The sequence below is a fragment of the Zalophus californianus genome, chromosome 7, assembly GCF_009762305.2.
Source record: "Zalophus californianus isolate mZalCal1 chromosome 7, mZalCal1.pri.v2, whole genome shotgun sequence".
In the NCBI taxonomy this organism is placed as follows: domain Eukaryota; kingdom Metazoa; phylum Chordata; class Mammalia; order Carnivora; family Otariidae; genus Zalophus; species Zalophus californianus.
The window spans coordinates 93846438-93918526 of NC_045601.1; the positions used below are offsets into that span (position 1 = coordinate 93846438).

General features: G+C 36.7%; 1 long non-coding RNA gene across 1 annotated transcript; it reads right to left on the reverse strand.

Moving 5' to 3' along the window:
• Positions 1-39939: 39939 nt before the first annotated feature.
• LOC113926290 lies at positions 39940-56298 on the reverse strand. Its single transcript, XR_003521270.1, has 3 exons — positions 56135-56298; positions 42423-42599; positions 39940-40032 (listed from the first exon to the last, which is right to left on the reverse strand). It is a non-coding gene; the product is annotated as an uncharacterized LOC113926290 (long non-coding RNA).
• Between the last annotated feature and the right edge of the window lie 15791 nt (positions 56299-72089).

Genomic DNA, 72089 nt, shown 5'->3' on the forward strand with positions numbered 1-72089 from the left:
CATAAACAGGAGTTATATAACATGATGGTACATGCCAGTATCAAGGGATTAAATATTAGCCAGAAATACTTTTCCTCTATTTATTCATTCCTATTAACTAAAAGAAAATGAACCACTGTCTGAAATCACCTAAGGCGGGGGGGGGGGGGGGGGGGGGGGGGGGGGGGGGGGGGGGGGGGGGGGGGGGGGGGGGGGCAGGTATTGGCTATTTCAAAAGCATAGTCTAGAAGTGATGAGCTGACACATTTTAATAAACCTTTTTATTCTCTGAATTTGGAATTCACTGCCTGCTTGGTTAGTTGGTCTCATATAAATCCTCTTTTCTTTGGATTTACTTTCTGAGTAAATGCTTGCTACTTTGTGTGAGAATCCTAAAGCTTTTGGATGAGCTTTGGGGCTAAAATCCAAAAAATCATTATTTTCCTTAAGTCCTTTTTTAAAAGACCAAGGTAATTTGTTTAAACAGAAAGAAGTATTTTACTATGAGCAAATTATGAAATTATTAAGGTGAGTTGCACTGTAAACATGCATATATGCATGTATAAAACAACCAAACCAAAGCCTATAATATAAACTTCTCAAAAAATTTTGGTAGCTTTGTGTGTGTGTGTGTGTGTGTGTGTGTATGTGGGTATATAACACACTGAATAAAACCTCTTCTCACCTCTCTTATGTAGTATCATGTATTTATGTATATATTCAAACTCACCACGCATAAGGGAAGGTTTGCTTCAGTATGTCTTCTTCAACAGTAGAGTTTACATATAAATGCAAAATTAAAGACAGTAACTTTTTTTCTCATTTGGATTAATGGACTCAACTTTAATGAATTCAAAATACAACACTTCTCACTAACTGGGTCCATTCAAGTATCTAAATATGCATTTGCTACAAAAGTTTTAATATTCTATCCTCCAAATGAAAACAGTTGCAAAAGACAGTTATCTCAGAAAGTAGCTAAATATTTTTCTGGGAAAAAATAGAAAAGGTTATTTTAAACAAAAAAATCAGTAAGATTCAAGATATTCATAATATAACAAAACAGACTGTGGGCCTATTTTTTTAAGATGAGTTTCAAGGAACTGGAAAAAAATAATATGACTTGTAAAGTCCAAAATTCTAGAACCAAAAAAATGGAGCTTGTGGTCATGCTTCCATCAAAACTGACTAAAATGCTGTATCTAAAAATAAAATGACAGTATTTCAACAAACCACTTATTAGGGAATTTATTATAGAAGTAGAAGTCAATACAGTCTGAGGCATCAGAAGAAATACCAGATAAGATAACAAAGTCTATGGTGAAGAAAGTATTAAACATTAAAGAAATTTTAAATGTGATTTTAAACACACATTGCCCTAAAAATCCTAAACCAAAAAACAAAGAGAAATGTTTAGGGCAAGTAACAGAGATATTCCACCTGTCTTTTGGACAGGTGGAATAGAGTGATAATCCACTGCAGGGCTACGCCAAGGCAGAATTGAGAAATATGTATAGGCCCCACTATCGCCCATAACTTCTAGAAACGGCACAAATAATTATTCATATTCCACTTGGAAAAACTAATTAAGGTATGTCCAACAAACAAAAGTTAATTAAAAATATGCCAATCCCTATGCAGTCTCCTGAGAAAAGGCCAAAGGATAACAGTTTTTTTTCCTAATGAACAACAAGACATCTATATTAACCCTCTCACCATCACTGCCCCCATCCTTACTCTTCCAATGGACAGCCCTCACTTTGTGAAACTTTCCTTTTCCCACCCTAAGCTTCCATTCCTCCAACAGCCTCTCCCATTCATCCCCTCCATCTTTACACCATGCTACACCATCTCCTTCCCAGAACGACCACAGGGATTTCCATTGGAACCCAGTGAGTCGGAACTACCACGGAAAACTGGACATCTCTTTCCCTCCTCTTATCATCCTTTGCTGCATGTGGAAAGAATTACACAGAGAAGCCCAGGAGGGAAAGGTGTTCTTTAACTGCCTTCCTTGTGAGAAAGTCTCATGAAGAACACATGGCAGATTAAATTTGTGTACATTTCTCATCTCAGAATCAGACTTTTGTACTAAATTAAAAAGAAGTGCTCAAAAAGAAAGCACCAACATTTGGTTGCAAGGAACCCTTCTCTCCTCCATTTTCATATATGCTTGATGATTCTGAAATCAGGATGGGGAGGGGTCTTTCTTTTGATAATTAAAATTAACGCCTGTGCTTGGAAGTTGAGTCAAAGTTAGGTGGCAACTAGCATCTAGGACAGGTATCTTCTGTAAGTAGGGTGTGGAGGAAGGTATGACACAAGAAAGCCTAAAGGAAAAAGTCTCTACTAAAGTAGAAATGGATTCAGAAAATGGGCTACTAGAGAGCAGGAAAGAAACTACATGTTACCTGAGAAGTCCCTAGAGAAAAAGAGGCTGTGTCAAGATGAACTCTGAGAAATAAACTGAGGGTTCTAGAGGCAAAGGGGTAGTGGATGGGTTAGCCCGGTGATGGGTATTAAAGAGGCACGTACTGCATGGAGCACTTGGTGTTATACGCAAACAATGAATTATGGACACTACATCAAAAACTAATGATGTAATGTATGGTGATTACATAATAAAATAAAATTTAAAAAAAAGATGCTTCCTTTATATTCAGCTAGAGATGCATACAACTCCATCTGAATGATTTTTTGAAGATTTGTTTTTTACTAGTTTTAAGCACAGACTTTGCTATAAAAAGCCCCCTTTTAAAAAGAATTTGTGGAAATATCACCATATTTACAAACACATACACACAAACACATCTACACACTGTTTTAATCAAGTCTTAAACTCTATAAGCCTGAAACTCGGGGATGAGTGTAGAGATTATGTATAGAACCTGATGAAGGTAAAGTAACAAATTGGGAGTGAGAGACAAATTGTTGTCACATAACCCTTCCATATATTTTGTGGTAACTAAATGAACACAGATGCACCCATCTGAATTGTTCAGTGAGCAGATGATAGTCTTCAAAACTGTCAGTACACCTGCTTTTTTTTCCCTTGTATAAAAACATTTATTGGTCATGTAAAAAGCATAGTCCTTTATATGTAAAATATTCCAATAAAACCTAAATGATGCTTTACATATAGATTCTTTGTGACTTCACCTCCAGTGAAGTCCATGTAAACATTTCTTCTAGTACAATGGTTGTCAATATGGAGCAATTTTGCCCCACAAAGAATATTGACCCTGTCTGGGCATATTTTTATTAAACTTGGAGGATGCTACTAGCATGTAGAAGCCAGGGATGTTGCTAAACATACTGCAATGCGCAGGAAAGCCCCCTACAACAAATAATTATCTGGCCCAAAATGTCAATAGTATTGAGTTAAAGAAACCTTCTCTAATACAATGGAGAATGTATGCTAATTTGTGAATATTCTTTCCCTTTTACCTCCCCATTTCTCCATCTCCTACTCCAAATCCATTCAGAAGTCTTCATTCAGAATCTTACGGTCTACATCATCTACATCATTTAACATGGATGCTTTGTACTATTTAATGTTGCCTGGTCATTTCTGCGGTCCCATAATACCATACAAAGGAAGCATTGCTGGTTTTCATATTCCTGGTCACCTACTTCAGGCCAGATGAGTGTCAGGGTAAATCTATGCAAAAAGCATCTACAGAAACCATGAGGTGCCAAGAGGCCAGACACAACTTGCCAGGAAGTTCATACTCAAGAAATCATGAAGTTCTTTGTGGAACACTGAGTTGGAGTAGTCAACCAAAAGCAAAAGTCTTTATTAAGAATTTTGTAATGGACTTATTTTCATAGCAGTTTTAGGTTAACAAAAAAATTGAGAGGAAGCTACAGAGATTTCCCGTATGCCTTCTTCTGCCCTACGAATGAATAGCTTTTCCCATTATCAACATACCTCACCAGAGTGGTACATTTGTTACAAATGATGAATCTACAATGACACATGATTATCACCCAGAGTCCAAAGCTTATATTTGGATTCACTCTTAGTGCTGTACTTTCTATGGGTTTGAACAAAATTTTAATGACATATATCCACTTTATAGTATCATACAGAGTATTTTCACTGTCCTCAAAATGCTGAGCTCTGTGTATTTTGCCTTTTCCAGAAAGTCATATACTATGTAGCCTTTCAGATTGGCTTCTGTTAGTAATAAGCATTTAAGTTTCCACCTTGTCTTTTCATGGCTTGATAGCTCATTTCTTTTTAGTGCTAAATAATATTCAATTTTCTGGAGGTACCAAAGGGTATTTATCCATTCACATACTAAAGGACATCTTGGTCAGGTTGCTTCCAAGTTTTTACAATTACAAATATTGACATTTTAAAAAAAGATTTTATTTATTTATTTTACAGAGAGAGAAAGAGCACAAGTCGGGGGAGCAGGCGAGAAGTGGGAGAGGGAGAAGCAGCTCCCCGCTGAGCAGGGAGCCCAACATGGGGCTTGATCCCAGGACCCTGGGATCATGACCTGAGCCTAAGGCAGACACTTAAATGATTGAGCCACCCAGGTGCCCAAGTGACATTTGTTTTTTAAAAGCAATATTATTATAAAGTCTCTGAGGATGAACAGTCATTATATATAAGAAACATTCTTATTTGTTCTCCAAATAAGAATCTAATAGGTACTCAAATTTGGAAATCAATGATTTAAAATATTTTTTAAAAATCTCAAAACTGCCCCAAGCTAAATTACGTGAAATTCTGGCAAAATAACATTATCATATCAATTTGAATTTCACTTGTGCCATGTTCATGAATTATCACTTTTTGTGACAAGAAAAATAAATGTAATTTCTATGTAAGATTGAAAAAATAAAACTCAAATGTATGGTTTCCAGATACAATACAGGATACATGGCACATCCTTGTTTTCTGAAATTCAAATTTAACTGGGGGTCACGTAATTTTATTTGTTAACTCTGGCCACCCTGTGATGGATATCATGCCCACACTCGCCCTAACAGCACACAGAAAGTTCCTAATTAAAAATCTTAAAACTAATAAGAGAAAGGATAAGAACCATATATCATTTCAATAGATGCAGAAAAAGCATTTGACAAAGTACAACATCCATTCATGATAAAAACCCTCTACAAAGTAGGTTTAGAGGGAACATACCTCAACATAACATAAGGCCATTTATGAAAAACCCACAGCTAATATCATCCTCAATGGGGAAAAACCAAGAGCCTTTCCCCTAAGGTCAGGAATAACAGAAGGATGCTTTAATTCAACACAGTCCTAGAAGTCCTAGTCACAGCAATCAGGTAAGAAAAATAAATAAAAGCCATCCAAATTGGTAGCAAAGAAGTAAAACTTTCACTATTTGCAGATGATATGATACTGTATATAAAAAACCCAAAAGACTCCACCAATAATCTGTTAGAACTGATGAATAAATTCAGTAAAGACACAGGATACAAAATCAATGTTTAGAAATCTGTTGCATTTCTATACACCAATAATGAAGTAGCAGAAAGAGAAATTAAGAAAACAACCCCATTTACAATTGCACCAAAAATAATAAGATAATCTACCCAAAGAAGTGAAATACCTATATTCTGAAAACTATAAAACACTGATGTAAGAAATTGAAGACAACACAAAGAAATGGAAAAATATTTCATGCTCATAGATTGGAAGAACAAATAGTGTCAAAACATCTATACTAGGGACACCTGGGTGGCTCAGTAGGTTATGCATCTGCCTTCAGCTCAGGTCACGATCCTAGGGTCCTAGGATCGAGTCCCACATCAGGCTCCTTGCTCTCAGGGAGCCTACTTCTCCCTTCTGCCTGCCATTCCCCCTGCTTGTGCTCTCTCCCTCTCTCTCTCTCTCTGACAAATAAATAAACAAAATCTTTAAAAAGAATGTCTATACTACTCAAAGCAATCTACACATTTAATGCAATCCTTATCAAAATACCAATAACATTTTTCACAGAACTAGAACAAAGAATTCTAAAAATTTGTATGGAACCATAAAAGACCCTGAACAGCCAAAGCAATCTTGAAAAAGATGGGGAGTCTGCTTCTCCCTCTGACCCTCCCCCCTCATGTGCTCTCTCTCTCTCTCTCTCATTCTCACTCTCTCAAATAAATAAATAAAATCTTAAAAAAAAAAAAAGAAAAGCAAAGCTGGAGGCATCACAATTCCACACTTCAAGTTATATTACAAGGCTGTAATAATCAAAACAGTATGGTACTGGCACAAAAATAGATACATAGATCAAAAGAACAAAATAGAATATCCAGAAATAAACCCAAACTATATGGTTAATTAATCTCTGACAAAGCAGGAAAGAATATCCAATGGGAAAAAGTCTCTTCAACAAATGATGGGAAAACTGGACAGCTACATGCAAAAGAAAGAAATTGGACCACTTTCTTACACCCTATACAAAAATAAATGCAAAATGGTGTAAACCTAAAATGAGACCTGAAATCATAAAAAACCCTAGAAGAAAGCACAGGTAGTAATTTCTCTGACATTGGCTGTAGCAACTTTTTTTTAGATAGGTCCCCTGAGACAAGGGAAGCAAAAGCAAAAATAAACCATTGGGACTACATGAAAATAAAAAGCTTCTGTACAGTGAAGGAAACTACCAACAAAACTAAAAGGCAACCTATGGGATGGGAGAATATATCTGCAAATGACATATCTGATAATAATAATAAATAATAACAATAATAAAGGGTTAGTATCCAAAATACATAAATAACTTATCAAACTCAACACCCAAAAACCCAATTAATCCAATTAAAAAATGAGCTGGTGATATGAACAGACATTTCTCCAAATAAGACATACTTTTGGCCAACAGACACATGAAAAGATATTCATCATCACTTATCAGGAAAATGCAAATGAAAACTACAATGAGAAATCACCTCACACCTGTCAGAATGGCTAAAATCAACAACACAAGAAACACAAGCATTGGCAAGGATGTGGAGAAAAAGGAACCCTTGTGCACTGGTAGGAATGCACGCTGGTGCAGCCACTCTGGAAAACAGTATGGAGGTTCCTCAGAAAGGTAAAAATAGAACTACCCTATGATCCAGCAATCACACTACCTGGTATTTACCCAAAGAATACAAGAACACTAATTCAAAGGGATATATGCACCCTCTGTTTATAGCAGCATTATTTACAATAGCCAACATATGGAAGCAGCCCATGTCCATCAATTGATGAGTGGATACAGAACATGTATATGAACATGTATAACATGTATGAAATATTATTCAGCCACAAAAAAGAATGAAATCTTGCCATTTGCAAGGGCATGGATGGAGCTAGAGAGTATAAATGCTAAGCAAAATAAGTTAGTCAGAGAAAGACAAATATTGTATATTTCACTCACTCATATGGAATTTAAGAAACAAAACAAATGAGCAAAGGGGAAAAAGAGAGAGAGAGAGAAACCAAGAAACAGACTCTTAACTACAGAGAACAAACGGATGGTTACCAGAGGGAGGTTAGTGGGGGAAAGGGTGAAATAGGTGGTGGGGATTAAGGAGTGCACTTGTGATGAGCACCAGGTGATTAAAATAACTTTAAAAAAATTTTAAAACTACTCCCTCAATATTTTTATGTAGGGTAATTTTTTAAATGAGTCAAGGCAGATAGGAATCTTTAGCCTATAAGTGCACTAACTTTTTAGGAACTGTGATTTGCTGAAGACCCATTCTCCACAATTCAGCTGGCTTAACAATGCAGCTTCTTGATGTGCCTGCAGCCAGGTGTCTCTCTCAGCCATTGTTTGCGAGGCAAGTCTTTGCTGCCTGGGGTGCCTTGATTTGTAGAAGCCACTTACTCTCTTTTAAATGTGAGGAGCTCAGCAGGTTGAAATATAAACGTTTTTTTCAACCAAGTTCAAAGAACATGAACAATCTACAAAGGATATAATCAAATGTCATCGAAATTGCAAAGCCATAGGTTCCAGACCCCGCTAGATTTCAGTTTTGTGAATATTTCATCAACCATTTGAACAAGAGAGAGCAGCTGACCTACCTGGCTTAGTTATCAAAGGGATCTGCTGTTATCCTGTAATGACAAAAGTAGGTCTGCATGACAATTTAACAGCAAAAGCCATTTCTTTCAATTTTATCCTTTAAAAAACTGCCAGGTAATTAACTTCACAGCAGTTTTGTTGGCAAAGTAATACTACAGATAAAATGAAACTTTCATTAATAATCAACCATGAAAACTGTAGTTAAATGCTGTTGAGCTAATATAATCACTAACAGAAGTAGGTAGAGCAGAATGATTGTGAGAGGCTGGGGCAGAAGCAATCATAGGGGTGTGCCAGGACCAAAGGGCTAACAGATGAAAGAAAATGGGGGATCAAAAACAAGAGGCAAACCATTATTTACAATACCTGTATTTTCACATATTTATGGCCTAAACAATTGATTACGGTGTTCAAAGTCCAACTTGAATTCCCCTTTAAAAGACACTCAGAAGTCTTTCATTTGTGTGAAGACTCAAACAAGAGAACACATAATCATGATAAATAATCTACAGCCCATCACAGCACATGATGAAATACCCAGTTAAGCCACTGGTAACTATTCATCAAAGCAAGCACTTTATTTCCACTTTAAGGTCTATGTCTTGTCCATTTTACTGTCCTCTAACTAAAATGCTACTGACAATGACTACTTTTCCAGTTACGGTGTGACTTGTTTTTTTTTTCCCCCATACACAACCTTCTGAATAACTTCAGCAAAAAGTAGTTTGAGTTCAAAGGAATCCTTGGATAAATAAAACCTTTCATCTACAAAATATCTGCAACTCCTTTTATGCAGAAAACAAACAAAAGGCAAAGGAAATAATTTCCTTTTCCTCAAAGGGATGTATATCTCAGCTTCAGTATCTAGGTTACCCACGCAATTTGAGCAAAATCATGGAGAGTGGGGAGACTAACCTCACACTAAAGATAATTTCTTAGCTTTAATACTTGTATGCTATTAAAATGATGTGTTTATACTGCTTTGATCTGAAGATCACGGAATAGTATCAAGTCTTTTCTATTGATAATTAAGTATCTTCAAGGATAAATAATAATTAAACTTCTATTTTTTTTTTTTTGTAATGGGGAGACCCAGATATGAACTTGCTACTAAATTGCTATGGGCAAAGATCAGAAATAGAAAATAAAATGTTCCACTTTTTGTTAACCTGTTCTAAGCAACCTGTTCTAAGCACTTTTGTTAACCTGTTCTAAGCAACATTATATCCTAGAGAATTATTTTTAATAAAATTGTTAAAAAGGAAAAAAGCAATAATGTTGCAAAAAAGGGATACAGGGCACAGATATAGTCATAAACAAAAATCTCTATTAAAAAGGAGTTTTGTTGCACCAATGGTGACATTAGAACATCAACAATCTGTTTTGAACTGGTCCATAATTTTTGGTGCAATTCAGAAATAACTGCTAATGTGCTTCTTAACTTGCAATTTTCAGAGTCATAAACCTTAAAATTCACTCTGGAAATATTTGGGCTCTTTATTTTAAAATTTGAGAAAGGAAATGCCTGATATCTTTTCTGAATGTTCTTGTTTAGAGACCAACAACTCTCTGGATCTATAATAGGGAGGTATGATTTGGTCCATTACACAAAGAGCCAAAGGAGTGAAAAAAGTGGGGAAAAGTAAATACAGATGAGTACTTGGTTGCCACAAACTAATACACAAAAAACTATGCTTTTCTGATTCAAATATTTTCATCACTCTTGATTTTTAGATAACATGAACAATATATAATTAGCTTAAGTCACACATAGCCCAGTTATTTGGCCTTAAAATGAGAAAAATCATCTTATTATTTAAGCTAAAATACAATTTATTTATGAAGAAAGATTTCAAATGAATAACTTAATAACCAAATCCTGGAAAATATTTTATTATGGATCATTTGTGAGGTTTCTTTTAAAGAACTCTAACAAAATATATTACTGCACATTTTTTTCCCATTTTACAAACTTGAAGTCTTTTTTACAAATCTAAAGTGATTTTGGCTGTGATTATGCAGTTATATACAAAGCCTGGCAAAATCATACTAATTAAATTTAAAATAAATTTCTAAGATAAATACTGAAAGTAAAATATTTTGCAAATTCATTTCCAGTCTAATCAGTTGTCTTTCCCTCCAGTGGACTGAACAAGCACACTGTTAAATCATTGGCCTCAACCACAAATAGAAACCAGTTATCTCCCAGGGGATTCAAGGCTTCATCTACTCTGGGCTCCTTCTTGGCTGATGGCTCACAGTGCTGGAAAATGACATTCCCACTTCCCGTCTTCATGCTACGGCTACACATGGGACCAGAGGAAGCATCCATACAAGATACCTCATATTATAACAATCCTTAATCTGAGACATCTTCCTCCAAACACACGCACACACGCACACAAAGATCTATGTTGTTCTATCCCTGCAAATGGCTCAAGCACACTTCCTGCCTCTCCTGGTATAAGCTTTTCCTATTTGAATGAAGAGTTTTGGGTGTTATGACAAGATACCTTTTGTTAGATACAAGCCCCCAAAAGGCCAGGGTCTCCCTGATGAGTCCGGCCCTGCCTCACTATCCCTTATCAGCACAGATCTACCTCAAAATAGGCTCCCTGACAGGTTTTTGTCTAAACAGATATTTACACGTTGAAAGGTTCATAGACACACCTATTGTATTGTGAAGATTGGAGGACAAAGGTCTCTAGCTTTCATCATTTTTATAATATAAGAATCTTTCAAGTATTTACTTTAGCTTATAAACTATTCTCTTGAAAGGTATTTTATCCCTAAATATTGCTCTACTCTGGGTCATTTATCTACTTTGATTCACCAAGGCTGAATAATACCACTATTTAACAAGATTACCCATATTACTCTGTTCCTAAAATTATTTAATAAGGTCATAACTTCAATTGTTATTTTAGATTATGGGTGCATCCTTCTAAATTAATAATATGCCTAGGAAATCTGTTACACATAGTAATGATTCTAAAACTTAGTTTTTGCTATAAACATATACAATAAACTCAAATACTGTCTTTGAATCATTTTAGGTAACTGCAATTGAATTATAGGTTATGCATTGATTTATTTTTTTAGTTTATTTATTTATTTATTATGTTCAATCAGCCAGCATATAGTACATCATTAGTTTTTGATGTAGTGTTCAACAATTCATTAGTTCCGTATTAACACCCAGTGCTCATCACCACATGTGCCCTCCTTAATACCCATCACCCAGTTACTTCAGCCCCCCACCCCCTTCCCTTCTGTAACCCTCAGTTTGGTTCCTGGAGTCCAGAGTCTCTCATGGTTTGTCTCCCTCTCTGATTTCCCCCCCTTCAGTTTTCCCTCCCTTCCCCTGTGGTCCTCCCACGCTATTCCTTATGATCCACATATGAGTGAAATCGTATGATAATTGTCTTTGCACTGATTTCTTAAAAACTAGCTTACAAAGAGAATAAATTTCTTGAAAGTTTTCATGTGATTTAAAATTTATAAAAACAGATTTTCCATTCCATTGAATTAAAGTTTGGAATGTATTCTACATAAAATAATTGAAATAAATAAATTTTGAGCTTTTAGTGGATTCAAGTGGCCAAGTTCCTAAATTAGTGTATTTTCCCCCTATAATATGCTGTCCATTAGGCTACAAATGTTTTTTAAAGTTAGATATAATTATATGAAACAGAAAAAGGGTTAATGACTATTTTTAAGGCCTTGGGATATTTTGGCTAGCTTTTTTGTGTTCCAAAAAAAATTTTATTTACAAAATCAGGTGCAGAGCTGGATTTGGCCATGAACTGTAGTCTGCCCACCCATGCTATAGAAGATTGTTTTACCTGGAATATCTGGGACCTTATTCCCAATTAGGAACTGCAAATGCATACTTTAAAACAGTTGTTTACATGCCAAAGTGTATTACAACTAAGGATTTTCTCAACATGGAAAGATCATCAATGATCCTGCAGTCATGGCTGGAGATGATTGTTTAATAATTCTTTAACTCTTTTCTTTAAGTATAGTTGACACACAATGTTACATTAGTTTCAGGTGTAAAACATAGTGATTCCACAACTTTATACTATGATCACCACAAGTGTGGCTACCAACTGTCACCATACAATACTATTGCAATACCAAAGACTATATTCCCTATACTGTACCTTTTATTCCCGAGATTTATTCATTCCATAATTGAAAGTCTGTATTTATCACTCCCCTTCACCCATTTTGCCCATCCCCCCACCACCTCCCCTCTAGGAACCATCAGTTTGTTCTCTGTATTTATAGGTCTAATTCTTTTTGTTTATTCATTTTATTTTTTTAGGTTCCACGTAAAAGTGAAATCATATGGTATTTTGTCTTTCTCTTAGTTCACTTAGAAAAATACCCTCTAGGTCCATCCATGTTGTCACAAATGGCAAGATTTCATCTTTTTTATGGCTGCATAACATTCCATTGTGTGTGTGTGTATGTGTGTGTGTGTGTGTGTGTGTGTGTGTGTGTGTATCATATCTACTTTATCCATTCATCTACTGATGGACATGCAGGTTGCTTCCATAGCTTGGCTATTATAAATATTGCTGCAACATTAATGTAAAGGTGCATATATTTTTTTGAATTACTATTTTCACTGGGTAAATACCCAATAATGGAATTATTGGATCATACGGTAGTTCTATTTTTAATTTTTTGAGGACCCTCCACACTGTTTTCCATAGTGGCTAGACCAATTTACTTTCTTACCAGTCGTGCATGGGGGTTCCTTTTAATCCACATCCTCACCAACACGTTTGTTATTTCTTGTCTTTTTGATTTTAGCAATTCTGACAGGTGTTAAGATGATATCACACTATGGTTTTGATTTGCATTTTCCTGATGATTAGTGATGATGAACATCTTTTCATGTGTCTGTTGGTCATCTGTATGTCTTCTTTGGAGAAATGTCTTTAAGTACAGATAGGTGGTTTCAGAAGAAGGAAAAATGGAGTTTCTCTGAGCTGAAGAAAAACCCGAGTCTCCTAATTAAAAGAGCTCACCAAATCTCATAAATGTTTCACATACATTTAACCACATCCAGGTACAGTTATCAATTTTTTTTATGAATGATTCAAATTTTCAAAAATGAAGGAAAAAAATCTTAAAACCTAGGCAGAGAGTACCTGACACCTACAATACAAAGTAAAACACCCAAATCAGAACAGATACTTCAAGATAGTAGAAGATGAAAAGCAGAGGAAACAATAGTGGGAGTAGGAGAACATATATAAATGTATTATATAAAAATATAATTATGTACATACATACATAACACTATAATAATTACATTGAAAGACAATAGTAAGCCACTAAAAGTGCTAAGTAATCTCATTAAAACTTGCGAGTTAGGTCTCATATATGCAAGTATATCCTTTTCTAAAATACATGGCAGGGTGGTGCTGAGTTTACACCACAGTCATGGACTTATTATAATACTGGTATAATGTTATCCCTCATCCAGTGTTGAGATCTGTATACTCTGAACCATGAGCCTTTAGAAAATCTGAAGGTATTAACTTCATTCCAGGACATGCTAAAATGGATAGTCAGTGAAAGAAAGACAAACATCAAGGGCGCCTGGGTAGCTCAGTCAGTTAGGCACCTGCCTTCGGCTTGGGTCATGATCCCAGAATCATGATCCCAGGGTCCTGGGATCGAGCCTCGTGTCAGGCTCCCAGCTCAGTGGGGAGCCTGCTTCTCCCTCTCCCCTCTGCTCTTGCTCTGTCTCTCACTATCTCTCTCTCTCTCAAATAAATAAAATCTTTTAAAAAAAAGACAAACTTCAGTTTCTCTATATTCTCTGAGACTTAGATTTAAGTGCATCTCTTCCTTGGTATGAAAGTGAGATATTACTTTTATACACATTGTATTATTATTGACCATTTGGAGCATATGTTGACCCTGGATATACCTCTCCTTTTAAAGACAAGGGGGAAATGGTGGGACAAATATTTGGTAATATAAAATAAAAAGATGAGCATGTCACAGAAAACAGAAGTATGTGTCTTCTTTATGACCTCGATTTTTTAAAAATGTAAATGACTGCAAAAAGAGAGGAGACTAAAGATTAATTGATTAGGGGAAAAAAAACAGTCTAAACTGAAAGGATATTTTACTGAAAGGCAGAAGAGCTGGATGAGATAAAGATTTTAAAACACAAAATCTCAGTCACTGAATTTAAACTAAATGTCTTAGAAGCACTAAAGATCAGAATCAACAATGCAGAAAATCTAATTGGAAAAAGCTTTAGAATTTTACCTACAATGCAGAAAGAATAATTGAGATAAAAAAAATCATGAGAGAAAATAGTAGATATGTAGGAAAGTGACTCATCAGTACATATAATCAGAACTACTAAAGGGGGAAAAGAACAAATGGAAGCAAAATAGTATAAAAAGTTGTAAGATAAGAAAACTTTCCTAAACTTATAGAAAACACATATAAATCTACATATTTAAAAGAACTCATCATAATTAAAGCAAAAACAATGAATACAGGCCAACATCTACACATACCTTGGTAAATTTTTCACTTTTAAGAATAAATAATGATTCATATATACCCAATGAGGAAAAAAAATAGATTTCATGTACAAAGTTCCAAAAAAAGGAGAATCAAGCCATCTTCATTAAAGAGTGAGACACAATGGAGCAATGTCTACAGATTTTTGGGTGAAAAAAGTTGAACCCAAAGGTCTATACTTAATCCTGCTAGCATTCATTCATGAAGTCAACAGAAATGTATTCTTGTCATACCATGGACTCAAAAAACATTTTACTACATACACCAAAATCAATTTCCAGTATATTAAAAAATAAAATGTACAACAATGAAATAAAAAAGTACTAGAAGAAAATATTAGTTACTATTATTCTCATCTCATGATAAGAAAGACTTTTTTTTTAAGATTTTATTTATTTATTTGACAGAGAGAGACAGTGAGAGCAGGAACACAAGCAGGGGGAGTGGGAGAGGCAGAAGCAGGCTTCCCACTGAGCAGGGAGCCGGATGTGGGACTCGACCCCAGGACGCTGGGATCATGACCTGAGCCAAAGGCAGACGCTTAACAACTGAGCCACCCAGGCGCCCAAGAAAGACTTTTTAAACATAAATACAAAGGCAGAAAACATAATTAAAGAGGATAATACATTCTGCTTGCAAAAATTAACTTGTGCACATAAATATCAAAAGCCAAAATAATATAAACTGAAAAAATTAAGCCCAGGTATAAGACAGCTTAGAGGGCTATCATTCTTAATATAACAGGAAATTTCACACAGTTGTGTGAAGAATAACTCAATAAAAAAATAGGTATAAAATATGATCAAGTAAATCACTAAAAGAAAATTTAAAATGCACTAAACATGGAAAAATAAAAATGATCAACCATGCTTTTACACACATACACACAAGGGCAAATTATTTTTTTTTTACTTACAGTGTTGACTTGAGTAGTGGGAAATGGACACTTTCATGCACTATTTTATGTAATATAACTTAACACAACTTTCCTAGAGAGCTTTCTGGCAACATATGCTATTACCTTTAAAATATGTGCACACCCTAACAGGGCAATTCCAATTTCAGAAAATCACCTAGCAATATTTATTGTGGCCCAAAGTGTAATCACCAAAAATGACCAACAGTACTTGTTTCACCATGCTTCCAGAAAATGGAATACCATGCAGCTACTAAAAACGTAGTAAAAGAATATCTAAACCCATGATGATGTTCAATAAATATTTAGTAAATTAATGAGCAAATGACTAATTGATTCAGTGAAAAACAGAATACCTGTACATCATGTTACTAATTTCATTTAAATTATCAATATATGTATAGAATATACATTGAAAAAGTAATTGAAAGATCCATGCCAAAATATTTATCAAGACTATCTTCGAATGATGGAGTTATCAGTGATTTTGTAATCTTCATTACACTTTCACAAAAATGTCCATAATCATAGTAAGTATGCATTAACTGATATAATAGAAAAAAGTACAAAAATTTTATGTAAAGTGCTGAGCACAAAGAAATTAATAATTTATATGTATTTTTAAGCATTAAATAGTGATTCTCTCTTTAATGAAAAGCAGCTCATCAAATCTAAAGACAAAGACAACTAATATTATAAAAAATATTTACTGAGAACGTACTTTATATTAAACCTTATAATACGATTTTAGAGTCCCTTTCCCTCTGGTATAGAATTATCACATCATATACGAGAAAGTGCCTAGCGTTTAAAAACACCATTACAGAGTTTCTCAAGAACTTGGATGCCAGTTCATTTACTGGGATAGTTTCAGGGCATAGTACAATCCTCTGGTTCATAATACATAGGGGTGATTAATAAATATTTAAAAAGAACTAATATAAATTTATCACAGTCATATGATGGCACAGGAATTGATTTTTATATAAATTATCACCTTAAACCAAAAGAAATGAAGCCTTTATTATAAAAAAACTTTTACACTATCAACTAGAGATGAGGAGAGAGTGAAGAGAACTTCCTTGCTTTCCATGAACAGCTGAACATCCTTAAAATTCATGCTGTCTGTGTACTACAACCATTTCCTCCCTATACAGACACTATTTATTTTCAGGGTAGACCTGCAATTGTACTATTCAAGTGTGTTCTGAGGGTTATAATCCAACTTCCTAGACAGAACTGGCATACAAATAGTTTTACAGAGCAAGGAAGATCTAGTACTAAAATTATATGGTGGCAATAATAGTAATCACAGTGATCACAAAAGCAAGCATACATTAGACCCAACATAAAACAGAAGGTCAGCCCCACCGTGACGGATTTATCTAAACCTCACAGATAAGACAAATGAAAAGGAAGAGTAAGGAAAAATTATAAGTGCAAACTGAATATCCATCACAGAAAAATATCTGGAAATGGATATATGTGGTTAAAATAAACATATAATGACCTTTCAGTACCATAAAAACATCCCTTATCTTCCTTATTCTTGAACTCATACCATTACATCAAAACTGATATAATCTGTGTTCTCCCATCCAAGGTTGAAGTCTGTATACACTGTACTGTTAGCCTGGAGACATTTCAGGAACTGGGGCAATGTCAGACTGGATGAATGTGTCTTTCAAGAAAGAAGGAAAAATCCCAGTTTCTCCCCATCTCTTGAGCTTTAAAGTGGATTTCTTCATGTGACTGTGCTTGAGCCATCATTACTGTACATACTGCATTATCCTATAATGTATATATTTACAAATAAATGCTTAAACCAGCATACAACCTGTGACCTAAGACAATGACACAGAAACACAAAGGGTTTTTTTTTTAATATTTTATTTATTCATTTGAGAGAGAGAAAGAGAGAGACAGAGAAAGCACAAGCAGGGGGAGAGGCAGAGGGAGGGGAGATGCAGACTCCCCGCTGAGCTGGGAGCCTGACATGGGGCCCTATCCCAGGACCTGGAGATCATGGCAGATGCTTAACCATCTGAACCACCCAGGCACCCCTAAACACAAAATTTTTAAAGTAACAATCAAAATGTCAATCTGTATAGGCATTTCACATAAACTTGAGAATATTTACATTTATTTTTCTACTATAAATTATGATCTATGATCATTTTATGAAAACAAAGTTTACAGAAAGCATATTTTAAAATAAATTCAGGATACCTTAAAGTACTTATATAATATTTACTCTAAGATTTACTCTATCTACTCTATTTACTCTAATGTGATTTTATTAAGCATGCGGTAGGTGTTACTATCTATAATCATCCCTCAATTTCTAGATAAAAATGTAATATCACTGTAATATATTATCCCTTTTCTGTGTACCCTAAATGAGCTACAATTTTCCAAATTAGATACCTTTGGATAACACAAGAGGTTTTGTATTTGTATTTTGTCGCAATTATAAAAACTAAATCAATCACTAAATGTTAAAGAAATCTGAATTTCAACAACATATAAAAATAAGTACGCATTCAATAAAAAACAGAAAAGAACTATCCCTCCAACTCTAATTGTTAATATATGAGTAATGGAATTATAGTTGGTTTGTTCTCTTTTCCAAAGTTAATTTGCTGTCATCTTACTATTTTGTGAGTAGCACTAAGAATGACAATAATAATAATTCAGGGCACCTGGGTGGCTCAGATGGTTAAGCGTCTGCCTTCGGCTCAGGTCATGATCCCAGGGTCCTGGGATCGAGTCCCGCATCGGGCTCCCTGCTCCCTGGGAGCCTTCTTCTCCCTCTGCCTCTCTCTCTTTCTCATGAATAAATAAATAAAATCTTTTTAAAATAATAATAATAATAATTCAAGTAATTTTGAACAATTTGTAAGGAGAGATAAAATAGGTAGAGGCCACAGTAAGACAGTTGAAAAGAGTCCCAAAATTCATTCACCTCAAAACAAGGAAGATAAAATTTGATGCAATGCGGTCTGAGAATATTTTAACCAATGCAACAACATAGAAAATAGAAGTAAGTGGTATATTTATTAGAAAGATAACTCCTTATTTTAATTATTTCAGAAGTTCCAGCCAATGCAACAAAATTGGAAACTCTTCACTTTTGAAAAAGACAAAGTGATCACTAATTTTAAATATTTTGGTGTTCTATCCAGATAGCATATGAAAATGAACTGGAAAATTATTGGAACTCATAAAATAAATTATTTAATACAAATACTTGAATTCCAATAGCTTTCATATATTCTTATGAAATAATTAGAAAACAAGATAGAAAAAGATCCCACTAACAGAATGATATATAAAACTAACAAGAAATTCCCAGAACTTATATAAAGCAAACAACAAAACTTTATTGGGAGAGGTAGATAAGACTTAAACAAATGGACAGACATAACCATGTTCTTGAATGAAAAAGAATATTACAAAGATTTCAAATCTCCCTAAATTAATGTACAAACTTAGAACTTCACCAAATGATTCCAAAGCTTAGCTGAGAGATTAAATGACCCAGAAAAAAAAAAAAAAAACAGCCAAGACTAATTTGAACACAAAGATAATTAGGGGAAGTGTAAACTATCAGATATGAAAGCATATTATCAAATTCTAATAAAATTAAAAGCAAATTAGTGAAATATCCTAAAAGGTTCTCAATTTCCTATTACTCAAAGTAGTCAACTAAGAGCTGTAATAGAAACAGTATAATAAAGAGAATCTTCTTACTGGGCCATAAGCTGTTCTACGTCATTTCTAGTTTCCTTCAATGTTATATTCTGGGCCTCCATGCATTAACAATGATATATCAAATATCTCTGAAATACATATTATTTTGTAGTTAGAATTTCATAGTTTACCTTGAGTCATAATAAATACATATCTGCTGAGTCTGCCTGCCTGTAACTCGGGTGCCCCAACATAGGCACAAAATGCAACCTACACATCCCCAGAGGGTACCCACCTAGTAACAGCAGGAGGTCCAGAAGCCTAGTCTATCCCCTTCATAGCTCCCATCACTTCTCTATTATAGCCCAGGGGTCCCTTAATGCTCATAAATATCTTGGTAAGAGGGTAGGAGTCAAGCATCTCAAGTTTAATCCAGCTCCTTCATGACTGAATATTCTGCTCCTTCATGACTGAATATTCTAAGTGTTAGGAAGGAGCCTAAGCAAACCCCATCTGAAGCATAGAATTGGCAAGTATTCAGCTCATGGGGCAGGTGCAGGTGCTAAGATGCTGGCCATCCTCACAGTGGAGCATCTTTGAGGGTAGTGCCCAAGCCCCTTCTGTTATAGTTCATTCAGTTCTGACATCTAACAGGTATGAGCCAGCAGCAATAGCAACTGCAGTGAAAGACACAAGCTCCATGAAGATGAGATCCTACCATACCATAAAGCTGTTCCTGAAGATTGAGCCCAGCCCAAAATGGCAGAGGCTGTGCCTGCTCTGGAGTCAGTGTGGGTGCTGATACAGAGCTCACCAGCAGCACTTGAGGCAAAGGCACATACTCAATGTCATCTCAGAAGGTGAGCCCTCTCGCCCTACCAGACTAAAGCACAAGGTGCTACATTACCAGTGTTAGCCTTTCAGTTTACTTCCCAGACATATTTGGGGGTGCAAGCCCACTCCCAAAGCCCTGGATCCAGACACCCTCTGGCACCTTCCACCTCAGAGTTCCAAAACCTCACTTTCCCTAATTTCCCCAGGTGAGCTGCACTTCATTCCAGGTCTAGAAACTCCTTTCTCCCCAGAAAAGTAAGGGCATCTCCCTTTATTGACTGCAAAATGTCCTCCACCTATCCTCTTAAAGTATACAGTGCTCCATGAATCCAGCAGGATTTTAAGTTCCCAACTTTACCGTGACACAGAAGCAACTTTTCTCACTGAAGAAAATAAAACTGATGCAAATTTTCATCTCTGGGAGGACTTCCATTCCCCTCTCTCCCACTAAATCCCACCATTAACATACCATTCCAGGGGACCTTGTCACAATTTCAAATTCCTAGACCCCGACCTCGATCTAACTGAATCAAACATCTTAAAGATAGAGTCCAGGAATAGACATCTGTTAACAAACTCCCTGTGGATTTTAGATATTAAGGTTTGAGAATCACTCCTCTGGGTTTTAATTACTTTACATTTATCTCTTTCCCATTTCACCAGCATAAAACAATACTACATAATTTCCATTATACTTTCTGTGGCTTCAGCAAGAACATCTCATCCAACTTGAAAGAAGAGGATAGAATAGAAAGGCAAACAGAAATGACAGCAGTGGTGATGGATATAACTATCAGAAAGAGAAACAGCAACTTGTAGAGATTCCTTTTCATACAAAAAAAAGGAAAGTCAGCAACAAGTTGAAAGGAGAGAAGATGTATCCAGAAACTGTAGAGGCACACTAACATCTTCTGGATCATTCCCTTCACTCTTGCAAGCAAAGAAAAAAACTGCATCTCCTACTCCCACCTCCATGCACACTCTTTTCATTAACTCATCCACTTAGCAGGTTATGCCAGGTGCTCTTTCACATTCCACTTCTTCAACAGTGAACAAAATAGACAAGGTCACTATCACTATGGAACACACTTATCTAATAGGGGACATCAGCACTAAACAAGCAAACACACATAATTTAAAAAGTGCAATAACTTCTAAAAGGAAAGGAGGAGATATGATAAAAGAAAATAATGGGAAGGAACAAGAGAAGGCCTCCAGGAAAAAGTGACATTTAAATCTAGTTGTTAGACTGGTGAACTAGGTAGGAAATGTGGAGGCAGGGGCTCCAGGTGTTAGGGAAGAGTGATGCAGGCAGAAAGTGAAGCAAGTGCAAAGGCCTTGAGGTGGAAGTAAGTTTAGTGCCTTAGTGTCTGCACGGTGGACAAAGTAGTTGGAGAAAAATGTGCAAGGGGAAGAATGGAGAGAAAGAATGTTGATTAAATACTCAGAGATCAAATCATGCACAGCCTTAAGACCTCTGTCAAGCTACTTGGTTTTATTTTATGTACCATTGGAAGTCATTAGCCAGAGTGGTTAATCTTTTTTCTTTTTTAAAGATCACTCCAGTTGCTATGTGGAAAATGGATGGAAGTAGCCAAGGAAGGAAATTAGATGAGCATTCTAAGGCAAGAGGTGATGGTTTGTTTGTCTGTTTGTTTTTGATGGTGCTTTTTAAAAGGGTATTTTCTTGTGTGAAAAGCTGGGAAGGGAGATAGTACCAATTACTAAATGGAAGTAGAACATGTTTGAGAGATGGCACTCAGGGGTTCAGTCTTGAACACATTATATGTGAGATGTTTGTGTAAAATATGAAAAATGCAGGAAGTGTAATATAAGCATCAGAAGCAGGGAACTATGAACTGAGCTGGAAATACGAATTTGAGTCATTTGCCTAGAAGTGGTACTGAAAGCCATAAAAACACAGGAGATGACCAAAGAACAGTGTGCAGTGAAAGAAAGAAAGAAAGAAAGAAAGAAAGAAAGAAAGAAAGAAAGAAAGAAAGAAAGAAAGAGAAAGAAAGAAAGAAAGAAAGAAAGGTTACATAAGTAATTAAGGCTGAGATGGAGCCTTGGTAACTCCAACATCAGAAGTCTGTGAACAAATAGCCACTTCTATATAACTAGTCCCGAAGAACTTATATCAGTGAGCAATGCCAACTGCACTAACCAGATGAGAACACTGAGAGCCCCCACTGTAGACAAACTCTAAACCCTTCAGTTACACGTCCCATACTATCAACAGATACAATTACAGCTCTACATGCATCATAGCCAATAAATGTGGGCTCAAGAAGTTACTAGTTACTGACTATCATGTATCAGACATTATACTAGGTCATTTGCACACATTAGAAGGTCACTGGGCTTTGGAGAATAATGGCTGAGCACAGAGTACAAAGTTTTAAAAAAGATCTATAATCTTGGTGCCAGGCAGCAGCACACCAACTTTGAGAAACAAAGATAGCAGGGGATGCCAGATTCCAAATCTCTCTCTGTTCAGCTCGTAGAAGATGGATTCCTCCCATTTCCCACTCTGAACTAAATAAGATCCCAGGGTTCTTTGACAGCCTCAAGAAGAAAATGCTAGATTTTGGCTAATAGGACAGAAGGGTGCTCCAATGAGATATTATAATAGATGTACCCAGATCTGAGTGAGTCCATATGAGTTAAATATATATAACTAGTGTTAAATAAGCTTAGTCAGTAAGGTACAACCTAAAAATAGTCTTTTTTCCCTCCTTACTGTTGTCTTTTCAATCTGTTCTTTGTATCTCTCATCCCTGTTGGTGGGTTACAGTAGAGACAAGCTCCTATTTTATAAACAGACTCCTAATAACCAGGGCTGACTGCAGGAGGTAAGACAGGAACCATTTAACACCACCTGTCAGGATGAGCCCACAGCATTAGGGAGACCTATATGGAATGTACTGAAACAGGAAGTCAGGATCATGCCTTCTGAGGTAAGAAACCCCTTCAAATAAATCTTTTATTCTGATCAGTCTAGCCTACAGATTTTCTCTTTATATGTGGTCCTTGTGTCTCAAGATGGCTTTGGCCACTACTTAGCAAGTCATTCTCTTTAGAATATTTGGGATCTTGTCACCTATAATCTTGAGCATTGATGATCCATCCAAGACTCTTAAACAAGATTGTAACCCATTAAACAAATCCTTTGTCATAAATGGTATCATCCCCATTTTCCAAATGAGAAAACTGAGGCTCAGAGAGACTAACTGCCTTGTCCAAGGTGCAAAGAGGCAGAGTGAGATTTGTTCCAAGTCCTGTCCAACCCCTAACTTTTTTTAATTATACTGCAATGATACATGTTTGAGAAATCAAGCCAGATGTAATATAAGTTAGAAACTTACCCACCATATTAATTAGTTAATCTGTACATAACAAATTAGTGATTTTTTTTCAACCAGGGCATGGATTTAAAACTACTTTTTAAAACTACAGAAGCCAAAATTCCAATCCCAGCACTCTGATTCAAAAGTTTGAGACACAGTTTATTAATCTGTATCTATATTCATTTTTAACATGGAAGCCCCTGGGTTAAACTTTGAGCTCTTATTTAGTATGTTATTTGAAATTGTCTTAGAGCCTACTGGAACTTCTAGCAAATAAACCTGTTAAGAAATCTGCAAACCTAAGAATGGAAGCAAATAAAGGATATTTGTTTCAAGTAAAATGAAGAAGCAAATTATATTGTTGGAGTACATGTCACTCAGGCACACAAAGACTAAGGAGCGCTCCTTCTATGAGCAAATTACAAAGCCAGCACAGAGGCAAGTAAAGCAGTTATTATCAACTAACTTGACATCTGCCAGAATTCTGTCTGAATTTGATCAAAGTATAGCACAGGTAAATTCCTAATTTACCTTGCTCATAACTTCATCTCTTCAAAAGCATAGGAACAACCAGGATTTCTTAATTAAAATGGCATCTGTTAACATCCCCTAATGCTGCCGCTCCTAATTTTTCACTAAAGTATTTATAAATACATAGGAAAAGATGAAAACACACCACCATCTAAAAGTTAGGATTGACAGACAACTTAAAGCAAACATCTGGAAAGAATCTCCAGAAAGCACAGGAGAGATTAATCAGTTTGCCCTCAAATGGAAATGACTATGTTTTTTTTCTCAAATTGACCTCCAAGTATAAATCTGAGAAGTGAACTCAGTCATGATTCAAATGAACAAAGACTAAAAAAGACAATCCAACATCTTGCCTATTGAAAAATATAGCTTAGATAAATAACACCTCTTTCAAAAGGTTAAGAAGTAGAAAAACAGCCTACATGAAACCTGTAAAATAGTATTTCTTAATAAACTTATTTAGTAACATAAATTCTTTCTCTGAATACCAAATTATCTATATCCCACAAGTTTTTATATCTACTTTTACTGCTGTTCCATTCTAAAGAGTTTATAACCAAGGAGTTATTTGGGAATGTATATTTTTTTAGTTTCCAAACACATGTATTGTTTTATGCCATTTTCCTTTTATTGCTAATTTCTAATCAGACTGTTTTAGGATAACAGAAAATAAACCATATGACACACATTTTTTGAAATCCACTGAGACTACTTGTGAGCCAACATATGCTAAATGTATACTTGAAAAGAATATGTTTTATCTCATGTGCAAAAATTTTGTGATTTTTATCTTATATCGATATTACTGCACTACAGCCAGTCCAGAGATAACATAAAGCAGAAAAATTACAAAATTTCTCATTCCTAATAATGAACAGTAAAGTCAAACCATGAGCCAAATAAACTTGGTCTTCTAGACACTGATTGAGCCTATTTTGGTGACTGTAGGCTACATGAAAACCAATGTTTATTATCTTCTAAATCTAACAGATGTTCCCCAAAACTAAAACGTTCTTCTACAATACAATTAGATGAGATTCTAAAGATAAAGACCTGTATATTATCTTTTCTAATAATGCTAATATTTTATATCTAGAAAAAAAAAACAAGTTTTAAGTAATTACAAGTTATGTTAGCGAGAAGCAAATGTCCTGTCAGCCAGTCCAGACTCTGATGTTGACCACTTTTGGATGGACAACTGAATGATGAATTGTCCACATACAGAATAACAATATTAGACACACAATGATGTCTGCTTCCTGAAAGCAGGAAGAAACAGCTCAAGGTTTGATGTATTTGTAGTGACTGCCATTTCTCACCAGAGAAGCAGGGTTTCTGCACTAATCATTGCCAGCTGGCACTACCATCTTGGAATAAGTTCATCTGGAAATAAGACACACACTCAGGTTTTTACCTGAACAGAAGATTGTTATGGGTTGAACTGTGTCCTCCTCAAAAGTCATATGCTGAAATCCTAACCCCGTCACAATGTTATGACCTTTTTTAAAACAGAATCCTTACAGATATAATAAGTTAAGATGAAGTCATACTGCAGTAAGGTGGGCCCAATTCCATATGACTAGAGTTCTTAAATAAAGAAAGAAGACCATGTGAAAAGACAGAGATGTGGAAAGGATGCCATGGGAAGATAGAGAACTAGAATGATGCATCTACAAGCCAAGGAACACCAAAGATTGCCAGAAAACCACCAGAAGCTAGGACAGAAAGAAAGGATTCCCCTACAGACTGCAGAGAGAACATGGTCTGCCAATACTTTAGGACTTAGGACTTCTTAGCCCCTAGAACTAAGACAATAATTTCTGTTGTTTTAAGCTACCCAGATTGTGGTACTTTGTTGCATCAGCCCTGAGAAATTAATACAGAAATGTCTGCAGATATTTCTTAGCGAACCTGATGAGGAGTTTGTAATACCATCACAATGTAAGACAATTCAAAATAATATTTTTTTAATTAAGGCAACAATGAATGAATATCTACTCTTTCACGGAGTGAAAAATCTAGAATCTATTTGCATTCATTTTCCATGCTCATTCCTAAAAAGTCTATGTTTAGAACAATATTTCAGCATTTTTAAATTCCTAAATTAAATATAGTGGAATAAAAATTTAGCAAACAATTAGCCTTTGTCTGATACATGCCTGTCTTAAATGCTCTTCAAAATTTCTAATAATGCATTAAGCATGTGTTGTGCTCTTATGCAATCTTAAATAACCTCATGAGACAATATATATGTATATGTAACCACATGAACCTCAAGGAAGGTTAACCAAGCTTTTCCTTTGGATATCAAGTCTATGATTTATTTTATTCCATCCAGTAATGAGGTTGAGCAAGGGATAATTACTAGTGTGGAAGAAAGGAAGAAAATAAAATTCAGAAATAGGAAATGACTATTATAACACACTGAATAATAACATTCCTTTTTAGTAGTATATAAAAACATGCACATCATTAACCCATGCTATGATAACATTTCAATGAATTGAACTCGTTTCTTTGGACTAATCTTTCAAGATTAGGGACTGCCCATTATCAGCTTAATGGCTTTTAAAACGTATAATTACATATGCTTATAATATGTATAATGACAGAGTCCAAATGTTATCAGTTTAGTCTTATTTTTACTCTCTTGTCTACTGAATGGCAGAAAAGAAACTCTACTGTTTTCAAATAAAAAGTTACAAATGGCAATTTCATTCTTTATAGTAAATTAATTCATACAAGTTAAAATTCATTACAATACAAAAAAAAGTATATAGCATACTTCAGTGAAATTGGTTATGTTCCAAGACACCTCCTCCCACCACTACCACCAGTCTGTGCCCAATCCAGCCATCCTACAATGGCAGCCTAAGTGCCATGCCAGCCTAAGTGCCATGTGTCTGGAAATACCCTGGCCTACCAAAATGGCCATGGTATAGAGTTCCCCAGAACCCCAGCTGGCTGCACATGATTTAGTCACCCTACCAAGGCAGACCCAGGGTTGCACACCTGGGACCCACTACCCCAGCCCAACCTACACGTCCTCCAGCTCTAACCATCCCGCCAAGGAGGAAATGGCATGGTTTTACTCTAAGACCTCCTGGCCATCGCCTGCTCCAGTTCCAGCCATTCTGCCAAACTTACCAGGCATACGCAGTCTAACAGGGGATGCTCCTACACAAGGTCACTGTTTCAATACTAGAAGAGGGAGCTGTTCCACTTAACTCATAGAAACAAACACAAAACGTAAAACAAAATTAGGAGACAGAGGAGTATGTTCCAACTCTTGATTTCAGCTTGGATCATGGTCTCAGGGTCGTGGGATCAAGCCCTACATCAGGCTCCATGCTCAGTGGGTAGTCTGCTTGAGATTCTTTCCCTCTCCCTCTGCCCCTCCCCCCATTCATGCACGCTCTCTCTCTCTCTCTAAAATAAATAAATAAATAAATAAATAAATCTTTAAAAAAAGAATTTTTAAAAATGAGGACAGGTTAAGGAACCTCTAGGACAACATCAAGCATACCAACATTCCTAATCTAGGGAGGGAAACAAATATCCAGGTCCAAGAAGTACAGAGTCCTAAACAAGATGAACCTAAAGAGAATGATATAAAAATATTATAATTATAATGAAAGTTAAAGAATGAAATGAAAGATAAAGAGAATCTTAAAGGCAGCAGAGACAAACAGTCATGCCCAATGGACATCCCATAAGCCTATGAGTTGATTTTTCAGCAAAAATTTTTCAGACCAAAAGGAGTGGCAGGATATATTTAAAGTGCTAAGAGGTAAAAACTGACAACCAAGAATACTCTACCTGGCAAAGGTTATCATTCATAATTGAAGGAGAAATAAAGAGTTTCCCAAATATGCAAAAACTAAAGGAGTTCACCACCACTAAACTGGCCTTACAAGAAATGTTAAAGGGTCTTCTTTAAGCATAAAGAAAAGGCCAAACTGAAAATAAGGAATATGTGAAAAAGAAAATCTCACTGGTAATGGCAAATGTATAGTAAAGGCAGTGGATCAGCCAATTAAAAAGCTAGAATGAAAATTAAAAGACAATCTAAAATCAACTATAACTACAATAAGTAGTTAGGAATACCCAAAATAAAAAGATGCATGGGGATGATATATATGTCAACTTCAGAAGTGTTGTGACCCCCTACAGAAAAAGGAAGGAGCAAGAGAGCATGTATGAAGCTTTAGCTATGGTTGCAGTGTTTTTATTAAGAGTGGTGTGATGATGATAAAGAAGAGGAAAAGGAAAGGGAGAGAAAAAGAGAGCGAAAGCAGAGGGAGAAGAACAGAGAGGAGAGATGGAGGTAGGAAAGGAAGAAAGAAGGGAGGGAAAATGAGGAAACAAAGAGGGGCAAATTGTTAATATATGTTTAATTTCAGTGGTATATACATAAGTGTCTGTAATATTTTCTCTATTTTTATTATGATTTGAACATTGCTCTTTAAAGTTTTAATTTTAAGGTAAAAATAACTTTAATCCCTCTGTTAAATTTTTGGAGAAAAAAATCTTTACTGACTTGATCTATTCATGTACAGTGGTAATATTTAATAGTTTCCACTGATTTTATCCAATATATACTGACAATGGCATCATAAAAATTATCAAAACATGTACTGTATTTATTTCTTACGTGTTTGGTTTTCACAGCAATCTCTGTGTGGTAGGGACCAGGGATATCTTTGGCTACGTGATTCCAAGATCTCAGTCTAATGAGTAAGATAAAAGTAGAATGAAGCAGAATATGTAGATAAAAAGGTGAAGGAAAAATCTTTGGTAACAATAAATAGGTAGGTATTTGGGTAAGTGTGTGGATGGATGGATGGATGGATGGATGGCTGGATGGATAGATGGATGAACAGATGGATGAATGGACAGAACAAATTTAAGGAAAAAGCCACATTCTATTATAAAGGTATATTTCGGATGCTTAGAAATTATTTTCACCTGAGATAAATAGGCTGACGTCATTTATTAAATGGCTCAATGTATAAAGCCTGTAATAATAAAATCATTGTATCTAGAAAAATATTCTCTGTAGTATTGTCAAGTGATTCATTCATGCTTTCATTTAGTCACATGACCATTGCCTACTAAAAGCTTAGTCACTGATTAGTTTGAACACAGCTTCCAAATGCAAAAGTCAATTTTATTCAAGTGATTTAATGAAAATTTATTCTACCCAATAGTGATGTTATTTTGGGAAAAATATTTCCATATTGTTTTACTGAAGGAGTTTATTTACTCTCCTCAGGTGGTAGTATACTAAATGAAAAGGATACATTTCCTAAACATTTTTATATGCTCCATTAATAAGATCTCTGGATGACAATAATAATTTCCATCAAAATAAACTTAAATGGACAGACTAAGATTTTATTTGGGAAATATTCAGCAGTCAACCACTATATGCTAGTCACTGTTAGAAACTGACTAAAAAAAAAATTGAAGATAATCCTTTCCCTAGAGAACTTCACTGTCATTTTCACCAAATCTAAATTAATGGAATTTCCTTTTTTCTCTTCATACTAGAAGTCAACAGATTAAATAGGTAATTGAATTGTTCATAAAATAATGACATCAACACAAATATCTTTGCCCTCAGAAGAGTGTCTATACCACAGTAATTCTCAACACTGGCTGCACCCTGTAATCACTGTGGAGCACTAAAAACATATATAAAAAGTCTGGATCACACCCTCGGAGCTTCTGATTTAATTGTTCTTAGGTGCAACATGGGCACTGGGGTAAGAAAGAAGTTCCCACATGCCAAGGCTGAAAACCACCACCAGGATTCAATAGCCTAGTAGCCTTTTCTTCCTGCCTGAGGGCATAGCCTTCCACAATCATGGGGCTAAATGCAAAGAATGTTAAAGAAAAAATAACAAACGAGAATATTCACTAGGTATAAAGTATTTAGCTATGTTTCACCCTTTGTTTTTCAAATCAACTCTAAAATAAGAGCTGCTCTTTTTGTTTTAATCCTCAGATACAATACCAATTCCAGCATGTATAAACAGTCAACACATTTGTCCTTTCATTATCTCATCCAATCAATCCAACATCCTAAAAACCTAGAAACTTCAAATCTCTCCCTCATCTAGAAAGAATCTCACATTTCTTCTTTCCTCAAAAAAGCTACACAGTTAATTATAAAAACTGCTGTCTTCCTTTAGCATTTTCATATGCCAAAATGGGAAGAAGTAAGATGGTGCATGTTTCAAACTGCTTCTTGCTACAAAGGGAAAAAAAAGTGAAATTGGCCTTGTACAGGCTTAAAAGGCTTGGAAAATTCACACAATAGGCCACAGTTCTTTGATTTCCACTTTCCTCTATAGGAATGAATATTAGGTACAATAAATAGTAAGTATGTCAAGGTCATGTTTACCTAATTCTAATGAAGCAAAGCATAAATCTCAAATTGTTAACCAATTGCAGGGAATGAGTGGATCTTTTTTATTTTTTCAGAAGGCAAGTAATTAAAATGGAAAAATGTGTTTAGTGTTAAAAAGAAACTAGAATGTTACTATATTAGATAAGGGAGCAGTCCATGACCACATAATGTCATTAAAGTGATCGGAAATTATGTGGTCCCTTAAATTGCTTTATTTCCCTCAGCAGAATATTAATTTCAGGTGAGTAATTTAAATTGCATTAACAGCAGACTCCTTAAGATGACACTTCATTTAGTCTTGAAAGTTGCTGCCATTTAAGATATCCCCCCAGCCTGCCATTTCACACTGGTGCTAACTCGTGCCAGATTGTATATTGTTTTTCCAAAATACCATGGGGGTGTCAAATGCTTTATTGCAAACCTGCTGCTTTATGGGAATATGCAATGTAAATAAACGAGAGAGACACTTCTGTAAATTGCCCTACTTTAGATGGAAAACGTTTCAATTAGATGTATGAAATCAACTGACAGTTTTACGAGCCAAATCATTTTGGAAATATCCTTCACATACACTGGATATCATTGTATTTTCAGAGACCATATGGTATAAAGTAGATCCACAAGCTCTTCAAGGAGAGGCAAATTTACACTTATCAGGAATCTCGATTCCAGTACCTGTGTCCCTTTCACTAACAAATATCCAGGTAAGACAACTTCCAAAGTTGCTAATTTGGTACAAAGTATCAAAAAAAGTTTGTAATAAATTATTTATCATGGCTATTTTCCTTATAAAAACAAGATAAATGCACATCCCTCTACACTTCTATGGACCACTAATCCGGTAGCTCAAATAGAGACAGACCACGAGAGCCTGGGCTAAATAGGTAACAAGGGCTACAGGGTAAAGGATGAGTTTGTACAATCGTTCCTTTGTTAGGACCCCTGACCATCAACTTGTAACATGAATATAATCCTTCGTGTGAAAATAAAATTTTCATGGATGACTGAATGACATTATTAAAAGGGTCAAGATACTTTAACCTAGTAACAAATATATTATACAATTTGAATTTACCTTTGACCTCCCAAGCCCTCCTAAAGAAAAGGAAATGTTATAAATTGGATACCACAAAATCATTGGTTCAATCCCCCCTCTTTATCAGATAACTCTTCGTCCTCCATGCCTTCTATGATTAAAGGAGGTTTACAAGCGCTTTCAGAGAAATGTAACATTTTTTTTCACAATACAGGGTCTTTGCTTTTTCAACCATAAATCCTGTGACTTGCTTTCCTTTTCCCCTATAAATGTCCTGTTCTAATCAGCAACACCTCTCCCTTATTGCTTGCATATGCACTCATGGATCTGCGATCTGGCTGCTGCTTTCCTTGCTGCCACTGCTCTTTCCTTCTAAGCTATTCCCATGCTGTTCAACTCAGTTGCCATGCTACTTCACTGTCCCTGACTGTTCAATGCCTCCTGAATCAAGTTCACATATTCCAAGGCCATCCTCCCAGTAAGGAATTTCAGGTTGTGGATTCACCCCAGCCAACCACTGATTTGACTGAGCACATCTCTCTGATTTCTCATTTTCTGCAGGATGGAAGCGATTCTCTCTCCAGAAACCCTAGCATTTGGAAAGAAGAAAAATGCAGCTTTCCCAGAAGACCACCTGCAGGAGTAACCTTTCTAAACTCTGACTTTACCATGCTTCACGTTTACTTCTTCCCTGAGAATTATCCCTGCCACCACTGTGAAACCACCTAGCCACATGAGGTAGCAAAGCTGCCTGTCACCCAAGGGGTGATAAAGGATAAATTCACATTCTCTAACACACTCAAATGGAGAAATTTGAAAACTCTCAAGTAAATGATGACAAAGAAGGATTTAAGTTACACATCAGGAGACCAATATCCAAGCAAATTACACACAGCTATCTGAAACAGTCCTTAAATTATGGATAATCCAAAGTTAGTTTCTGTTAAAAATATACGAAAAAAATAACCTAGAAAGAAGAGAACACATTCTCTTTATTATGAAGGGGACCAGAATATGCCCCCCCAAATACGCCACTTTGGCATGATTATTTTGAGCTGAAGGCAATTAAGAAAGAGCAGATACAAGAAGAACTCTCTGCCTCCCCCTTTCTGCCTAAAAACAGGGCATAAACTTCTCTTTGTAAAGGTGTCCTCCCCCTGCCTTTCCCTTACATGAAGGAAGACATGACTCATTCTGGTGATAGCACTGCCTTGAGTCTGCATAAACAAACCTTATTAAAATAACTCTTACCTTTCATTAGTTTCCTCCATATATTTGCCTTCCCACAATTTACTGTCCCTAGAATCCCAAATCCCTTTTCCTTTGTCTTGTCACTTTTCCAGAATTCATCTCCCTGTATTAAAATGATATATAAGTCCTGGGCCTAATCATGTTTTAGAGTTTTTATTTCTTTTCTATGACACTCCTATATGTATGCATAACAACCTTTTCTCCCATGAAATTTTCATTTGTTGGTTTAATTCACAAGCCTCATTTACTGAACTTCAGAGGGTATCAGAAAACTTTCTTTCCTTTCCTATACTTATATTAACCACAATCATATTTTTTATCCTTCATCAAAAACTAGCAAAATGCTCCAGAAAACTGGTATATGTATATATAACACATTATGCTTATCCATTCAACCTTTAATTGACATTTGGATTGCTTCTACCTTTTGGCTATTATGAATAATTTTGCCATAAACACTGGAATACAAATATCTGTTCAACTCCTTACTTTCTTTTTTAATATTTATTTTTTAAGGTTTATTTATTTATTTTAGTAATCTCTACCATAGGGGTAGAACTCACATGTGCTCAAACTCACAACCCTGAGATCAAGAGTCGCATGCTATTCCAACTGAGCCAGCCAGGCACCCCTTCAAGTCCTTACTTTCAATTCTTTTGTGTATCCATCCATAAGTGGAATTGTTAGAGCATATGATAATTGTTTAATTTACTCAGGAACCTCAACACTATTTTCCATAGTATCTGCACCATTTTATATTCCTAACAACAAATATATGACTTCCATTTTCTCCACATCCTCACTAAATACTTCTTATTTTCTGGATTGTTGAGTTTTCGCTTTTTTTATAAAAGGTATCCTAATGGATGTGAAGTCCTATTTCAGTGTGGTTTTGATTTGCATTTCTCTAATGACTAATGTTGAGCATCTTATATATCAGATTTATGCCTATCTTATTCACTTACTTTTAGCTGAACTTACCAAATATTTTTTCTTTTTAAAGCTTTACTGAAGTATAATTGGCATGCAATAAAATGCACACAGAAGTATACAATGTGCTAAGTTTTGACACCTTTGAAACTAACAAATCTTTACAAATAGGAAGTAGAGTCAACCACTGAATCCAAAAGAAGCAAATCAATTGGCCATCTTAATCTCTTTTTTATTTTATTATGTTGTGTTAGTCACCATACAGTACATCATTAGTTTTTGATGTAGTGTTCCATGATTCATTGTTTGCATATAACACCCAGTGCTCCATGCAGTACATGTCCTCCTTAATACCCATCACTGGGCTAACCCCTCCCCACACCCCCTCCCCTCTAGAACCCTCAGTTTATTTCTCGGAGTCCATAGTCTCTCATGGTTCATCTCCCCTTCCTATCCCCCCACTTCATTTTTCCCTCCCTTCTCCTAATGTCCTCCATGCTATTATGTTCCACAAATAAGTGAAACCAAGTGAAACCATATGATAATTTGACTTTTTCTGCTTGACTTATTTCACTTAGCATAACCTCCTCTAGTCCCATCCATGTTGATGTAAAAGTTGGGTACTCATCCTTTCTGATGACTGAGTAATATTCCATTGTATATATGGACCATATCTTCTTTATCCATTCATCTGTTGAAAGGCATCTTGGCTCTTTCCACAGTCTGGCTATTGCAGACATTGCTGCTATGAACATTGGGGTGCATATGGCCCTTCTTTTCACTACATCTGTGTCTTTGGGGTAAATACCCAGTAGTGCAATTGCTGGGTCATAGGGTAGCTCTATTTTTAATTTTCTGAGGCACCTCCACACTGTTTTCCAAAGTGGCTGTGCCAACTTGCATTCCCACCAACAGTATAAAGGGGGGTCCGCTTTTTCCACAACCTCTCCAACTTTTGTTGTTTCTTGCCTTGTTAATTTTAGCCATTCTAACTTGTGTGAGGTGGCATCTCATTGTGGTTTTGATTTGAATTTCCTGATGGCTAATGATGATGAATATTTTTTCATGTGTCTGTTAGCCATTTGTACATCTTCTTTTGAGAAGTGTCTCTGTTCATGGCTTCTGCCCATTTTTTGAGTTGAATATTTGTTTTTTGGGTGTTGAGTTTGAGAAGTTCTTTACAGATCTTGGATATCAGCCCTTCGTCTGTAGTGTCATTTGCAGATATCTTCTCCCATTCTGTGGGTTGCCTCTTTGTTTTGTTGACTGTTTCCTTTGCTGTGCAGAAACTTTTTATCTTGATGAAGTCCCAAAAGTTCATTTTTGCTTTTTTTTCACTTGCCTTTGGAGATATATCTTGAAAGAATTTGCTGTAGCCAGTGTCAAAGAGGTTACTGCCTATGCTCTCCTCTAGGATTTTGATGGATTCCTGTCTCACATAGAGGTCTTTCATCCATTTTTTTTAATGTTTTATTGTTATGTTAATCACCATACATTACATCATTAGTTTTTGATGTAGTGTTCCATGATTCATTGTTTGTGCATAACACCCAGTGCTCCACGCAGAACGTGCCCTCTTTAATACCCATCACCAGGCTAACCCATCCTCCCAACCCCCTCCCCTCTAGAACCCTCAGTTTGTTTCTCAGAGTCCATCGTCTCTCATGGTTCGTCTCCCCCTCCAACTTACTCCCCTTCATTCTTCCCCTCCTGCTATCTTCTTTTTTTTTTTCTCTTAACATATATTGCATTATTTGTTTCAGAGGTACAGATCTGTGATTCAACAGTCTTGCACAATTCACAGCTCTCACCATAGCACGTACCCTCCCCAATGTCCATCACCCAGCCACCCCGTCCCTCCCACCCCCCACCAATCCAGCAACCCTCAGTTTGTTTCCTGAGATTAAGAATTCTTCATATCAGTGAGGTCATAGGATACATGTCTTTCTCTGATTGACTTATTTCACTCAGCATAACACCCTCCAGTTCCATCCACATCGTTGCAAATGGCAAGATCTCATTCCTTTTGATGGCTGCCTAATATTCTATTGTGTATATATACCACATCTTCTTTATCCATTCATCTGTCGATGGATATCTTGGCTCTTTCCAGTTTGGCTATTGTGGACATTGCTGCTATAAACATTGGGGTGCACGTACCCCTTCAGATCCCTACATCTGTATCTTTGTGGTAAATACCCAGTAGTGCAATTGCTGGATCGTAGGGTAGCTCTATTTTCAACTGTTTGAGGAACCTCCATACTGTTTTCCAGAGTGGCTGCACCAGCTTGCATTCCCACCAACAGTGTAGGAGGGTTCCCCTTTCTCCGCATCCCCGCCAACATCTGTCGTTTCCTGACTTGTTAATTTTAGCCATTCTAACTGGTGTGAGGTGGTATCTCATTGAGGTTTTGATTTGGATTTCCCTGATGCCGAGCGATGTTGAGCACTTTTTCATGGGTCTGTTGGCTATCTGGATGTCTTCTTTGGAAAAATGTCTGTTCATGTCTTTTGCCCATTTCTTGATTGGATCATTTGTTCTTTGGGTGTTGAGTTTGATAAGTTCTTCATAGATTTTGGATACTAGCCCTTTATCTGATAGGTCATTTGCAAATATTTTCTCCCATTCTGTCAGTTGTCTTTTGGTTTTGTGGACTGTTTCTTTTGCTGTGCAAAACCTTTTTATCTTGATGAAATCCCAATAGTTCATTTTTGCCCTTGCTTCCCTTGCCTTTGGCGACGTTTCTATGAAGTAGTTGCTGCGGCTGAGGTCGAAGAGGTTGCTGCCTGTGTTCTCGTTTAGGATTTTGATGGACTCCTGTCTCACATTTAGGTCTTTCAACCATTTGGAGTCTATTTTTGTGTGTGGTGTAAGGAAATGGTCCAGTTTCATTCTTCTGCATGTGGCTGTCCAATTTTCCCAACACCATTTGTTGAAGAGACTGTCTTTTTTCCACTGGACATTCTTTCCTGCTTTGTCAGAGATGAGATGACCATAGAGTTGAGGGTCTATTTCTGGGCTCTCTATTCTGTTCCTTTGGTCTATATGTCTGTTTTTGTGCCAGTACCATGCTTGTCTTGGTGATCATGGCTTTGTAATATAGCTTGAAATCAGGCAACATGATGCCCCCAGCTTTGTTTTTCAACATTTCCTTGGAAATTCAGGAAATTCCTTGGTCTTTTCTGATTCCACACAAATTTTAGGATTATTTGTTTGAGCACTTTGAAAAATGTCATTGGAAATTTGATCAGGATGGCGTTGAAGGTATAGATTGCTCTGGGCAGCATAGACATTTTAATAATGTTTATTCTTCTGAGCCATGAGCATGGAATGTTTTTCCATCTTTTTGTGTCTTCTTCAATTTCTTTCATGAGTGTTCTGTAGTTCCTAGAGTATAGATCCTTTACCTCTTTGATTAGGTTTATTTGAGGTATCTTATGGTTTTTGGTGCTCTTGTAAGTGGAATCGATTCTCTAATTTCTCTTTCTACAGTTGCATTGTTAGTGTATATGAAAGCAACTGATTTCTGTGCATTGATTTTGTAGCCTGCCACATTACTGAATTGCTGTATGAATTCTAGTAATTTGGGGGTGGAGTCTTTTGGATTTTCCACGTAAAGTATCATGCTATCTGTGAAGAGAGAATTTGACTTCTTCTTTGCCAATTTGAATTTTATTTTTATTTCTTTTTGTTGTCTGATTGCTATTGCTGGGACTTCTAGTACTATGTTGAACAATAGTGGCGAGAGAGGGCATCCTTGTCATGTTCCTGATCTGAAGGGAAATGCTCTCAGCTTTTCCCCATTGAGGATGATATTCGCTGTGGGTTTTTCATAGATGGATTTTATGAACTTGAGGAATGTTCCCTCTATCCCTTACTCTGAAGTGTTTTAATCAGGAAAGGATGCTGTATTTTGTCAAATGCTTTTTCTGCATCAGTTGAGAGGACCATATGGTTCTTCTCTCTCCTATTAATGTGTTCTATCACATTCATTGATTTGCGAATGTTCAACCACCCTTGCATCCGGGGATAAATCCCACTTGATCGTAGTGGATGATACTTTTAATGTATTGTTGGATCCTATTAGCTAGGATTTTGTTGAGGATTTTGGAATCCATACTCATCAGGGATTATCGGTCTGAAATTCTCCTTTTTGATGGGGTCTTTACCTGGTTTGGAGATTAAGGTAAAGCTGGCCTCATAGAATGAGTCTGGAAGCTTTCCTTCTGTTTCTGTTTTTTGAAACAGCTTCAGGAGAACAGGTATTATTTCTTCTTTGAATGTTTGGTAGAATTCCCTACGGAATCCATCAGGCCCTGGACTCATTTTTTGGGAGGTTTTTGATCACTGCTTCAAGCTCATTACTGGTTATTGGCCTATTCAGGTTGTCAATTTCTTCCTGTTTCAGTCCTGGGAGTTTTTAGGTTTTATAAAATCTTATCAAATATCAGGGAGGTTGAAAGACAGTGAAAAAATATCTTTGCAGTGCTTCCTCCTGTCCAGCTCCAGCTGCAGGGGCTGCGTCAGTGGTTTTCTGGCGTCCACTGCCTTCCCTCTACCTCAACCCCAAAGCTCAGGGGCATGGGAGAAGTGCCCAACACCTGCCACCACACTGAAGCCCCACCTCTTGGAGAACTGCCATCTTAATCTTAAAATACTGAACGGAAGCCACATGGAATAATATAAAACTTTTATTTATATCTTTATTCCAAAGGACCAGTGTTATTTAATAATTAATACAAACATTCAGATATTACTGGGTGCCTTTACGCTTCTAAAGGGTAATTTTCAAACAAATATGAACGTTTCCTTCCTTCTCTGAAATTCATTCTGATTCTCCTTATCACTGTCTCTTCAATAACCCCTGGAAATAAGTAAAAAATATGCTTTCAAGCTAGTTTAGGCAATAGTGGCAAATTTATTATAAGAAAATAGGAATATCACATAGAGCCCAAGACAGACATAGAGTGTTATTGACACCCAAGGCTCTTACCCTCTATATCTTTATCTCAGGCTATATGATTTCACACATCTGCTTCTCTCAGAATGTCCACTTCTTCACTGAATACATTTCTCTGATTCTACATGTACACAGCAGATGACATCTGCCTGACAACTGTTTACTTATCTTTAAGTCAACTGACCAACCTATGGAGCTTAGATATCTCTCAATCCCAGTTCTTAATTAGTAGGAGAAAGAACCAACTGGCTCAGCTTTTTTCATCTAAAGTAACTATGACCCAGAAGACAAGATCACAAGATACATACCTGACCAAGAGGGCCCTTCTCTATGTGTAAGGGGTAGGGAGGAGAAAGTTCTCCTTTGATAAGCAGCTGATAAACTGAGGAAATATCACATAACGGGCTCACTACACACATGAATAAACAGAATCATAAAGTAGAAGGATGAGTGTTTCTAGAGATCTATAATTAATCTAGAGACAATGGCTTACAGATATCCATAATTAATGAGTCTTAAAAAACTTAAAGCACTATTCATATACTCTTAGTGGTTTCATCCTCTAATTATACCTAAAGATGTTATATACAGGATACAAAAATATTGACCACGCCATAACTGGGTAAAGATTCGTTCTCCTATCTATTGACTTGACAAAGGCAACAAGAAATTTTAAAATATTCTAGAAAAGTTGGCAAGATAAGACTTCAGAGGAATTCAGCAGGGGACTTCTGTTTTCACTTCTGACATGCAAAAAGCTTGAAAGTGGTCACTCTCATCCTTACAACAATAAAAAACTGAACAAAGTGAAAACCAATAACTTTTCTTGGACCCTTTGGAGGACTAAAGTTACAGAGCAAACCACCCCAAAACCCAGAGTGACAGGCACATCCAAACATATAAAGCAACTGAGATCTGTTCCTAGATCAGAAGCCACTGAAGCTACAAACTGGTAGGAATACTTACATGGTAATTTTGAAGAATTGCTGGAGACTCAGTGTGAACTAGTGGGAGAGTAAGAAATTTCCCACACTTTCATAGGCTTTCTCTCCAAGGAATACCACCAGACCCTCACAGTAAGGATTCATGAAAGATCCCCTCTTGGCTTGGGCAGTGAGAGAGGGAGAGTAACCAACCACAAAGCCTTCTTAATAAAATAGACCTGCTCTCCAAGTAAAGGGGCTTTTCATAACTCATTTCTAAAACCTTATCCCAGTGAGGCAAAGCAAAAGCCTCTTCACCCCAGGCCTTCCAACCTGCTCGACCCTTCCTGTTTCACTTAAGGTGGGGAAACAAGCCATAGTTAATAGGGGTCAGGACTTCAAGGACTGGAAACTGGAAACGTCTCATCCAGAGAAGGGGGTAGTGGACAAGTTCTCCCTTATACTAGAGAAACACTGGAAGGCCCCAAGACACTCACCTTCAGAAAGACTGAGATTATGGAATGCTCCCTTTCCCCAGACCTTACCACCATCACAAAACTTGAAGATAGGTGAACAGAAACTTCCCAAACTGAAATACAAGAGAAAAGAAGAAACAACAAGACACGAAAGAATTAGGGAACAATATCAAAGGTATAATATATGCATAATTAAAATACCAGAAAGAGAAAAAAGAGAACAAAGTAGAAAAATATTTGAGGTAATAATGGCTGAGAACTTTCAAAAATTTAATGACAGACATCAAAACACACATACAGGAGGCTGAGAGAACACCAAGCAGGATAAATGCCACAAAAAAAGGACACCTCAGCATATTATATTCCAACTACAGAAAACCAAAGACAAAAGAGAAAATCTTGAAGGAAACCAGAAGGAATGGGGGGAGGGGTGTCTTAACCTGTGGAGTAATAAAGGATAAGAATTACAACAGGCTTCTGTCAGAAACCAGCAAGTAAGAGGAAAGTAGAATGAATTAAAGTGTTGAAAGAAACCACCAACATAGAATTCTATATCCAGCAAAATTATCCTTCAAAAGAGAAAAAGACATAAAGACCTTCTCAGACAAACAAAATGTGAGGGAATTCATCACAAGCAGACAGCCCTAAAAGAAATGTTAAAAGAAGTTATTCAGGCAGAAAGAAATGACATGTCAAGATCTACACAAAGAAAGGAATCATTTTAGAGAAGAAAATCTTTTATTTTTTCTTATACTTAATTGACCTTAAAGATCTCTTTCTTTAAAGCAATAATAGTGTACTGAGTGATTACTGATTATAACATATGAATAAATGAAATGAATGACAGCAATGCCACAACAAACAGAAGGAATTAGGAATACTCTAAGGTAACTGTACTCCATATGAAATGATATAGTGTTACTTGAAGATAGATTTAGTTTAAAAACATGTACTCTAAACAATAAGACAAGCACTAAAGTTTTTTAAGAGAAATTACTGATATGCTAAAAGAGGAGATAAAATGAAATCGTATAAAATGTTCAATTAAAACCAGAAAATGCAGGAAAAAGAGGGAGCGAGAGGAAACAGAGAAAAATGCAAGAAAACAGTTACAAACATGATAGATATTAATCAACTATATTAATAATCAGTTTAAATGTGAATAGCCTGACTAGATAAATATTCATTCTCTTACCTACTGACATCACTGAAAAATTTTTAAAAAGGGTTATATGGCAAGTCTTTATACCAACTTTGCAACTTTTCTGTAAATTTTTAAATATTTTATTTATTCAAAAATTAAAAGATTATTTAAAAAAGATACCCAGCTAAAACCAAGAGTCCATAATCTTAGATACTTTTAAATACTCCTCCCAAAATACATTGCATTAAAAAACAATAGTATTTGAGTTCATCAGCAAATGCAGATTTAAAGACATTGTTGTACAGTATAGCACTGTCCAATAAAACTTTCTGTAATGACAAAAATGTTCTGTATCTATGCAGTCCAATATAGTAACCACTAACCACATGTGGCTATTGAGCATCTGAAATGTAGCTAATGTGACTGAGAAACTAAATTTTTAATTTTTTCAATAATTAATTAAATTTTCAACTTAACATGGACACATGTGCCTAGGGACTACCATATAATCATAAGTCTCTTATACAAGTCAAATGCAACTCTTCATTTAGACAAGCAACTCACTCTCTTATCCAGTTCTAGCATCAGTTTTCTCATATTTTATAAGTTCCAAGATTTTCATAGTTAGAATTCAATGACATTATACATTTCAAAAAGCTTTTTGTCAGTCTCTACCAGCCTATCTATGTAAGTATAATTTTGCAAGTATAATATCCAAAGAGCAAAAAATAAGATTAATCCCAATTTTAGAAACACCTCATTTTTCCCAAATTATAAACATCTATTTTCCTAGATACTCTCTAAGACCAACTTTCATCTCAAGAACTGTCTATGAACTAAAGTGTTTGACTGCAGAATGGATTCTGAGTATTATCACACCTTTAAAGCCTATATCATAGTACTACTAGCTTTCAGTTAAAACAGAATCTCTTGGTCAGAAGTTCCTGAAATAGGGTAATCCAAATTCCCACTAAATTATCTCCCTGAAGGCAGAGACAAAGACTATACACAGTAGCACTGAAAGCTAGGACCAACTTCATAGAAGAATCTTCATTAGTCATCAGATCAATGGAACTAGACTGGGAAATACAGGTTGTCTTATGTCAACTTAGCCATTAGAAATGGACAATTTATCTGCCTGAAACAAGGACAAAAGGCTATTTGTTCTCCAGGCATTATCTCCCACTTCATGAAACATGAAACATTATTTACCTGAAAACTGGAGAACTATTCCTCTACCTCAAAGGAGTACTTACTAAGGCAGCCCCAGTGAGTACTTGTCTTTCTTTGCGTGCTGAGGAACCAAATTTTTCAACAAGAAATTTGGCCACAAATGAAAACCCTGTAGGTGACACTGACCCCAAGAAGTGCTATCTCCAGGAGGCAGAAGCCAGGAAAGCTCTGGTGATACATGATGGATGGTCTTGCCCAATTCAGCTTCAGGTGATGTGGGAAAAGAAATTTCTATGTAACAGACACACTCAATGTCATTGCGTCATCGTCAGACATCATCAGACTTGCTTCAGATGAGGGTTCCTGGCATCAAATGGAAAATGAATTAGAAATACAGAAAACTGTATTGACCACAGACTTGATCAAAAAGGAGATGATTTGAAACTCATAAAAATGACAAGAGAGAGAAAGCAATGAACATATGATAGATATGGAGCCCAGTCAATGGAGAACAAACAAATTAAGAATTAGTTTTTACCCAAGTTGTAACCAGAAAACATATAACAGAAACAGTGAGAGACAGAATTGAAGAAAACTTGTCTAATCTGATAAAAGGTCTTATAACTTAGTATAAGAGCCCAATAATTTTCCAAGTAAATCTCAACCAACAGAACAAATATCCACATATTCTGTTAATGTGCCCAATTAACAGGCTAAAACAAAGTCCATAAAGCTCTAGGCAGAAAAAACAAACAAAATGGCTTCTCTACCAAGGAATATTAGTCTGGCCTAAGGTTTTTTCCTTTAAAACACTTAGCAACCAAACAATGTCATTTTTAGGGAGAAAAGGCTATAACCCAAGACTGTAACTCTGCCAAGTTGTCATCCACATGTGAAGATAGCTAAAAAGACATTTTCAACTACAGAGGGGATTTATATGTTCAGAAAACGTACCACTATTTTACCATTATTTTTTAAAAGACCAAGGGCAGTTACGTTGGTAGAACACTTTTCCTTCACTTTCACGTTCCCATCTCAAACTACAAAAACCATATTCCTGCTTTAGCTCAATATCAACTTTCCAGGGAAGGCTGTGGGACAATTCATTGTGCCTCAAAGCAATAAACGGGCTCCACCCATTCTCTCTGATCCTCCTCCCTGACTCTGCTTTAACTGCCTGATCATGTGGATCATGCTCTCCTCTTCTTCCTGGACTCAAGTGGTAGACCACCAGAACAAACCTCGAGGCTTGGGAAAGGATGAATGCAGTACATCTGTGCTTGTGACTGAATGGATAAATTCATTTCTCGGAGACGGTCTCAGTTTTTTTCAGCTATAATCCTGTTGTAGATAAGAGATTTGACTTTGGGCATCAATTCTATCCTCCTTGCACAGAATACTCCTATAAAGTTGAGACTAGAAAACTAAATAATTCATACGCTCCTTTGCAGCTCGAGTTTCCAGGTATGATTTAGGTTTGGACTATCAAATACACTCACCATAGATGTGAAAAAGCACTAGTGTTGCAGAAGCCATCTTCTCCAGCTGCTGCTGCTATTTCTGCTAACAAGCAAAATCATGGAGGCCTTTGGTGTTTCTGGGACAACAGTTGCAGTCCAGTGCCTAGCTTCATGGGCCATCCATTTTGCTGGCACATTTTGTGACAAGTGACACTTAGTTGTATAGTCAGCAGCAATAGAAGCAGCTTCCTGATCATGGCTATGAGAGGATCACTCTGAAGCTGCATGCTTCCTGATTATAAAAGAGATAGAAGCTTCCTAGGTGGCCTGATTCTGGACTATAGCCTAGGAGTTGCTCTCTTAAGTTCAATCTAGAGTCTGTTTCTTCAGTCTTTATGATAATTTCATAAACTATTTAATACATTACAAATTTTTCCCTGATGAAGCAAGCAGGAATAGATTCATTTTTCTACCACTGAATTCCCTGGAACTAAACTCTTACCAATATAGTCAAAGAGCTATGTACTTTAGGCATTACTGATCCACTTGGCTCCTTGTATCAGTTATCAATTCTCTAGAACTTGGAGAGAAAAAGGAATGGAAGGTTAGGCTCTCTTAAACCTCCAAAGGCAGTGACATAGAAACATTAAAAAATTGCTTTGTAATTCTTACTAAAATAAAGATTTGAAATGTAGCTGGAAAGTTGTCTTTGAAAACACAGTGAACATCTTGTATGTCTCCTAATCATTGAAAGAGGGAAAAGAAAGCAAATAAAACATAGGCCATCTATAGAAAAAGTCAAAAAAGTAAGAAAACACTAGTCATAGTAAGGAAAGGTAAATCATAAAATGAAAAAAGATCAAACACTTCAGATCACAAATGTGAAAAGTATAAATTTCTCAATTAAATAATAAAGGCACTACATACCGCTTACAAAAGAAACAATTAAAATTAGAATGATTAAAATGGGTTAGAAGTAAAAGCCTTATGGGAAAGAAACTCAAACCAAAAAAAACCAGAAACAGAAACAAAAAACACCAAGAGCAGCATATTAATCTTAGACAAAGTCAAATTTAAGATTCAAATTAAGAAGGGAAAATGGCCATTTAAAAATCTAATCCATAAGGAAGGGATATATACTTTTGTTTTAACTGTTTGTGGATATGACATTTGGTAGCAGCTCTTTAGCATTTACTTTTTTTTAATTTAAATTTTGTTAGTTAACATATAGTGCAATACTGGTTTCAGGAACAGAATTTAGTGATTTGTCACTTACATACAAACACCCAGTGCTCATAACAACAGGTGCACTCCTTAATATCCATCACCCATCTAGCCCATCCCCTACCCACCTCCCTCCATCAACCCTCAGTTTGTTCTCTGTCATTAAGAGTCACTTATGGCTCATTTCCCTCTCCTTTTTAATGTCATTTGATGTGATACATGAAATAAAAACTAAGAAGTACCAGGAGAAAAGTATAGGCACACAATCACTTGTGAAGCTCATAACATCACGTTCTGGCAGACCATATTACCATTAACATAAAAAAAAAAACAGACATTTTAAATATTACATAGAGGGAAAGGTAACATTTGTTCCTTGTAAAAAGAGAATAAACTTTCTAAAAATATTCATCAATTCCTGGTTATAGTGTAAAAAGAAAGACTTTTTTTAAAAAAAAGTTGACAACTTGTGTTAAGAATACTAAAATGTTTGTAATTCTAAGTCCAAAGAATTTACACAAATAAAGGCAATTCTAGGTACAGAGATATGTGTAACAGTTACCATGTGAGTGCTAACTATGTCCCAGGACTTATGAAGGGAGTTTTACGTATGTTTATATGCAACAGTGACATAAATAGTAAAAATAGGGAATGAAGAATTTTTACCAACATGGAGCAATCATGATATATTATGAAGTAGGATGCCAAACTAAATAACAGTAGTGTGAGTTTTTGTGTACCTGTATGTATACATACAAATAGCATGATCAACTTTTATATATGAAAACAGAAGTCTGAAAATGAAACAAAAGCAGCAAAATATCAACAGCAGTTTTCTCCAAGTTGTAAGATTACAAGTGATTTTACTTTGTTCTTTGTATTTTTCTGTAGTTTCCAATTTCCTTCTATAACTTACTTCTATTTCATTATCAAGAAAATGTGTTTTAAAATAATGATGAATAAAATCTCAACCATCACAATATGAGATATGACCATTTTTTGGCCCTTTATCTTAAAAATTTTACTTTAATAACTTAAAATAGCAACTATATGAACTAAATGGATGTGCTCCCCAACTGTGGCAATGTTGATGGTATAGTTTAGCATATCTAAGTAGGAATTGACTTGAGAAAACCTATTAGCTGTTATGAAGAAGAAAGAAATGGCAGTTTAGCAGAAAATCTAATAAAACCAAAATACCACGATGGTGTTACAGACTTGTTTCTATCATACAAGGGACTGTTACCAATTGTGACCAAGACAGTTAAAATTTATGCAACAGGCCAATCAGAAACACTAAAAAGGAAGAACTATATGACGTTTGTATGTATATGAAAGGGGGAAAAAAGCTACCCAAACTGGCTGAAACTGATTAAAGTATTAAACTATCATACCTCAGAGAAGAATTATTAGTACAAGACAAAAATGAATAAAGGCTTACTTGGAAAACACAAAACCTATGAGGCTTATCATGAGGTAAGCACAACATATGCTGTTTCTGTGAAATCCAAAATGAACAAGAATAATCAGTAAATTAAGACTGTGAGAGAGTAGGATTGTACTGAGAAGAATCCACATCCAAATTGACTATTGTCATTTAAAACTCTTGCCTTCAGCAGCTCCTCTACAAAATTTGAAATTTTGTTTCGAAATAACAAAAACTCATGCATGCTTGCAATTTGCAATTCACTATGTTAAGTCCAACACATCTGTTTAATTCTTTCATCAACTCTATGTGGTAGATCTGATTAGCATTTCCCTTTCACAGATGAGGCTACTAAAGCTTAGAGAAAATTTTTTTTAGTTGTTCAACTAGAAAATGGTGAAGCTAGGACTTTAAACTTAGGTCCATCTAACTCTAAGCCCCTGTCCTTAACCATTATGCGATTTCTTTGTATCAGTGTTTCCTTACTATAACCAACTTTTTTTTTAAAGATTTTATTTATTTTTGACAGAGGGAGAGAGAGAGAGAGAGCACAAGCAGGGGAAGCAGCAGACAGAGGGAGAGGAAGAAGCAGGCTTCCCGCGGAGCAGGGAGCCCGATGCGGGGCTTGATCCCAGGACCCTGGGATCATGACCTGAGCCGAAGGCAGACGCTTAACTGTCTGAGCCACCCAGGCGCCCCTACTATAACCACCTTTTGCACAACACTTCAATTAACTCAAATCCAAATCAATCATAAAGTGTGAAGAGCAAATATGGTGATAAAGCTAGAAATTATGCTTCTCTAAATTCTCTTCCCTATATGTTTCCAGACTGGAGCTGGCTTAAAGAGGAATGTTTGCAAGGAGAAAGTGGAAGTGAGGTTTAGCCATGATTCTCTGAAGGCCACTGTGGTGAAATGCAAGAATATACTACTGCAGAGTTGGCAGAGGTTCCAGTTTGCCCTGGCTGTCCTCAGTCCCACATACACTTCCTCTCCTCTCGACAGCAGCCCCAGGCCCACCCACAGACGTTTGGCAGCAGATGCACAGAGGCATTAGCTACCGAGAGTTTCAGCAACCCATAGGTTCTTCCATGAACCTTCCCCTTCACAGTCTTACTTTGGCAGCTGGACATCTTTGGATTTTCATATTAACTGGCTGATGATTTTTTTTTTTTCCTGATCCTTCAATTTCCTTTTTGGACCTTCTCTTTTCCAGCTCCTCCCACAATTCTGTAAGTTCTAACTCCTCTAATAAATCCCTTCTCTCATGTCCCATAATGGTTCTGCTTCTATCATTGAAGCCTAATAAAAAAAAAGTATAACTTTTTATATATAAACTTATTAAAATATTTTAAATTAAATATATTTTCAAAGACAAAATAAAGTATGCAGGGTATAAATCCTAATAAACAATCTTTGACTAAGGAATAAGAAAATGCTAAGTTTCCTATCTTTTATTTACATCAAAGCACAAACAGAAAAAATATTCTGACAGTGCTGACAATGAATTTTGTCTCACTAATAATATGTTTCTTCCCAGAGAGAAGAAAATAAGTCATATTTTAATTAACAGGAACAAATGAACAATTATTCATATATTTTTTGTTTTCTTACTGTCTTAGTCATTTTGGGTTGCTATAACAAAAATGCCATATATTAGGTGGCTTCAACAACAATCATTTATTTCTCACAGTTCTGGGGACTAGGAAGTCCAAGATCAAGGTGCCAGCAGGCAGGTTCAATGTCTGCCCACTTCCTGGTTAACAGAAGACTGTCTTCTTACTGTGTCCTCACATGGCAGAAGGGATAAGAGAGATCTCTGCTGTCTCTAAGTGCTTTAATCCCATTCATGAGGGCTCTATCCTCATGATTTAATCACTTCCCAAAGGCCATACCTTCTAATACCATCATACTGCAGGTTAGGATTCCAATATATGAATTTGGGGGGCACACATTTAGTCCATAACACTTACTATCTACAAAGGTATGACAGGCCCGAGGATAGGACATAAGAACATCCTACATTTGGGGCACCTGGGTGGCTCAGTTGGTTAAGCAGCTGCCTTCGGCTCAGGTCATGATCTCTGGGTTCTGGGATCGAGCATTGGGTTTCCTGCTCAGCAGGGAGTCTGCTTCTCTCTCTCTGTCTCTCCCTCTGCTCCTCCCCACTGCTTGTTCTCTCTCTCTATCTCTCTCTCTAATAAGCAAATAAAAATATTTTTTAAAAGTAATAAAAAATTTTAAAAAAGAACATCCTAGTTTTGTCTGAGACCCAAAAACAAAGACTATATTAAGTAAGAGTACAAAGTTACATCAGGACACTATTACCAAGGCACCATGTCATTTTTCCAAACAAAACACCTACCCCCGGGGTGCCTGGGTGGTTCAGTCGGTTAAGCTCTCTTAATTTCAGCTCAGGTCAATGATCTCGAGGTTGTGAGATCGAGCCCCCCCCGCCCCCCTCCCTGTCGGGCTCTGCACTGGGTGTGGAGCCTGCTTAAGATTCTCTCTCTCTCCCTCTGCCCCTACCCCACCGCTCTCCCTCTCTAAACAAATAAAACCTACCCTCAAATATTCAGATGAAATAATATATCTAATTGGAAACCTAGCAGTAAAAGATTTACATATGATCAGGATTGTGCTATAAAGTCCACTGTAAGTAGCCTTAGTGTGTAAGTATGTGTATGAATCTTTAGTTGGGGAGCTGGTAAAGGTCAATTAAATTAAGTTATCTCAACAAATCAGTTAGTATGCTTTGGTTGCAAGGAAGAGACCAAGTCAAATAGATTTTAAAAAAGTGGTGTGGGGGCATTTATTGGCTTGTGGAACTTAAGAGTCAAAGGACAAGGATGATTTGAACACAGCTAGATCTAAGGGCTGAAACCATGTCACCAGGACCCAGTCTCTTCCCAGTCCTGGCTCTGCTTCCCACCTCCAAGAATCCACTCCTATCATGGTGACAACAGAGAGGACAAAATGGCTGCCAGCAGCCTCAGATTTACACATTCTTTTCTTCTCGACCAAAGCAGAAAAGAAGAGCTTCTCTCACCCAAGAAATTGGACAAAAGGCCTGGACCCTGATTCCACTGGCTCAACCTGGGTCATGTCTCCATTCCTAAATCAATGCCTGTGGCCTGGAGGATATAAGCTATACTGATCAGCTCAGGCTGCATGCCAAATAGCCACATCCAGACAGCTTTAAAAATTAAAATAACAATAACAACAAAAATAATAATAATTAAAGGAATGGAGGCCTGCTAGACTTAACAATAATGTTCACTACTGTCAGATTTCCCATTGGAAAAACCGTATGGGAAATGAACTGAGATAAAGAAATGAACATAGGGAAACATCCCCCAGCTTCGCTTTTTTGTATCTTGGTAACTGCTAAACACTTTTTCTTCAGCCATGCAGCACTCACTATAACTTCACCCCAGTTGTCTATGAAATTGGGGAACACATGTCCCAGAAAATCTACTATTACTCAAGGAATACTGGCTAGATCTGGCCTTGCTGAATGTCCTTAAAACTTTCAACTTTTAAAAAATTCTTCTACTAACCCACAAATTTCCAATCACCCTTCTAGACAGATCATTATTTGTGACAGAAACTGTTCTCAATTTTTATTAAAAAATCTCATTTGCCAGTAGCCTCATATATTTTTTAAATGTCTGGCCTAATTTCTTCAAATCTGCACATATCACCTATTCTTCTTGGCTATAATTAGTCACTAAGGCTTATTAGCATAGGAGTAGCTCCAAGAAACTCTAAAATACAAGTCAGGACTGATTTTTGTTTTCATGTTTTTCTTGACTTTCAGAAAAGGTGTTTGTTTTTTCCTCCTGGAATAAGCCACCACATTAAGTTTCCTCTTTCACCCTTTGGGAATAGCTATTATTATTAGAAGGGAGTACTAGTATAAATTCTTAAAGTAACACATCAGAAGGATTAGGTTGAGTTTAAGCAGACTCAAATTCTGTGACTCCCAGCAAAACTTCTAAACATCAGGAGAAAAGCAAGTTAAAACAAACCCTTTACCAGCTGCTACATGTGGGGTGGATCAATAATACTAACTGACAACTTTTCATATGAAATTCAAGCAGTCTGAAGTTTCCTTTTTCTATTCCCTGAATATCTGTTCTCTCCACTTCAAAGGACCGTCTGCCGCAGAGCAAGGAGAGGTGGTTCAGACACAACTGCACTCGTCTTCTGTTTAAATCGTAACATCCGGCAGTTGAGGAGCTGCCAGGCAATGATAAAAGGACACAGGGCTTTGATTGTTTATACTTCAATAGCAAAGGCAGAGGAGCACTGTGAATAAGGGCACATGCTTAGTAGACAAGCATTGCTGGGTTCCACCCGCAGCTCTGCCACTTACCAGTCCAGTGTGTGACCTTGAACAAATTAGTTAACTCTGAGCTCTTCCTTTCCTCATCTGTAAAATTAATATTATAATAACAATATTTCTCTTTCTTGGCTGGTAGGAGAATTAAGTGAGTATCCAGTGTAAAGTGCTTAACCAAAAACTTGCACTTTAAAATAACAGCTAACATCTACAAGCATTTATTATGTGCCAGGTATAAAAAGCACTCAATTCATCTATTTACCCATTTAACAAATATTTGTGAGTACTTACAACATACCAGGCACTGTTCTAAACATTAGGATATCAATGACAAAAAAAAAAGATTCCTTCTTGTAATTTAATACATCATAAATTGCTATTAAGATTATAATACAATTAATAAACATAATACATATACAAAAACAACAATAATCAAAATAAAATGAAATCCCTCAAAGTTAACTGATATGATAAAAACTTGCCTAAAGTCCTTAAGAGCTGTTGCCCTCTGCAAACACTTCAGGGATAATGGCCCAGTGAAGTCAGCCAAGCAAACTTCAGGAAACAGAGACTCTCTTGCACTAGGGGTTCTAATATCATTTCACAGTTGAGTTCCTTCTGACTGGAGATAAATGAAAATGAAAGCAATATGAAGATTTCCTGCAATGCCAAAATGCTACTAATGTTCTGAAGATCTAAGGAAATAGAGTAGACTATTCATCTTTCTCAGTTCCTACAAGATTTTTAGGAGAGTCACTGCTCTCCCACAATTTCAAATTACAGCGAAGGGCCATTTAGCAATATACTAAGATTGAAGTGACATGTGTAGCAAAACTGTGATTTTCAGTTTCTATTCAGTGGTATCTGCTCCTCTCACACACAAGTTAGATTTTCATTTTTGAACAGTATTCCTGTTCTTGACCTGAATACAAATATATATATATTTTTTTAAATATATGTATGTATATTTTTTAATAATATGGTTTTGGTTTTTTATGTTTTATTTTTAAGTAATCTCTACACCCAACGTGGGGCTCCAACTTATAACCCCGAGACCAAGAGTTGTATGCTCTACTGACTAAGCCAGCCAGGTACCCCCTGAATAAATCTTGAGTATCAATCACCCAAATCATAAACAGGATCAGTATCATTTAAAGGGAAGCCATCCATTGTGTTAATCTCTATTGGTCATTAGCTAGAAAAGGGGAAAAAAAGAAATTTCACTGGACAAAAACAATGGAACCATGTCTCCTTCAGTGGCTGAAGGAGGGTACAAAAAAGTGTTGGGCAAGCCATCAGGAAAATACAAATTAAAACCATAATGAGATACTACTTCACAACCACGAACATGGCTATACTCAAAAGACAAGATAAAAACCATGTTGGTAAGAATGTGGAGTAACTGGAAGCCTCACACATTGCTGGTGGAAATTTAAACTGGTGCAGCTGCTTTGGAAAATGGTGTGCCATCAAAAGGGTTAATAAACTTAGAGTTACTATAGGACCTAATAATTTCACACCTAGGTATATACCTAAGAGAAATAAAACCCTATGTCCACACAAAAATTTGTACATGAATGTTCATAGCAACATGATTCATAATAGCCAAACAGTGGAAACAACCCACATGTCCATCAACTGATGGATGGCTAAACAAAGTGTAGAACATCCATACAATGCAATATTACTTAACAATGGAAAGGAATGAAATAGCGATAGCTGCCATAACATGGATGAACCTTAAAAGTATTACGCTAAGTGAAATAAGCCAGTTCAAAAAGATCACACATTGTGTGACTCCATTTATATGAAATGGTCAGAATAGGAAAATCCATACAGACAAAGTAGATAACGGGTTGCCAGGAGCTGCAGGGAGGAAGAATGGGGAATGACTGCTAATGGGTACAGCATTTCTTTTTGAGGTGAAGAAAATGTTCTAAAATTAGAAAGGAGTGTGGTTGCAGAACTCTGTGAATACACTAAAAACCACTGACATGTACACAAACGGTTGAGTTGTATGGTATATAAATTATATCTCAATAAAGCCATTTTTTAAAGCACTGGACACTGTAGGCAGAAAAAATTGCCTTTGCCCAAAATACTTCTCTTTTTGTTCTTACTCAGTATTTCACTCTGTCATATGATTGCACAGACTTGGGAGAAGGCTCCCTGTCCCTGAAATATCTCTTGCCCTTGCCCTACTCCTATTTCACTACCTTGTGAACTTATACCTTATTAACCTCACAACTTCAGCTTAAAGCTTTGCTTCTAACAAATATTCACAATAGATCAGGGAAAGATTTCTCATTGAGCCTTATCAATCATGTTCTGTTTAGTGTGAATGAGTTTGTCAGATGTTCTGCTGACAGAGGGATTTGAGTGAGGGCAAACAGAATGATAAGGTGCTAAGGGATGAACGAAGAGGGCACAGAGAGAAGAAGGTTAGGGACATGCAAATTTTCATCTCAATATTTTGGTATCACTGATCCTATTGCCTACCTGTCTTTGCTAATGCCCTGACCTGTTCCCTCTTTTTCTTCCTTTTTTCGTCCACCGATCCATAAAACCTCTGCATCCTGCAGGGTCTAACTGAAAAGCCACTTATACCAAAAGCCAAGACTGCATAAAATTACTAGTCATATTTCTATTTCTTCTGCTTTTGGTCCATGTATTTATTGAATTTCACTCTCAAATTACTTTGAAATTTTTTTCAGTCTGCTTCACGTATATTGGTTTCTCATCCCAGTATAAAAACATAGTTCTGTAACATATCTATGTCATAGATAGTGGATAGGCTTTCTTTAGAGGATCAACTCCAGTGGTAGTCAGGAGCTGTCTGAAAAAGACTCCAAATCATGTCCACCCTCAGTAAGGAGTATGTTGCGATCAATTAGCTAAGTCTGCAATGAGAGTGGAAGTGGGTAGAGAGTAGGCATGTTACCCCTGACAGCTGTCACTGCTTATAGAACCCTTTGTTATCTGATACTTCCCTCTACCTTATAATCAGACATGATTTTTAACTACACAGTAGAGAAACTTTCTTCATTGTTGCATACCAGTGTAGGCTGACTTGCTGGTGATATCATTTGCTAATAATCCTAATATTCTGTACTTAAAAATACTGTGTGATACTACAATATTTCATCTTTCCACACTATCTAGTGTCTTAGATCTTCTGACCTCCATTAGTAAGAAAAACAAATTTAAAGATATATATTTAACATATTGTATAGCAGACAATAGGATTGCTGGTTACCTACCCAAAAATCCATCTCCTTCATCCTTCCTTCCTCCTTCCAGAAACAATTATAATGTTCTATTATCCACCCTTCTCCACAGGTCCCCATGATTAAAGGAATGCTGATGCCACTACCAACCAAAGAGTTGAAGTCCGTTTGAATGAAGCCAATCATGACAATCCTATTCCCCTGCCCAGGGTTGGTTTAAGCCAGGAATGTGATGCAATTCTGATGAGAGGAAGTCTCCTGGGCTGGAGGCATCTGGGAAAGCCTTCTCTCCTTTTCAAGACTCACAGAAATAGATATTCTTTCTCTGGATATTGTTGTGTCTAGATATTGTGCCAGAACTGCTACAGACATCATGCTGTAGGTCTGAAAACAAGGCTAACCCACAAAGGAGAGTGAAACAGAATAAATGACAAAGAGGCAGAGCCAGAGTCCTAACAACCTGTACCTGGAGCTTTTGCTACCAATGGACTTCTTGTTAAAAGTAATGATCCCAGTTATTTTTTAAACCCACTTCAGTTCAATAATACTTCACCCTAAATGATTTATATACTCATTCCAAACCATAGCTATGCCTACGTATTTGACAGCACAGACATAAACATTCATCAGTAATCAAAATAATCTTTTCCAGGTATGTGTGTGTAATTTTAAATGTTCTAAGAATTCTACAAAGTAGCTATTTTATAGGAATTATCATCTTCAATTAAAATATAAAGTAACTGAGACCCAGACATGCCAGAGATCATACAATTGGTTACTGGTGTTCTTCGTTCATTCATTTCTCTAAGCTATCTGGCCTGGATCTAAGAGTGGCATTGCTGAGCAGCAATACAATTAATCGTTCCATCCAAGAAAAACCAAGTGCATTCTTTGTGCCAGACATCAATCTCAGGACCGGTGGTATGCCTGAAAGAACCTTGATCTCATGGAGTTCTTAATCTGTAGGGAAGAAATATAATAAACAACTAATGGGAAAAAACATTACACAATTAAAATCCTATTAAGTCCTACAAAGGAAACAGACTTAAGAGTTTTTAAGAGAATGTGAAAGTGTATTACAGAAACCTAATCTGGACCTGGATATCAGCATGGTCTTCCTCATGGAGCTGAGCTTTATACTAAGACGAAGGAAAAAGGAACAGTATATGAGTATATGCAAGGCCCTAAGTCAAGAAGGAGTTTGCATTTCTCCAGGAACAGAGAGAAGGCCTATCTGCAGGAACATCATGTTCATGAAGATGCAGACAGACCATGGGACAAGGTGATACGGGTCAGGAGTGTTAGAAGAACCTGAAGCCATTACAGAGTTTTAATTAGGTAAGCGATAGAATTTGATTTATGCTTTTATAAAGATTTGGAGAATGGATTAGAGAGAGGCAAAAGTAGAAGGTGTAGATGTGATTATTGAAGAATAGGCAAGAAACGACGGCGGTGTAGACAAACCTAATTAATTTCTCCTTCTCTTTCCTAACTGTTTCTGCCACACAAATCCTCCTGCACTCCAAAGTAGTTTGTACCTCCTATCCTGGCGACAGCACAAGTCTACAAACCTTTACAGCATTGGGATTCAATTGCCTTTCAACCCAAGATAAGTGGACAAGAGTCACAGAGAAGCATTTCTCTGGGGCCTGAAGTATGAGTCACAAAAGTGGATGTCTTGAGTTACAGGTCGCACTGTGTCAGAGCTGAGAAGGTGTTTTTATAAGTTAATTTTCACGAGTTTGTGATGTGGGTCCGCTCTTGCCCAGGGCTCCTGCCGGGGGCCTGTCAGCCCTGAGTGTAAGACTGGCCTTGCTGAGCAACACAACTTCTTTCATCAACGATAAGCCCATCACGAAGTGCACGCCTAAATAGCTGAAGGGACTAAGGTGCTAGTAAGTACAGCACTGTTAAATACAAGCCGGTTAAATGTTGAGGAAAAACCATCACAAAGGACAGCTTTAATTTTTGAGTAGACCTGTAGCCCTTCTCTTTGTTATTACACGGCAAATTCAGTTTTATACCAAGGATACTAGTGGGGCGATCAACAAGGCGCTGGCAGCAGAGACCCACCCCTGTCCACGTGGACAGTCGCAAAGGTCGCCACAGCTGCCGTCAAGCCCGGGAGGGGTGGGGGCCGCCCGCTGCAAAAACAGCCAGAGGCCGGCGTGGCCATTTTACCGCGCACAGGGAGAAAGGCATGTTTGTGTACTCACCTTCAACCTCCCTTCCAGGAGCCCGTGGCCGGGGAAGGCTTCCCAAGCGGCCTAGGTGGGTCGCGAGGAACTGGGCCCGGGAAGCGCTGTCGCCGTCGTCGCCGCGCCTTGTCCAGGGGGGGCCTGAAGAGAAGCCCTGGCGTAGTCCCCGGGGGCACGGGGCCTGCTTTCTTGTAGGTCCGTCTGGACGCCGGAGCCCGCGGTCCTGAAGGCCCAGCCCAAGGCCGGAACGCTGCTGCGGCTCCCCTCCTGCCGCACGGCCCCTCTTCCCCGGGAGCACCGCCGGGGTGGGGGACGGGAGGGAGAGAGCACCGCCGGGGTGGGGGAGTGGGGGGAGCACAGGGGTCCTACCTAGTCCAGCCGAGCCTGGCGGCTGTGTGGGCCTCGGACGAGAGGGCGGTGGTGTGGGAGGAGGAATATGGCGGCCCGCAAGAGCCAGGGCAGCGCCCGGAGGTTACTTCTCTGGAAGTCACCTTGTCGATCCCAAAATTGTTACTATTTTGGGTGATTCCATCTTGAAGACACGTGTGAGACAAGACCGGAAGTTTTAAAACTTTGGACGGCTACCTAATTGCTTAACGTAATAGAGGGGTAACTAGAAATTAAATGAAAATACACAAAATGCATCGTTACGTTCTGGAACGTTCATGGAAGACGTTCCCATCATGCTAATGTATAGATACAAGGATTAAAATCAGCAGCTTAAGGATACCCACTCTGCGTCTAACAAAATTAATCCTGTAAGACTAAGTTGACCTCAAGGCATTGTATATAATGTTCGTATAATGAACAAAACAAGTCTGAATCATGACTGAAGATTGAAACTAAGAGGAAAGTAGAATAGAAATGTCACTGTAGTACATACCAACCTCCTCTGTTTCCTGATCCAAAAGTCTGTTGGACTTACACGATTCAATCATTTTATCCAGAGATGCTGATGACAATAACAGGACTAACGTAAGAGAAAACGTATCTCAAGAACTAGATGATTCAGTGTGTTCTTCCCAAAAACACCATCCTCTGGAAAAGTAGAAGCAGCACTAAATAAAAATACCTACCAAGTAGGGACGCCTGGGTGGCTCAGTCCTTAAGCATCTGCCTTGGGCTCAGATCATGATCCCAGGGTCCTGGGATCGAGCACCGCATGGGGCTCCCTGCTCCTCGGGAGGCCTGCTTCTCTCTCTCCCACTCCCCCTGCTTGTGTTCCCTCTCTCACTGTCTCTCGGTCAAATAAATAAATAGAATTTAAAAAAAAAAAAAAACCTACAAAGTAGAGCATGAAGTAAGAAGCATTCATTGCAGCAGATTCAGAGTTAAACACAGTTACATGACCAAGAAAAGCAAGAATAAAATTACCAGTTTGATAATTCTATTGCCAAAGCACCTTTAAATTGTCTTAAGTGCTCTCTCAGGAAATTTTAGTTGACCTTATATCTTTAAGCTGGAAGTTCCTTTGAAGGTATCATTTAATTTTTTTTTAAAGATTTATTTATTTTTGAGAAAGTGAGAATAAGAGAGAGAGAGTACATGAGAGTAGGGAGGGTTAGAGGGAGAAGCAGGCCCCTCGCCGAGCAGGGAGCCCGATACGGGACTCCAGGATCATGACCTGAGCCGAAGGCAGTTGCCCAACCAACTGAGCCAGCCAGGCGCCCTGAAGGTATCATTTTAAATTGTGTAAGCATACCAATAGGAACACTCTTCTGGTTGTAAATAGAGCCTGTAATTTTTTGTTGAGATCTAATCAAGATATAACTAGAAGAATTGGAAAATGATCCCTTAGATATTACTTTAAATACCTCTAGCTGGAGGTGCCTGGGTGGCTCAGTCCACTGGGATCAAGCCCCTCCTCGGGCTCCCTGCTCACAGGGAGCCTGCTTCTCCCTCTCCTCCCTGGTAGGGCTCTCTCTCACTATCTCTCTCTCTTTCTTTCTCTCAAATAAATAAAATCTTTAAAAAAATACCTCTGGCCTAACTAAATGTGAATGGTGTAATGTCTGAAAGCTAGGGTAGTGTTTCTACAGATGGTACAGCAGTTTATCAAAGGCTAAGAATAAGCCTACAAATAATAAGGATAGAGTTTGGAATAATTGCAAAGGAATAAGTTAACAATCCTGGAAGAACAATATATTATTTTAATTTTTCAAGCTGTCCTTGATCCTCTAAAAATATGATATTTGAAATTATTATTACTAACACTGATATACCAAATAATGTTTCTAATTTTTCTGTGAAAATTTCCTTTCAAGAAGCCAAGAGCAGATGTACTGCCTGTGAAGGGAACATCAAAAGAAGGTGTGTACAAAAAGAAAACAAAATTTTAAATGTGTTCTTTCAATCTAAAATACAACTTTGAAATAAACCAGAGTTCCAGTGTTTTGATGAGGAAGAAATTAGACAGAGCTACATCATTTCCACTGAACCTAAAAAAAAAAAAAATATATATATATATATATATTAAGCATCTCCAACTAAAGGATGCTGTTACTAATGAGGACCTACACTAACTCATCATTAAAAAAAATTTTTTTTTAAGTGTGAGAATCTCTTAATGAAATTGTCACAGATTTTTATTTGAAGTACGTTAATTGTCCACTAAACTTAGCAAGTCTTTAGCTTTCTATCATATTCTATGTATTTACTTTCTGGTGTCAAACTGTCCTGATTTTTAATTCTAACGCTGTCACTTATTGTGTGACATTGAGTATAGTTAATCTGTCTCTCCCTGTGTTTCCTCATTTTTAAAATGGGAGTAATAATATCTCTATAGGGATGCCTCGTGGCTCAATCGGTTAAGCATCTGCCTTCAGCTCAGGTCATGATCCCAGGGTCCTGGGATCAGAGTCCAGAGTCAGACTCCTTCCTCAGCAGGGAGCCTGTTTCTCCCTCTGCCTGCCCCTCCCCCTGCTTGTGCAGCTCACTCTTTGTCTCTCTCTCTCTCTGAGAAATAAATAAATCAAATCTTTAAAAATAATAATATCTCTATAAAAGAGTTGTTGTGAGAATTAAATGAGATAATATATGTCAGGCCCTAGGAATAGTGCCTCCTATATATGAAGGGTTCAGTAAATGCTAGCCTATCATGTTAGTGTTACAGTGTTTTAATCCTTTTTTTTAAAAAAAATTGTTACTACTTTAGATCAGGTAATAATTTGTTGAGCAAGTACAAAAGTATGATTTCATTCATTTGTTTCAATAAATATTCGAAGTACCCCCCACAAAAATTGCCACCATTACTATCATCATCACATGTTTCTTATTTTATGTGAGGGTATGGTTTTCTCTAATCCAAAACAGCTATCAATATATTGTGTTACAAATTACTGAGAATCAGAACTCTCTCCCTCTTCTCTGCACAAAAGTAATTGTTATCTGATTAATCAAAAGATCATTACTAATAACCCCAGCTCTTACATTATATTTTTTATTTTTTATCTTTTTTAGAAACTGTTTATTTTCCATCAACCTTATTTCCATTTTCTTGGCCTTTCTAGAAGAGCAACTTAAGACCACTCGGGGGTTGTTCCTACCCATTCAGTGGCCTGAGCCGTGGGAGCTGTGGACCAGTGTTCAGTGGCAGGCTGAGCACTCCAGTCTTCAGTGGGGAACTACTGAATAGTCAAAGAGGGCACCTGCATGCCTTCAGCCCAGTCTGCGACTTCAGGTTGAGTAGCAGTAAACACAGGATCTGGAGCACTCCATTTACCCTGATAACATTTAAAGCACAACTAAACATTAGCATCAATAACTGGGAGAAATAATCAATTTTGTTTTGTCTATAATCAAGTCTTGCCCACAAATTGAAGGTCAATTAATTTTTGCCTACAATGTCAAAACTTCAAACAATCTTATATTATCATAAAGACATGTTTCTGCACGGTAGAGAGTATAAGTCAATAAGAGAATAGCTATGCTTAAATCTTGCCTGTTTTCTTAGGAGGGACATTAACATAAGAAATCAAATTTGCAATTCACCAAGAAGGATATGGCCTATATTGTCAAAGGAATTTATTTATTTATTTTTTAAGATTTTATTTATTCATTTGACAGGGAGAGACACAAGGAGAGAGGGAACACAAGTAGGGGGAGTGGGAGAGGGAGAAGCAGGCCTCCCGCGGAGCAGGGAGCCCGATGTGGGGCTCGATCCCAGGACCCTGGGATCATGACCCGAACCAAAGGCAGATGCTTAATGACTGAGCCACCCAGGCGCCCCGTCAAAGGAATTTATTACACACAAATGGGTCTGTAATTTTTCCTCTAAAAAACAAAAGGATGGATTATATTTAGGTAAAATCTGGCATTAATAAACAAAGAAATTGACAAGAATTGGAACACACCACCTGAAGTCTTTGAATAATTCAAAAGACATAAAGCCTTCCATAAATAACTTAAATCCTTAAATCAGCTATTGAATATGAGGAAGCATAGGGAAACAGTTCAGTACAAAATACAAGGCAGATAATCTTTATAAAGCTAGCAAATATAAACATGTCACAAATCCACCAATCCTCTGCCTCACTTCCCAAAATTCTACCTCAAGTAACTATATTTCAAAATCATTCTTATTGCTCAGTTTGATGGAGCTTTCCACATAGTTTTATTTTACCAGATTTTTTACAGAGTTTTAGGATTTGAATTTCATAAAATCACAAGTGGATGCTTCTGATTTTTGTTTCATGTCAATCACTAATTCGTTTCTTTTTGTGGTTTTATTTTGTTTTGTATTGGTTTTGTTTTATTTGCTACCTAAAAGTCTTTGTCAAAGCAAAAAGGTGATTTCCATATTTTCTAGGATGCCACATGTATCAAAACATTTTAAGTTATCAAACATATTTTAAGTTATATATTGACAGGATATAGGAAATTTCTCCTTAAGCTACAATCATGGACTGTGATAACAGCAGGTAACCAATATATGTTAAAGCCCCCTTGTTCATCTTAGTTTTCCCTGCCCTCTAATCTCATTAATCTAACCATGGGTAATATTGGTTCTGGTTTGTTTGTTTGTTTTCCTAAGATGAAAATAAAGGATATTGTCTTTTAATATTTAGTTCAAAGCATCCATCTTAAGAGGATATAAGCAGAGATGGTTTGGCATTAAATTATCTATATTGCTGGTTCTCAGGGAGGAAATGTGGCTAAAGTCTCCATTTATGTTCCTGCATCTTCCTGTAAAGGGGAAGGCCCATAGAGATAAGACCAACTGCAATCGCTCTAGGAAATGCCTTTGGTCTTGGTAATCAGTGACCAGTGATGATGAATTCAGAGAGGTGTGTAAAATAAATAAATTATCATCAAGAAGACAATCAGCACGTGCCAAGAATACAGAATGCACTTTGATTGTAGTGGTAAATGTTAAGAAAAATCTGTCATATGAACGAAGCATCTCAACAGCAAACCCAATCCTATTCTCAGCCAACCTTTCCACCTGTCAGCACAAACAATAAGAAATCCAAAACAGTGAATATGGAGAACTGAATGTTCCAACTTCTCTTACAGTTGTGTGATATAAAAACTCGAGTAATATTAGTACATTAGTGTCATTGCTTTCATGACCCCAACTGTCCACATTCCATAATATAGGACAGATAATGGATCTTATAATGTATAACCAGGTAGCTTAAAATTTGTCAAATTCATTGGCCAAGGTACAGAATTTTGTCCCGGATCTTAAAAGTGAAACTCATCCAGTTCAAGGTAGAAGTTTACAGGCTTCTGGGAATAATTCTTTTGTATTAGATGACGATGTTAATGAGAGAGAGAAATTAGGAACTTTGTCAAGAACTCTCACCCTGAAAACTAGAAGTAAAGTAATTGATTAAAAATATATTATTTAATAATAAGATGCAACAAGAAAATAGGTAAAAGAACTTTTTTAAAAAGTGAGAAATGAACTAAATTCTCAATTAGGATTAAATATTAAGAGTTAAAAATACTGAGATAAGACATGAGATTTGAAACATAAAGTCTATGCCAATAGAATAAAAAAAAAAGAAAAGGAGTGTAAGAGAGATAATGGATTTTTTAAATGTTAATGTAAAAATAGAAAATGTAAAAATATGTAGGATTCAGGTTTAGAAACAGAATTAAGCACTAAAAGAAAAATAAATAATAGTAAAACTATAAAAGTAGAATGGGAAATATATTTTGAAACAATGAAAATACTATATTTGAGAATTAGAAAAAATATAAAACAAAAAAATTAAAATACACAATAGAACAGAAATAAAACATTTGAAATCTAATAATAACCAACATTTCTCAAGTGCTTTCAATTTATTGGTGTTCCTCTTGATCATGGACTGTGGCATAAATTAAAATTTCTATTTCTTTCTTTATATACTGTAATTTCAACTTTATGAATGCTACTCCTAAGTAACCTTTTGGCTTTTAACCATGATTGTCTCATTTCTAAAATGGGGATGATAATTGGACCTCCTCATATGGCTCTCATAAAACTCAAATGAGTTAATTCCTGTAAAGAGCTTAGAACAGTGGGCAGCCCGGATTCAAGGAGAGGAGACATAGATTCTGTCTCTTAATGGGAGAGTGACAGTGTCACATTGCAAAAGAGCAGGCAACATGGGAGGTGTTGTGACCATCTTTTGAAACACAATCTGCCACAGGAAAAATATGTACAAAACATATAACAATAGTTACCAGAGGGAGTCAGTGAACACAGTGCATGAGATGGAATAAGAGGAAGATGGAAGAAATATGTAACTTTTTACATAGTTAAAAAATTTTTTTTGAGTCAATTAAAAAAACTATTTTAAGGAAGCCATACTTTCTTTGAAACATGAAACGAATATTGATTAAATGGACAAATTTTTCCTTGGGCCCATTGGCTACATTTATGCTCCTTAATCTCCATGCCCAGAGAACATCTCACTCCACTTCCAGGCTTACATTTCCCAACAAAATGACTGAAATTCCACCAAGACGTCTTGCAGGGTTAGGCCACTCTTCTGGAATCACACCACAATTCAAACATTAAGATCACTGTGTGCGTTCATCCTAATATACTTGGTATGCTTCTTATAAGTTATAAGTTGAGGTGAGAATTTAGAATCTTCTAATCATCTTCTTTATAAGTATGTGATATATATTCTTTATAAGTAATGTCATATATGTTATTTTTAAAATATTATTAAAATATCTGATGCTTAAATATATTCAAAAACAAATACGTGCCACTGTATGTTATTAACATCTGGGAAGATTGATGCCTACCTGCCCTTTGCTCATACAAAACTTTAAGAAGATCTCCGTTTTAAATTTAAAGATCTCCTAACACACGGTTCTTTATTCAACTATGTAGAACTCAAGACAATAATTCTAGCCTCCCTCTGCCCCCAAAATGTATGAAACAAAAACTCAAATATAAAACTACAACATCCCTTACATTCATTTGGGTAACAGACTAGCTGGGGCATGCTATCATTCCCAGAATAGTACTAGCCTCTATCTTTCTATGAAGCTCCTTAATCCTACTCAGTTCAAAAACCAAGGCTCCAGGGAGCCTGGACAGAGCCTATGAGAGCCTTCTGGGACCCATCTTTGTCTCCTCAAATCCTGCCTCCCAAGGGCCTCTGCTAATCCCAGTGCATGCTTAGATCACACGTGTTGTTTTGATAGCTGGATTTCTGGGCCATTTTTTTGGTCAAAAATCCTCCCAGTAGCTTCCCAAAGATGCCATGGAGTAAGGTAAGCAAGTAGAAAAATAAGGTTGAAATAAGCAGTTGTTGCATAACAGAGTGTATCTCATAGGATCCATCTCCAAAAAAGTCAGTTTGCAATGAAAGCCCACTCTGGCTCTTTTAGTAAGATTTGATGATACCCATGTGCATTCCTGACTCAAGGGACACCATCTTATTCTTATTTCAGAGCATAATGAATTATAGTCATTAAATGTTAATATAAACCTTACAACAATAAAGTAACCTCCAAAAATATATACCATGTCAATTAGCATACTGAGGAAAAGTTTTTTTGGTTTGTTTTTATTTTTTTAAATTCATTAAGGGTTGTTTCTCAATTTATAGATGAGAGAAAGTCATTAACATACGCAAAGTGTGACCATTCATTAAGGAAAATGACGTGTGGCCTAGGAAATTCCATGCTTTCCTTTGTGGTTCTATCCACCACTGAGCTGCCTGCCATCCCTTCTACAGTATCTATCTTTTCAAATATTTTCCTTTAAAAGAAATCTCATTATATCCAATACCTAGGCCAAATCAAGCATTGCAGTGTATAATAATTTTCCCATATTTTCTGATAGGTGCATTTCACCAAGACAAATACTATATCTGGTGTTCAGTTACAGCAACTGGAAATGTAACAAACTTTACACCATCTCCCAAACTAATCAGGATGCTTAATGGCTTTTTAGATACATGTGGATGCAAGATCATGATGTCCCCATAAGCTCATACAGTAATTTTCCCCCTTTTTTCCTCTCTTTCTTCTTTTTTTTAATAAATCTCAAAGCAAAAAAAAAAAAACTCCATCAAAGTGTTCTAGAAAAAGAGCCACATTATTACCCATTTGTCAGTCTAAATTATATGCCTCTATCACCCTCCCCGCCTTGAAAATAGACTCTTTAATAAACACAGGAAGGAAAAATAAATAGGTTAACCAGGAGAAAGGTCATGCCTTGTCTGTTGTAATACAGTCTGATCACCCAAAGTGATTGATTTCTTAAAAGAATCCATATCTGTGACTCTTATAGACATCCTGCCATCCTACAGCCATCTACAAGGTGGCTTACACTTCGAAGGTCACTCAGACTGCTTGAGTCCCTGTGGTTCTCTCAGGAAATCCAAGAAGTTCAGTAGTGTCACGTTTTTTGTGGAGTGAGGCTTTTCAGTCCTTTTTTTCTCCCCTCAGGAAAAAAAAAAAAAAAGAAAAGCTATGAAAATGGAAGTGTTAAATAAGAATGATTTAACAATACTATGTATTTTTGCAAATCAATACCTTGCCTCCGTTCTTGAGGTAAAATCAAGGAAAACTATTTTCCTTATAATAAATCTATTTCTGTTTCTCTCTCCCTCTGAAAAAAACACGTAATGAAAATTAAGTACACTTGGCCCTTGACCCAGTCAAAACAGAGCTAATTCAAAGGAACCATTGATTATTTTTGACTGCTTAGTATAAGAAAACAACCACTTTATGACTTCTCCTCCATTCTTGTCTAGTACAATCTTTCTTCTCTTCCACATAAATTCTTTCTCCTCTGCCCCAAGAAACATAGTAATGTAGGATTCCTAACACTGTCTTAAAATCAGTGAAGTCATAAGCATTGAGTTTCTACCACAGCAGCTGCCTGATCTACCTTATTCCTCAAGTAAAACAATACAAGAATATTTTTCTTTTATTTATTAACCAGAAACAGAGAAAAGTAAAAAATTCACTCACACTATGCCAATTTTTTTCCCATCTATCTTGTTCTGATCTTTTTCATAACACTAACTCTTCACTACTATTGTTACTACCACCACCACTACTGGTAATTATTTAGCATGGAAAAACTAAAATTTAGTACAATGCAATTAACCTTAGTTTCCCCTAATAATCTAAGCTCTCTCTTTATGTAATTCAGTCTCTGTTTGTATGACTCCAACAAATCTTCCATGCTCCATTCATCCCTCCCCTCCTCCTCTTCAAGATGGCATCAGGTGAATGGGGAAGGGTGTGACACACAAGGCATTAGGTGGGGAAAGAGAGCCAAAATTGCACTACTCAGGTAAATATTTAATCACATTTATTTTTATTTTTTGGTGTGAGGGATGATTTTTTATTTTTTGCTGGCTCTGATGGCTGAAGTCCTTGAACTCAACCATTTGCCTCCAGTCATATAGTATCAGAATGCTACCACCTCTACACTCCATCTCTCTGAACCTCCACAGCTCTCCCCAGAGCACAGAGATGTTTCCAGATCCCCTTAGTAACGAGCTATCTGAAACTGGGATATTGAACAAACCCAATTGTGATCAAAACACAACTTTTTAAAAATTCTTTCTGTAAACATTTTTTAGATTAAAAAAGTCTTCTTCCCCCCCGCCCTTAAGACTCTTCAACACTTAGAAACAATTCTTTAGTCATTACAACTCACAAAACTTTCCAATTTGACAAATTAAGCTATTCTAATGATAATCAAAACTCAAAACATGACTTTAACTAGCATCTCCTCTCCTCCCTCTTGCTGGGGCCTGAGGTGCCCGCTTGCAGTGGAGCGTCAGGGTCCTCCTCTTTCTGTGCTTAATCGTACTCCTTTTCTTCCACGAGCTTAGTAAGGAAAATTAGAACTCTCCTAGGTTGGGCCCAGAGGAAGAAATGATGAAGGGCAGTGGTAGGTCCCAGTGGTAGGTTGTCTGGTGAGAAGGTCTTCTGGGAAAGGTGTTTAACACTGACTCTTCTTTTTTTTTTTTTAATTTTTTTATTGTTATGTTAATCACCATATATTACATCATTAGTTTTTGGTGCAGTGTTCCATGATTCATTGTTTGTTCATAACACCCAGTGCTCCATGCAGAACGTGCCCTCCTCAATACCCATCACCAGGCTAACCCATCCCCCCACCCCCCTCCCCTCCAGAATCCTCAGTTTGTTTTTCAGAGTCCATCATCTCTCATGGTTCGTCTCCCCCCTCTGACATACTCCCCTTTTCTTCCTCTCCTGTTATCTTCTTCTTTTTCTTTTTTCTTAAAATATGTTGCGTTATTTGTTTCAGAAGTACAGATCTGTGATTCAACACTGACTCTTCTTTACAGGGGAGCTCATGAGCTCCTTGGAGATTGCCTTCACTGAAAACCTCCACTTCTGTCCCTTTGATCAACGCTCTTCCTGGGCCCCTAACTTTCAGTGTCTCATTCAATTTGGACTCTCACTACTAAAAGTCCCTTAATCCTCCCAATTCTGGGCAAGATCTTCTTCCACATGGGCTACCTGGGGAAACATACATGCTTTGTCCCAATAAGCTCTGGAAGTGCTAGCCAGTTCTCACACTGTCACCTCTACCTTGCTGTCATAGACAGGCACAGTTCTTTACAAAACCCAAGTGCTGGGAATGCATTTCAAACTCTGAGTGATCCCATTAAATCCCCTCTCAAACTGAGCCTTAAGTGAAAGAGATAGAAACACTTCCCCCTTCACAGACACATGCATGCATACACACATATACACATCCCTTTCCCCCTCAACAATCTCTTTATATACATTTTATCTACCTTTTCCTAGTCTTGCTGTAGATGAGGACCCCTAGATGAGAGGCCCATGAGATGTAAAATTTGGTATTTTCCATTTCTTTCGTAAATTCAGTATGTTGTAATCTAGAGTCTCATTTTAGAATTTTACATAATTTCTATTTGTGTGAGTCCCAATACCTGAATTGTGCTTCCTTTTACACATCTAACTATTCTCTTTGACTTATGCCATCCCCCAAGTGTTATGCTATGCTGCAGCATTGACTGACGGCTGATTTTCTCCTAAGTTCTTGTAGTCTTCCTAATAAGTTCAGAGAAGCTGGCCATACACTTCAGTATCCCTGGGCTGCTTCCCATACTATTTGGTGGTACCGAAGTAAAACTCCTCCACATGAAAGTTTAAAGGAGGGGAAGCAGGGAATCAGACATCCTGTTGACTGACTTACCTATCTCCTTCTGTCTTCTTGCCCATAATCCACCAGGATCAGAAAGGGCGGGGGCGGGGGGGGCTTTCCTTTAGTTCTCTTTCTGAGGGGCTCTGCCTGTCTTCTCATACCCTTTCATTAAGACTGCCAGGCATTTTTACCTGGGAACAAAGCCATAGTATTTCTGCCAAGATTATTGTAATAAGCAGCGGGTCTATTGAAGCAAATGTTCTCTATTACATGTATTGACACTATGATTGCCTGAAATTTTGCCCTTATAAAATCATGAAGTTGTTTTTTTCCTTCCCCTTCTAATTGCTAAAGTAGGAAATATGACCACCTCTATAGTTAAATCCCAACTCTCACCAACAGATCACTGAGACAGAATTTCTGAGGCTGGGGCTGGGGATCTTATTCCCCACCCACCATGATTCTGTTAGTCAACCATGCTTGGCAACTACTACTTTCTATCATTAAAACTGAAGTCTCTATAGAAGTTATAAACTACAGAGAAGAAATATTAGGTATAGTCAAAGAGAATCCTCTGTAAGACTTTCAGTTTTAATCTCCTCCACATTTCCAGCAATTTCCAAAATATGAGGATTCATGGACGTTTCTAAAGTTTTGCTCCTGATCAATAATCAATATAAGCCTATGAATTAAGTCTTAATTTTTGGAAAGTCAAACACATACTACTGTATAGAAGTTTACATAATACTTTCATAACAATAATGGGAATTGATTTTGGGGTGAAATTTTTTTATTGCCTTACCTTCATCTGTAGGAAAGTCATAGAAAGCATTAATAGATTTTTATATACATTTTCTAAAATGCTAAAGGAACAAAAGCTGAATAGCATTTTGACAAAAAAAAAAAATGTGATTCTCACATGGTAAGAGAATTCAAAATCCTCTTGATGTCCAAGGGATATATGCTATGTGAATGGAATACACCCAACGTTTTTAATGCCTAAGCCTCACAATGTAAGTCAGAAAGAAGAGGATGTTATTATCAAGAAGCTTTTGAGGATGAGAAAGAGTCTTCATTGTACCTATTCCAAAATACACTTGCTGATTTTACACAATGACACAAAAAGAGACTTAGGATAAAAATTTTAAAAAAGGACTTACGGGCACCTGGGTGGCTCACTTGGTTAAGCGACTGCCTTCGGCTCAGGTCATGATCCTGGAGTCCCGGGATCGAGTCCCGCATCGGGCTCCCTGCTCAGCAGGGAGTCTGCTTCTCCTTCTGACCCTCCCCCCTCTCATGTGCTCTCGCTCTCTCAAATAAATAAATAAATAAAATCTTTAAAAAAAATTTAAAAGACTTCTATAATAAAAAAAGACATCTATCTTAAGAAGTTATACCTCCTCGTGCTAGCCTCTTTTGAACAAATAAACTTGAATAGTTCAGATACATCTCAAAAATTCCTAAATCATAATCTGAAGATGGTTCTAACATCAATTGTTCTTGCAAATAACATTAGGGGGACCTTTTGTTGTCTCTATAATATACAGTCACTGCTTCTGCTACGGCTTATGCTTCAAAATTTAGAAGGCAAATATAAAATATTAAGAGGAAAAAAATAGAGAAAACAGACGGTATCATGTTTACCCCTGGATTAAGGGAAGCTATTGCTATCTTTCCCAGAGTTAAATATATTATACCCTGAGGTTTTAAGAAACTACTTACAAAGAAATTAATTCTAATTCTATAGTTATGTAGAATAGTGATTTCCAAACTTATGTGAGAAACAAGTCCCTTTAGCAATCTAAAATCAAGGGAAAGTAATCAGAAGTTTTGTTTTAGGTGTTCTCTCCACAATAACACTTTTAATCTCTCTTATGCCCATTTTTCTTGCAGTCTTTTAAGATCAGTAACATTAGTAAATGTTTCAGCTCTCCAACAGTCTCAGAGCATTTGTAGCTGTATCTTCATTAGAACCATCTTATAGCTCACAAGCTCAGTTCTGGGGTATTTTATTTTATCTGGACACATTAGATCTTTAAGAGACTGATAGCATTTCTCATAGATGTTACTTAATGGGTTTAACACTATACCTCTGCAAATGCATATTTGAGTTAACCTGTACTTTAAACAGCTTAATTGGAACTTAATTGCTGGACTTCTCTTCCCCAAAAAGTTGTCCTTAATGGAATTCATACAGTAGTGGAATTAAATGAGGTGATTCTAAATAGTTGTCGGGAGTCGTAGCGAGGACCTACTGGGATTTCTTGACTACGACATTTGTCTTTACTCTACATCCATTACCATAAAATAAAGTAAAATTCACCTTAAATAGACAGATAGCCTTTTTTAGGTTATCAATTCCATCACATTCTCAAAAGTGGTCTCCAAGATAGTGTTTCCCACTCCTACCAGGGGGTACAAAGGCAATCCATATGAGTTGAGAAGAAAATATTAAAATTTCTATTTATTTTTTATAAAAAAATTAAGCTTTATCAATTTTCTAGCACTTAATATTCAAAAAAACACTCACATTCTCATCCATCCACGTATTAGATAGTCTGTCACAAATAGGAGATGAGGTACCTTGAGGGAAAAGAGTTGTTCCTCAATGTGGAGGGGTTAAAAATAGTGTCACACACGTGTGCTTGCCTATAGTGTAGTGGAGAGAGCAGACTTGAAGTGCGACTAGCTGTGTAGATTTATGGATTTTTTTTCTAGTTTTATCAAAAGAACTCATAAACTAGACAGTAGTTTAAAAATACTCCTGCAGGGGCACCTGGGTGGCTCAGTCGGTTGAGCAGCTGTCTTCGGCTTGGGTCATGATCCCAGGGTCCTGGGATTGAGCCCCACATTGGGCTCCCTGCTTGGCGGGGAGCCTGCTTCTCCCTCCCCTTCTGCTGCTCCCCCTGCTTGTGTTCTCGTGCGCTCTTTCTCTCTCAAATAAATAAATTTTTAAAAATAAATAAATAAAAATAAAAATACTCCTGCAAAGACCACAGCTTGACTACGATACTAACAATGTAAACATGGGTGAACAATAAATGGCAGAGTGGATACTATTCCTTACATGAGATTTTCACTATAGAATGCAAAAAAAATAATAATCTGGCTACCAAAAAGATTGAATTTATCAAAAATGGTATTTGAAATATGGATTTACATTTACTATGATTAGCAATGGCCCATTTTAACTCTTTGTAGTGCCATAAACTATCAACAAATGATACCATCATTGATTGGCAAGATATTTAAAATAATTTATTTATTTATGCTTAGCTTACTTTGTATTTCTGTGTATTTTTTAATGCACATAATATAGTAGTAAAATGGTGAATGTATTTAATATATAAGCAAGTAAATATATATAAAGATGTTTGGGGAATGTATTCTAAAAATATTTTACCCACAAATGTATTACTAAAATAGTTTACAGATCATTGACCTACAAAAGGGCCGAAAGAAGAGATACAGTAGAAAATATCAAGTAACCCATAAATAAGGTATATATATATATATATTTTACTGTTTTCATACTTATTCTAAATACAAGTGTGCTTTATGTTTTGGGAATACACAACAAGCTAAAAATAATAAGTCCCACACTGAAGATTTGACTTAGAGAGAGCTTAAAAGTTCTAAATATCCCTTTTAGCTTCCTTTCTTCAGCACATTTGTTCATTGCCCAATTTAAACTAAATAAGGAGCTACTCCTGAGATCTTAAAAAAAAAAAAAAAAAACAGCAATTTGAGCTATAATACAATTAGGTCTCCTCTCTGTTTCTGGTTTAAGGAAAGCCACACTTCCTTAATCCCAGATTAAAATATGCCCTGAGGAACTATGGGAGTATTAGCAGGAAACTATCTCTGTACTAATTTTACTGGCTATGCTTGAAATTAGGGCCCAGCCCACAATGTCTGGGATAGAGTGAAGGAGTTTTCACCAACATTAGCTCTTCGAAGGAAGGTTGAGGTAATGATTGCCATCACCTGAGCGCAGCAGAAGAAAAAAGATGGGAGAACTAGAAGATCAAGCACTTTAACTCTAGAAGTAGCAAAAACTCCTGTGATTATAATACAATCCAAAACAAGACATCTCTGAGCCACTTACCACCCAATCAAATATCTCATCCTTTTATAGAAGTTAAAATATTCGCAGTGAGTTGACCTTTTCACTTTACTATGAGTTTCCCTAAGGGTAAATCTTTCGTAGAAATAATTTGATTGAGGGTTCCTACTCCAAGGGTGGCAAAAACCTAGCTTTCCTTTGCATATGAAAGCTGCCTTTTCTTGTCTCCTATAATTTTAAAAGGTATTTTAAAAATGTTCCTGAGACCAGACTTTATGTGCAACATGTCACGA